Genomic DNA, 72089 nt, shown 5'->3' with positions numbered 1-72089 from the left:
CGCTGTGCCAGAAAGCTATTTATAGCGGGCGGTAACAGTTGACGGTTCACGAAAATTACTACAGAATTCCGCGAGACCTAAGTTTCAACTCACACGTCAGCCCCAGATGGGAATCAGCACGACGCTTCAGTTATAGTAATACATAAAACATAAGTGAACAGGAGAAGAAGGAAATTTAACAAACCGGACTGCAATAACTTATTAAAGCTTAAGGCATATATGACACCAGCGTGGTCTACCAGTAAGCAGTTAGAAGCGGTGCGTGCGATAACGCCAGGCATTTCATTAAAATTTCGAGACGATATGTGGGCGACTACCACTTAATCCCGTACCAGGATGCTGAGCTGAAGTACAAACTAAGAGGCAACACACCTCGCTTAGTTACAGCTAATGACCAAAGCTGAGGCTCCAACTGCAACTGGAGGATCTCGTTTTGATGTCTCACAGAGCAACCGTGACGTACCATTGCGCGCGAACATTAACCGAGAGGCTACTGGCTAGCTCACTGTTCACTGAACATGAACAGCCAGGCAGAGTCAATGCGCCTGCCACCCGCGCGTGCGCTTAATCCCCTTCCCTGTCATACCGCACGCTTCGTCAACAATTGAATTAAATTACGACAGTCGTTAGTCGCCCGTCCGTTGTTTCAGTTTAATTTTCTCTTTCTTTACGCTTTTATATACGCAGTGTGTAACGTCTGGTGCAGAAGAAAAATTTACATATGTTGAAAATGTTTTATGTCGTCGAGCTTGCGAGAAAAACGTTTCGTCCAAAACAAGACAAAGATTCAAATAGGCCAGCATGTTAAGACAGGTCTCCATGCCGCAGGACTGCAAAAGAAAGACCCACAGCAACTTTTGACAGAGCTTTAACCTCCACGGTAACAAAAAATTCACTTAAACATGGACCAAAGTGAAGCATCCACTGCAAGTAATATTCCTCTTAACAAACTTACAAACCCTATCATAAAAGTTTTCCCGCGCAAATATTGGCTCTAAACACTATGGGACTTATCATCTGAGGTGATGAGCCCCTAGACTTAGAACTCCTTAAACGTATCTAATCCAAGGACTGCCGCCACATCCACGCCCGAGGCAGGATTCGAACCTGCGACCGTAGCAGCAGCGCGGTTCCGGACTGAAGCGCCTAGAACCGCTCGACCACAGAGGCCGGTGGCGCAAATATTGCTTAAAGCAAAATACACCAGAAGAATCAACATTTGCCTAAAAATTACATGCCTACAGTTTACCTACATGTTCTGGATACAATAAACAATGGACCCTAGGACAATATTATCTGGATTTCAGTTGACGAAACTACCGACACCTGTGGCTGTTACACTTGCTAATTTAATTGTTGATGCGTTAAAACAAGAGCCGCCTTCCTCCTCTTTAGCCACTTGCAAGGAACTTGAAAAGACAAATCGTTTTATGACTGCCAGATTTGTGAATGAGGGTATTAGGAAAATATTTCTAGAATCTTCTGCAGTTGAAAGTCTGTTGGTGTTTTTCTCAGTTGCTGCTCCCTACATGATTAAAGAAGAAGAAGTTCTCCGAGTATTTTATCCCAATTTTATTCATGTGACGTGCTTTCCACATGGAGTACATCATCGTGCTGAAGATGTGCGATCCACGTTTGGGAATGTAAATTTACTGGTTTAATCCACAAAGAAAGCGTTTTTTAACACTAGAACCGCTGATATTTGGACATACCTAGAACCGCGGCTGGGTCACTAATGAACCGTGATCTTTTCCTTTATTTCCCCTATGTCAATGGGTTATTGTTACTGCCAATGAATCTATTGTTAGAAGCACTAAGAATTTTAGAATGAAATTAACAAAAATAAACAAGGTTTACACAAATTATAATTTTATGTTTTCAAACTTTCATGTATTTGCTGAGTGTTTTTACTGGCTACCGTTACATAATGAACACACATAATAGCCTTTTGATGTACATTTGTTGCACACAGTTTTTTTGCAGATGTGACACTTTACAAATGATTTGTTTCGTTCACAGTTACACTTTACAAGGCAACGTGTTCGCTTTTTTTGTCTGTCAGGAGTATCTTCAGGTTTGACAGAGACGCAAGTCTTTCTAGTCGCTGCGTACTTGTAGCAAGCTCCTCCCCCAGCTGCAGGATGAAATCCCTGGGTTTAATTTTTTTATCATTTAGAGAATTGAACATTACCCACGCATTTATCCCAGCCAAATCCAGCAAGCTCTAAAATGTGTAAAGCGGCCAACGTCTCGATGGTGCTTTGACAGAGTATTTGCGAGCCATTTGGTCGACCACGTCCACTCCAAATTTAGAGCAGTTATAAAATGTAAGTGTATCTGGCTTCTTTTTTATACCATCCTCAATCGTCACATAAGGATGCATAATGCTCAGAATCAGGACATTCTTGTTGCTCTTACCCTCATAAACAGTCAGTGTGGTATCATCTTTTCTCAACAATACTGTGCTGTATATTGTTCTCTTGCCTTCTTGATACATACTGGTATTTCCCTGCGAGATCGATTTATTGTGCCCTCAAGACTCGTAGAATTAGCTTTCAGTGTATCAGAGAGCGCTAAGGAGGTGAAAAAATTGTCACATGTGACATTTATTCCTTTCTTGAGGTAAGGTTGCATCAATTTTTTACAACAAAGTCACCAAAACGCTCATCACTCTGCCAAGTGTCATCCTTTCCTAGATAAGTGACAGCATTCACAATATATTTTGACTCTTTATCTACCGCCATCCAATACTTTTGCCTGTATTTGTCCGGTTTTGAGGCCATAAACTGCGTGAATCTGCAACGGCACTTTGAAGGAAAAAGTTGTTTGTCGATTGTTATATATGGACCCGGTATGTAGCTGGACTGTGCATTCACAATGAACTCATTCCAGATTTCTGATACCAAAGCAAACTTGTCTTTTCTTAGTCGTTCTGATCCCGTGGGTCTAATGTCAAATCTGAGATAACGCATTATCTCTCTGAATCTGTCACGAGCCATTGTTGATCTCACAAAATTATTTCCCCACTACACTGACTAGTTCTACGCTCTTAGCTCCAATAGTACCACGGAATTACAATATAGTTACAAAAGCTTCCAGTTCTTCAATTTTTATAGTCCACTCATCTGAGCTCAGTACACGACGTGCTTCAGTTTCTGTACTTTTTACAATATGTTTCAAAATTTTGTCAGTTATCAATAGATGCCATGCACTGTAACAAGCCTCATTCAGGTTTCGTTTTGCATGCGGAGATGGTCCTGTCCTATCTTTGAAAACATTCTGTTGTCCATATCTTCCAGCTGAACAGTCACCTATTACTCCAACTTTCCAGGTTGTTCCATCGGGTGCTGCAATATCGCTACCTGACGGAAACTGAAGTAGTCCAGAACCCTCGGCATTTTGTTACCCACGCCGACCTTGAGGACGTCCACTTCCTCGAGTTGACTTAGTCTTTGTGGCAGCTGATCCTGTAATAGTAGTTATACATATTAGAACCTGATTTAATATTGAATATATTGTGTAATATTAGAACAATAAAACACCTTCATAAATGTAATATATAACTTGTAAAAATTCAACATGAAACAAAGTATAAACATAAGTGTTGCAATTTAAATAAGTGTCTACGCAGCATATACATAAACAAAAATCTTTATAAAACTGTAAGTAGGCTGTTTAGGTTTTTTTATTGGTAACGCCACCTCTGTATGAAAATCACTGGCTGTGCTGTGTGCAGTCTGTGGCTGCTTTGCGTTGTTGTAATACTCGCCATTGTAGTGTTAGGCAGCTGGCTGTGAACAGCGCGTAGCGTTGCGCAGTTGGAGGTGAGCCGCCAGCAGTGGTGGATGTGGGGAGAGAGATGGCGGAGTTTTGTAATTTGTGATGAACTGCTATATATATTATGACTTTTGATGATATTAAGGTAAATACACTGTTTGTTCTCTATTAATATCTTTCATTTGCTAACTATCCCTATCAGTAGTTAGAGCCTTCAGTAGTTTGAATCTTTTATTTAGCTGGCAGTAGTGGCGCTCGCTGTATTGCAGTAGCTTGAGTAGCGAAGATTTTTGTGAGGTAAGTGATTTGTGAAAGGTATAGTTTAATGTTACTCAGGACCATTCTTTTGCAGGGATTTTTGAAAGTCAGATTGCGTTGCGCTAAAAATATTGTATGTCAGTTTAAGGACAGTCATTTGTAATTGTTCAAAAGGGGACGTTTCATATGTCGACCCTTAGCCGAGGATACCTCACTGGAATCTTCTGATTTTTTTCTTGTAGTTTGTGTAATTAGTGTAGCTATTGTTTATTGATAGCGCGTAATCATAGAGAGAATTTCCTTTGTAGTTGTAGTTTTTCATTGTTGTACAGTAAAACAGTTGTGGCATGCATGTAAATTTGCACCAAGTATTTCGCAGCTGCGCTGGCAATTAAGTAGAGATTATTTCCATTGCTATGTTATTTTATTTTGCTCTTCAAATTGCGCTTTTCTGTGTTATCGTGTGAAATATTGTGACAATTATGGCGTGTGAAAAACGTAATACTAGGCTCCAAAGTAAACTGAGAAATGACAGTGAAGACGAAAGCAGTGTGTTAGCGCCGCAGAGTAATGAATTAACTAATGTTCAAAGTAGTAATTTGGTAATTGCGCATAGGGAAATGGAGCGGACGGCAAACAATGGTGTAGACAGTGAAACAGGCAGTGAACAGGGAAGCGTTATCGATCGATTGGTCGGCAACAGCTCGCCTCAGGAACCGGGAATGACAGAACACAATATTGCAAATACTGCAGACTCAGGTTTTGGGTTCTCACCGTTTTCTCAAATGAGTCAAGACACATTTTCCGCTTGTCAAAATGTGAATGTTGCCGGTGCAACTTCACTGCCGAAAAGCACTGGGGAACATGTTTCAGGCACCAGTGCATTGTTATTACAATTAATGCAACAAATGGGACAAAAGCTTGAAAAGTTAGACACAATGGAACAAAATCAGAGACAAACACAGCAACAGTTAGACACACTGGAACAAAATCAGAGACAAACACAACAACAGCTTCAAAAGTTAGACTCATTGGAACAAACTCTTGAACAAACGCGTGAAGATTTAACTACTGAGTTACATAACATTGAATCGAAATGTCAAAAAGTCTGTAATGACGTAAAAACTCAAATTTGTGAGCATTTTCAACCTATTTTTTCGCGGCATGAAAATGCATTACAGAATCACGAAGAAGCCATAAAAGAACTGCAAATTATTGTTCATGAAAATCATGAGACCTTGCAAGCTAAATTTGACTCAGTTGCATCTACCGATTCGGTTACGCAACTTGCAAAAACTCAGGAAAACTTTAAGGACACAGTAGATACTCTGCAACGTGGTTCAGAAAAACACACTGAGAAAATAAGTACACTATCGGAGAAAGTAGCCGAACTTTTGGATCAGTTCACTAATTAATCTACGAAGGTAGATGATAATCTGATTGACGCAAGACCGGTAGTCTTTAATGACACAGAAGAGTACGAACAAATTAGAAAATTCAAACAAAATCAGAATCAAATTAATACACAACACCAAAGAGAAATCCGGGAAGTACAAGATCAGCTGACACAGGTAATACAAGAATTACGTATTTCAGAGGACACTCACGCTCCAACACGGGAAGAGGGACTTAGAAATACGGAAAAGCCGCAAAATAATAACACAGGGCATTTCGGAAGTTATGAAAGAAATTGGCAATGTGCACCGAATTTTGAGATGGAACGACCGAGACGACCTAACAATGACCGATATGCGACTCGCCGACATGATGATTTTGACTATAAGCTGTTCATTACTACACGTAAATTCAAAACATTTAAGAATTCTGGCAACGACATTCATCCACAAGCATGGCTCCATCAATTCTCTCATTGTTTTCCTCCCAACTGGTCGTTGGAACACAGATTAGAGTTTATGTGTGGCTACTTAGAGAATGAACCAGCTGTAAGAATGCGATCGGTCATTCACGATTGCCACAGTGAAGGAGAATTTTACCATGCCTTCCTCTCAGCATATTGGTCTCAAGCCACATAAGACCGAGTAAAACATGGTATCATAATGATGAAACATTTCGAACAATCTGAATTCTCCAGTCTTGTGAAATATTTTGAAGACATGTTGCACAAGAATCAGTACCTGTCAAACCCATACAGCCCCTCAGAACTCATCCGCATTTGCTTAATCAAATTACCTGAACATTTACGACATATTATTTTGGCAGGACGTTGCAAAGACGACATTGAAGCTTTTCAGGGACTGTCACAAGAACTGGAAAGTGACACTGACAATCGCGGAACGCAGGAGCACAACAATTACAGATCACATCAGTCGCAATTCCGCGATGAAAGAAATAATAACTGGACGCGACAAGGCTATTCTCACAACACAAATTGTGACCGAAACAGACACCACCCGTATTACAACCATTGGCAGAGTAGTAATAATTACAGGGAAAGATCACCTCTCCGCGGTAGTGACTATCACAGAGACAATCAGAGAAACAGACAATTTGGGAACCAAAATAATTATTATCAAGGGAGACAGAATAACTTTAGACGCAACGGTCCAGTGCGCAGTTACGATTCAGGGAGAAATTCTCCACCACTTAACCGACAAGGAAGAAACTACAGGAACTACCGACATGACGACAGACGATGTGATCGTAACGACAGACCTGAATTGCATCAGAACTGGCGGGATTTAAACAGGGCAGGGCCCTCTCGTCACGGTGAATTTGTAGAAGTTAGGTCTCCAAATCCCAATAACGACGCTCGCCAACAAAGAGACAATAGGCAATGACTCACACCGCTGGCAGCCACAAAACGTTCTTATGACACTAACGACGCAGCTGCCGTAGCTAGTAATTACGTAAAAATGGAAGACATTAGGGACATCTTACTCCAAGAACACGACGTAAAACATAACAACATTGCATATCCTGTGGTTCACATTACAGTAAATGACATAAAATTTACGGCAGTACTTGACTCTGGCAGTTCCATTTCAGTAATCAGTGAAACAGCCTTTAGCAAATGCAACAAATTGAACGATTGCCCCACACTTCCGTTACGTAAGATTAAATTACAAGGTGCAATCTTTGGAAAAAGTGTAGATGTACACCAACAAACCAATTTAGAATTCTTTTGTCAAAGCCACAGCTTCTCTATGAACTTTCTCATTGTTCCATTATTTTCGACGGAAATTATATTGGGAGTAGACTTTTTGAATAAATACAAAGCAATCTTAAAGTTTCACAATGCTGAAATAAGTTTAGAGAAAGAAGGTAAGTCAATAGCTTTGAAATTTGAAGATTGGCTCTCAAACCATGACGAGGAAATTAATCGGCTTTACCTTCTGTTAGACAACAGTTCGGACTTTTCTACGGAACTAGACACTAACAATCACTCTGCAAGTACTGACAGGGATGATATCGACGGCGCATTTGACACTAATAAGTTAATTCAGAATAAAATTCAAACAATTGAGAATTGTAATGACACTGATAGGCAGGACCTTTTTGAGATTTTACAAGCACATTCCACAGTTTTTACTCATAAAACAGGAACAATCAAGGGATTTCAATACCAATTTCGTGTTCGTGAGCATACTAAATTTTGTGTTAGACCATATGTAGTTCCAGCACATTATAGGGACCGTGTTAGAACAGAAATACAATCTATGCTCGACGAGGGCATTATTGAGCCTGCAGTAAGCTCATACAACAATCCATTACATGTTGTTGAGAAGAAAAATGGATCGATCAGGCTTGTCTTAGATTCGAGACAAATCAATACGATCATTATTCCTGAAACAGACAGGCCGCAAACGTTAGAAGAACTTCTTCAAAATTTTAATGGTGTAAAAGTGTTGTCTTCCATTGATCTCAGATCCAGCTTTTATCAGATCGAACTTCATCCAGAATGTAGAAAATACACAGCTTTCCTTTGTTTCGGCGTTTGTTATCAGTTTCGGAAACTTCCATTTGGTTTGAACATTTCTTCAGCAGCATTCATTCGCGGGCTAAATTCCATATTACCTGAGTTCTTAAAACGTCACATCACCTTATATGTGGACGATATTCTAATAGCAGAAGCTTCATGGGAACTCATAATCGCATCCTCAACAGTTTGTTACGTATTTTTGCAGAATCTGGAATTACAGTTAACTTGGAAAAGTCTGAATTCGGTAGGTCAAAGGTGAGGTTTTTGGGACATATTATTTCTTCTGAAGGCATTCAGCCGGATCCTGAAAAGTTAGAAGCAATCAGAGCCATTCCAGTTCCATCCACAAAAAGACAAGTCCGCAGTTTTCTAGGTCTCGTAAATTTTTACCGTCGTTTTCTGAATATGCAAATTCTTGTTACACCAAAACTTTGTTCTCTCACTGGAAAAAATACTATTTGGAACTGGGGCGAACAAGCACAGTTGGAATTCAATTCTTTGAAAGAAGCGTTACTTTCACGCGCCAATCTTAGCTCATCCAGATCTGTCACAAGATTTCTGCCTTAGCACGGATTCTTCTAAAGTCGGTCTTGGTGCCCATTTATTTCAAGAAGCCACAGAAAATGACACTACTGTTCAGAAAACCATTGCTTTTGCTAGCCAAGTGCTAACAAAATCTGAAAAAAATTATTCCGTTACTGAATTAGAAGCTTTAGCTATCGTTTGGGCATTTAACAAATTCCGTTTCTTTCTTTCTGGTAAGCACGTAAAAGTATACAGTGATCATCGTGCATTACAATTTCTTATGTCCTCAAAATTAAATCATGACAGGTTAAAACGTTGGGCATTGTTTCTGCAAGAATTCCGCTTCACAATAGTCTACATTCCCGGTAAGGAGAACATTGTTGCGGACGCACTGTCACGCGCACCGGCTGGGCTTGAGAAAAGTACCACAGAAGGCATCCTCGAGAAAAATTTCAGTATTCTATACATTCAGAAAGTCACCTTTGAAAACTTCATCACCACATCTTTAAAGGACATTGCTCATGAACAAGATAAAGATCCAATTTGGAAAGACATCAAGAGCAAATGGCATGAAAAGACACACACTCAGATTCGGCATTATTATCTGGTTAGAAACAACATACAGTTCAAACGCTGCACTGTTGATGACAAGCTATGGGTACTTTGCATTCCAGACGATTTTATTAATAAGCTCATTTGGTACATTCAATTCAGCTACGCACATTTTGGCCCACGAAAATGTTATCATATTCTTCGAACGACTTGTTATTTTAACAATATGGAAAAGCGAATTCGAAGAGTCTTGTCTATCTGTAAACTTTGTCAAAAGGCGAAACCATCTACTGTCTCACATCGTGCTCCGTTGTTTCCTATCATTCCTTCTAAATTAAAAGAATTTGCTGCTGTTGATCTCTTGGGACCGCTTGTCAGAACATCTAATGGATTTTCGTACGTTCTAGTCGCTGTTGAACTTACTTCAAAATTTGTTTCTTTCACACCGTTACGTAAAGCCACTGGACGGTCTGTATCCAACGCCTTTGTTAAAAATTTCTTACGTGAAGTTGGACACGTTAGTAAAGTCATTTCAGATAACGGACCGCAATTCAGATCTGCTGTTTGGTCACGCATGCTTCGCAACCATAAAATCAAACCTGTTTTTATTTCATTGTACTCACCACATTGTAACCCCTCCGAACGGATTATGAAAGAAATCAATAAGCTTTGCAGACTTTATTGTCACAGAAAGCATCAGCATTAGGACAGATATTTACACTTATTTCAAAACGTGCTGAATGAAATGCCTCATGATTCCACTGCTTTACCACCTACTCTTGTACTGAAGAATGAAGAACCACCGAACAGAATCAGAGAGCTTGTACCTTTCCCGAATACACGTAAACTTCGACACAAAGACATAATTGATTTGGCTCTTAAAAATATAAAATCTGCAGCAGACAAAAGGAGAAAACTACATGGTAAAGCAAATGCAAAGAAATTGTATATTGGTCAGAAAGTTCTCATTAAAGCTCATTCATTGTCACATAAGAAGAAACACTTGAGTCACAAATTCTTTCTAGTTTACAATGGACCTTACAGAATCCGACGTATACCACATGATAATTGCGTTGAAGTTGAAACTCTGCGTACTAGGAAGAGTAAAGGTTTACACCACATTTCACATGTAAAACCATTTATTGAGAGATAATCTGCTTTTTAACTTAGTCTTTGGTATAAAACTTTTCACTTCACATTTCTAGTATGCTTTGTCAGACTTAGAATCTGTTAACATACAACAATGTTTGAAGTTAAATATCCAATCAAGAACCAAGAGAACTTATTTAAACAGAAATGACGAATGCATTGTTATAGTGAACAGACGTCACACTGTTATTGTGTGTGTACATTCTTGCTTGTTAGTTGCACGATTATGGAACGACTATAAGGCTTACATACTTAGAACATTTACCAGTACTGCTAATGAGATTTTAATGCAACATTTTGGTTGACTTGAAAATATATTCTGGATTTAAAGTACATTCAGTGAGATACAAGATGACACAGTGTTAGTTTATGTGACAGTTACACGATTTTATCACGACGCTACTAATGAGTGACAATTTACAGTGTTGCTTTTGCGGTGTATCTGTTTTATATCTGCACAGTTTTCTGTTTTATTCTGGAAAGTAAAACATGTTTTAGTAGTAACTTTTGTGGTATAGCTACAATGAGATTGCCTTTTCCGTAGCAGAACAATACGTTACAGCACAGTATTTTCTTCATCATGGCAATAAGCGTAATAACTAAGATATCTATACTTAAAGCATTTCACTTTTGTTTATCATGAGGTAAGTACATTGACTTCTGCAGAACTTAGCTTTCGGAGGACGATAAGTACGACACTTCCACAGAATTATCTTACAGCAAGACGCACATTTAGCGCTACAGGACACGCATTTGAGTGATTAATTTTGTACTTAAAACATTTATTTTTAAAGATATTTGAAGTACAATGATACAAAGGTTTTCAGTGATACATTTCATTTCATTGCTGTAATCTGTAACACCTGAGGGTATAATTACATTAATCCTCAGGGGGGTACACACTTACTTTGTGTACCATGTGTTTGGCAAGCACAAGAAGCCCTAGCTAATATGGTATTTGCTTATACAACTTGACACATCGGTACCATATTTCTCTAACACAGAATTATACAGCTATCTGATTATTTGACAGAGAAACAAACATTCTTTTTACTATGTCAGTGACACATGTTTACGTAATTACACAGTTGGATAACTTCACACTTATGAAATTGTATTTTGTCTGCACTGTGTGAACTGTTCATATTTTTTCGGAACTATTGTGATACTATGAGCGCGTTGAATGTCGTATTTCGTAAGGGAGCATGATTTTTAAAGTACGTTTGAGGTAGATGACACTGTTATATTGATAAGATTTTGTTTCTACACATTTGCAACGCAAATTCTCGACCCGTGAAATTTTGTGTATGAGACTGTCACTGTAGCGGAAACTGCTGTCGTAAATATTTCCGTAAGAAAGTTAAGTGACCACCTGCACGTGCGTCGTCGGCACACCGCTGTGTCAGACACCTGGAGAACAAGCCATTAGGGTGTGCCTTTCCGGAAGTACAGGTAGAAAAAAAAGGGGGAGGCCATTATCCTCGCTATTGACATTTCCTTGTTGAAAGCATACTGTGGAGCTCGTAATTTATGATATTTACTGAAATGCCTAATGAAATGACGAGAAATATTTTTACATCTGCACACCTGATTACGACAAGCGTCTTTCTACGAGAGTTGAGAGAATTTCTACTAACTTATGAAATGTCACATGACTATTGAATGATATTTTTATGCTTTGGTTTGTGTAATTGCTTATTTCATTTGATACCTGTTTTCCAGCTGTGTTACAGCATTAGTTTTATAAAATAAACTTAGATGCATTTGCTAATGTGAACACTTTCTGTCAACAGATCTATTAAATGATAATTTTGTAATCCACATTCTTTAAAAAAAGGAGCACTTGGAAAGGAAAGAACAATAAGAAGGGACTAGTAACAGTAACTGGACACATAATTTTCTTTTCAAGTACATGGTCATATTTTTTTTTACAATTAGTTGTTGTGGTGCACCACTTTAATTACATAGACATTAAGATGTGAATATACATTTCCCTTATCTGCATTGTTGTTTTTACTGTAATATTTTTTCTGCTTGAGCTATGTCATGTTTAGGTATAAGTTGCTGCTGTTTGCCAGGCATAGTGTTATTGAATTTGACTTTACATTATTCTGTTAAGCCAGTTTTACTAATGATTTATTTTTATTGTTTGCTGCACATTGCCTTAGATTAGTTGTAATATTACAATTGCTTTGCTAATTTCTTAATGCTGCTTGCTTCGCAAATCAGCGTTTTTTTTCATTGCTGTTTATATTAATTGTTTTGTGCTTCTGCATTGCCTCGTCCCTTAGTTTAGCATCTGAGCTCAGTAGATTTAAGTTAGCTTAAGAGGGGGTAGACTATATAAGAAACTAACTATGATGAATTGGAAGAAATGCATTGAGAAGTTATACGAAAAAAAAGTACAGAAATCAGGTATAGATAGGACTTTTGGGAATAATGATGAACGAAGGGAGATCTCCATGCAAAATACTGCAGTAAAACAAACCCTGTCCTTTCCTTTTGTGTTATCCCTCTATATGTTTGTGTACCCTTGTGTATTTGTGTTTTTCCTGTCTTTATGTGTTTATCTGATAAGACTTATGTTGTAGAATTTTTTTAGTACTAAGCTACATTCACTATGATGAGGAATATTGTTATCCTCAAATATAATTGGCATTAATAATATGTTATTTACTTTGTAAAGATGTTAGACATTATTAATTCTGTTCTGTTTAATGCTCATGTGTAAAGTTGATGTTCCAAAAGTTATTCTGATCTTTTATGTATCTACTTATCTCATAATTCCTGTAAGATTGATGTATATGTTCATTTCTATTCTTTTGTAAAGCCTGTTTTACTACAAATGTTATCTGTATTGTTATGTTCTTTAATGATGTATTTTGTACCTTTGTTATTGTATTCTTATGTTATAAAATTGTAATTGTCACCAGTTCATGATATTATTAACTTGTTAGTTACATTTCACTGCACACGTTTCTGTTGGTCATAGTATATGGACAATATGTGAGAAGTAGGGACTGTTAGTGTTTGCACGTGTGTTAACAACTGAGCAAGGGCCTGGTTAACAGCATTGCTTATTCTAAGGACAATTCCAAAAACTTTGTGAGTGCACAAGTGGTGGTTTATGGGCTATTCAATGGTGATTGTGCACCTGCACAGTCGCAACAGATGGCTGCTGGCCGTCTCTACAAGGACTAGACTGGGTCTGCATCTCTGGTGGCCCACCAATACCATTATCTCTACAAAAACTACAGTGGGTCTACGTCTTTGCTGACTCACCAATACCATTATTTCTACAAGGACTGCAGTGGGTCTGCACCTCTGGTGGCCCACCAATACCATACTCTCTACCGGGACTACAGTGGGTCTGCTCTGTGATGACCTACCTACCAATCTTCTTCAAACTGTCGAATGACTCTGCTGTGGGTTTGCTCTGTTGTGGCCCATTACCTGTATGCATGTCAAGAGTCAGCACTGTCTTTCCGTTGGAAGGACAACACTACTTCTTCAAGACTGCATGGAAATCCACTACTTCCGTGTGCATTTTCTTCTACTGCTCAGACTTTGAGAAAAACACTACTATTTTACCGTAATGAACGATCAGGACTGTCTTTATGGACTGTGAGAAAATTTGAGCTTTTGACCAACATTGTATCAATAAGTGTGTGCATTTGATTTCTTTGTTATTGTAATTATGAAAAATTTTTCAAATCTGTATTGGCCACTGCCCAAACCAATTTGTAAAATTTTTTGTGGGGAGCATGGGGGCTATGTAAGTAGGCTGTTTAGGTTTTTTTTATTGGTAACGCCACCTCTGTATGAAAATCACTGGCTGTACTGTGTGCAGTCTGTGGCTGCTTTGCATTGTTGTAATACTCGCCATTGTAGTGTTAGGCAGCTGGCTGTGAACAGCGCATAGCGTTGCGCAGTTGGAGGTGAGCCGCCAGCAGTGGTGGATGTGGGGAGAGAGATGGCGGAGTTTTGTAATTTGTGATGAACTGCTATATATATTATGACTTTTGATGATATTAAGGTAAATACATTGTTTGTTCTCTATTAATATCTTTCATTTGCTAACTATCCCTATCAGTAGCTAGTGCCTTCAGTAGTTTGAATCTTTTATTTAGCTGGCAGTAGTGGCGCTCGCTGTATTGCAGTAGCTTGAGTAGCGAAGATTTTTGTGAGGTAAGTGATTTGTGAAAGGTATAGTCTAATGCTACTCAGGGCCATTCTTTTGCAGGGATTTTTGAAAGTCAGATTGCGTTGCGCTAAAAATATTGTATGTCAGTTTAAGGACAGTCATTTGTAATTGTTCAAAAGGGGACGTTTCATAAAACAAACACTTAAACAAGCATACCTTTCTCATGAGCATTCAGTAGAACCTTCTCAGGAGTAACATCGTCTTCCGATAAGGAATCTGGAGCTATTGGCGATGGAAATTCTTCCTCCGTTAAAGACTCCAGCGATTCGCCCTCATATTCATTATCCAAAATCTCATATAGAGCATTTATAATGTCCTCTTCTGTGCGTAGAAATTTGGCTGTAATATATTCGTAAGTTACAAGTACTATCTACACAAACAGAATGCACTACTAAACCCGTTTTCGTGGTACAAAACTCTGGGTGCGCAGTATCTGCATACAAGGTCAGACTTGTTTGAACCTCTCTCCCTCTCGTCCCCTGCTGAAAACTGAAACGTCAGCCGGAAGTGAAGTAAAAACGAGTTTTGCGGTTGTTGACCAAACACACACTAAAAATAGGCATGAAGCTACATGAAAAATGCGATTGTTATAGCGACTGCGCCGGGCGGGTCAGAACTGACCCTTCCGCAGTTCTAGGTGAATCTTCATATTTCTCTTTTATGTTTTCGCCAAAATGTGTAAAATGAAGTATAATCACTAATTACCTTATTTCATAAAAAGTCACATAAATGTAACAATCTAGGCAATAATACAAGAGAGTGCCAAACAAAAGAATTATCAAGTGGGTCACGAGTGACCCAGCCGCGGTTCTAGTGTTAAGGCAGATGCTCTCATCAAGGCCTACAGAGAAAAACTATCAGATATACCTCTACCTCCGGAACCAGTGGTAACCCGTTGGGGTACACGAGTCAAAGGTGTCATGTTTTACAATGAACATTTGAGGCCATCAGATGCGTACCTAACACTTGGGTAGTTTGTCAGTGTAAGGAAGCATTTAATGACTACAGTATTTAAGAAATGCTGTGATTAACACCCATTTTTCCCATATACCTGCCGAGTGTTACAGAGCTTGAAACTCAAGGTTCTGCGTTGAATAGATCTATTCATTTTCTGAATAAAATTACTCTTGTGACCTTCTCATTGCCGGAGGGACTCCACAGAAAACTTAAGACATGTTTGAAAACGTTTTGAACAATAATCCATGCTTTGAAGTCTTGTCCCAAACTAATAGTCTTATCAAAGGAACGGGTGGACTTTTCCGAAAATAGCACCGAAATTCACATACTATCCAGTTACCTCAATGTATGCAGAACGTCCTCGTCTCCATATAAAAATGTTATGAGTGATCGGAAACACATCTTACTACTGAACGTTTGGAACTGTACCTGATAGTTTATGTTTACAACAGCAGCAAAATGTAAAATAATTTGTAAACGATACTTCAGTCCGATAATATTAAGTGTTAATGTTGCTCAAAAAATTCCTGATTGTATCTTGTTACTGAGATAATATATTACGGAGTTCTTGTGGATGTCCCTCTGCGTTCGCTGTATCTCAAAGTTGGACCTATGCATGCCGATTCTTTGGCGGCATCTAACTCGCATCGCATTGGCTTGTTGCCTACAACAACAGCAAAGAAGAACCAATATTTGAAACATGGTGTGAGTCTTGTATTCGCAATTTCTTAAAAACACATCTCGAAAGTGACTCTGCCTAACCTATACCACAGAATATACGTCATGAGATCAGCATCTTTGACGTGGTCTGCGCTCTTTCTCGCAATCAAACCAACATCGAGATACATCGCACACCGTAACTACAGTGTTTTTTGTTATTTGATCCTACATATTTCGACACATTTCGTGAATAATTTAAGCATTACCCATGCATATTTTCATGCATTATTTGAGCTTTCTAAGTTGCACGTAATCCGCTCTCAAACTATGGGTTAGCTAATTCCCGGCTGCTAGCGATTCCAGCCCGGCAGACCGCGAGTCTTCGTCTACCATTAGCACCACTTGACCCGGGTTTAGCAACATAAAGAGCTGCCACGAGAGACTTGCCGCGGGGACTGAATGCTGCACTGAACGAAAACACTACCCCATTTATACTAACAGACGATTTGCTATTGTCTACCTGTCACCACCGAGAGTTGCCCACAATTCACTCACTAGAGTGGCAGAGAGAATAGCCTGCCGGTACACTATTTCTAATCAATGAACTACTGGAGCTGACTTCCATCCAGCCACCAGAACCGTAAAGCCTTCTCCTCCCCCTCCGCCCCCAACCCACCTAGAGCAAACTCTCCTCGAATTGTCCAATGACATCCCCGACATATGACATCGGTAGCTACCAGATAACTGAAACAGACAGTATGAAGGAGAAGACACTCCTCAGTATCCACCAGGTAACCTTCCTGAAGACCATAGCAGCAAATCGTCTAAACGTTGGCAATTTAGTTGTTTTGGTATTGTACAATGACGCGGCCTAAAACAAAAAAGTATTTTATTCAAATTAAGATAAATTTCTAATTTATTATTTGCACATATCTTGAATGTTATGCAAGATTTTCTCCGCGATAATATTTATGATTTCAAGAATGTGTAAGCGTTACAAAGATACCTGCACGGCTTACTTTCTTTCTCTCATAAATGCTCCCGTTTTGCAGTGACCGCCAGGAGTGACAAATTTAAACACCTAGCAGCCTTAGAGGAACTGGTTACCTATACCTTTCATTTCCCACTCCCATTTGCGTGAAAAAAGAGTCCCTCGCAACGTTTTCAGCGAAAGAAGTCAGGGGGATGCGACGCAGGCGCCCGCTAACACAATGGGCAGGAAGGGAAATTCATTTTCTGCGTACATCGCCTGAAGGCATGGCCAGCCTCAACAGTTCCGTCCAATTAAAACGCTGCAGCTTCTTTCTCTGCTCTCTGCGGCAGGAAAATTTGTGGCACGCATCATTGTCGCCTGTGGGGGCGGCTCCCTTCTCCCTGGCGCTACCCGCCGATCTCGACGGCCCGAGTTCTTGCAGCGGAGAGCAGCGAGTGGGGACGGAGCCGGCGGCGAGAGCGGGGCATCCGTTAATGACCTCTCATTGTCGTATTGCTGTTGTGGGCTACATGTGAAACGTTCGCCTAACGAGCCGTTAGGGGTGGGCGCGACGGCTTCGAGGACTCGCTTCGCGGCTCGGGGGCGTAGGCGTAGCTTCCTCCTCCCTTCTCCTCTGCGGCTCCAGCTTCTGCCGTGACTCCCCACGGGTTCTCCATTCGACAGCTATTCAACAAGTTTTCAGATTATTTAAAAAAAAAGAGGGAAGAAAATAAAAGGAGTAAGGCAGTAGGAGGGTGCAAAAGTCGATGCGGGGGAGGCAAAGCTAGAAATAATGTGTTGTCGGAGGGGTGGTATAGCGGTGCGAAGCGGGCTGCACTGCAGTATATACACCCAAGTTTTCTGCTCCACGCTCCTCTTACAGCATCCGTTACGGCGGCGGATCCGAGGGCGGAAAGAAATGAGCTTCCTACGTCCGCTGCTATGAAAAAGAAAGACAGCACGACACATAGGATAATTCTAGCTGTATACCTGCTCTTGTTTCGTTCTTCCAGCGTCACTGTCTTTAGGCTAATACGCTCCAATTTTTTACCTTCTTTTTTTGCTAAAAGTTATACAAATTCTGTTGCTCAAATTTTCACTACTCATCAAGTTATCCCTCAGATTTGGGCAGCAATAATTCCAGTTCTTGAACTGATAGTTCGGCCATTTACCTGATCACCATCTTCATAGACTGAAGCTACAGCACACGCATCCGTTATTTTAAGCAGGAGAGACTGTAAAGATTATGTACAGTTGTAAGCAGCGCTCCACAGATTGTACTTAACGGCCGACGGCGGTGAGAGACCATCAAAGTATAATAAGGAGAAGTGGCGCTACAGACTAGCGATGTGCGGTGTTTCGACGCTCTAAAAACATTGGCGGACTTCTGTTTACCACTGCTTCTTGTTATTGTTTCAAATGGCTCTGAGCACTATGGGACTTAACTTCTGAGGTCATCAGTCCCCTAGAACTGAGAACTACTTAAACCTAACTAACTTAAGAACATCACACACATCCATGCCCGAGGCAGGATTCGAACCTGCGACCGTAGCAGTCGCGCGGTTCCGGACTGAAGCTCCCAGAACCGCTAGGCCACTCCGACCGGCTCTTGTTCTTAATTTGTGTTGTGTGCAAATGGCAGTTGTTTCAAATAGTAAATGTTACATTGCTGTCGTGAATAGCGCAGTGTCAAGAAGGCATTTTCAGACGTTTCTAACGTTTCAAAAATGGTTCAAATGGCTCTGAGCACTATGGGACTCAACTGCTGTGGTCATAAGTCCCCTAGAACTTAGAACTACTTAAACCTAACTAACCTGAGGACATCACACACATCCATGCCCGAGGCTGGATTCGAACCTGAGACCGTAGCGGTCGTGCGGTTCCGGCCTGAAGCGCCTAGAGCCACTCAGCCACCTCGTCCAGCCATTAATGTTGCAGTCAGCAGAATGTAAGAGTGGTTTCCTTCTATAACTTACATATATTGAATCATAATTTCGACGTATCATTCTTCAATATTCATGATTCTATGTTCAGTCGTTCATCGGCAGTTTGTGGATCAATGGAAAGTGGAGTTGTGGAACGAACTTGTACTTCGGAACTCGGCCTGTTTCTAGCAGTTTTCGTTTAACTTAACAATGGAATCTACGGTCCATGAGCCACTGAGAGCGTCGCTGTTGCACAAGGTATGGAATTCCTTCAGTCCATAAACTTTAAAGACCTTACAAGAGTAACTTGTAATTAGCTAAAGCAGTGACCCTTACTGAGATATATTGCTACAGCTTGGGAGTAATCAGTCTTTCGCCAATTGCTGTCAGAGTACGTAAGATAATACAGGGCTATTCAAAAAGAAGGGGCAGATTTTAGACTTTTATTGCTTCCAAACTACAAAACATAGATACACAATTCCAGCATTCCTGGAAAGAGAAAAGTTCCATTTTTTATGCATTCCACAGGAGATAAAGTTCATCTTCGCTCCTTCCAGTCCAACGTCCTAGAATAGTGTCATTCAGGTAATGTCGGACGTGCTTAGAGAATATCTCCAAGTACGTCCGACGTTTCCTGATTGACAGCATTCCGGGATGTTGGATTGGAAGAGGAGCCGTAGCAGAAAATGAACTTCATGGCCAGTTACCTCGCAGGTCTGCAGACCTCACAGCTTGTGACCTTTATCTGTGAGGTTACCTAAAAGACCGCCTTTTTATTGCCGCCCCCCCCCCCCCCCCCCCGTCTCTCTGACACTCCTGAAAGTCTGATACTCTGTTACATCGCGTTGTTGGAGCTGTGAATTCGGTAACGAGAGACCAGCTGCTTCGTGTGTGGCAGGAAATCAGCCACCGTTTTGATATTTGTCCTTTACCACCTGGTGCTCACATCAAATATATAAAATTTTGAACTTTTCTCTTTCCATGAACGTTGGAATTGTGTATCTATCTTTTGTAGTTAGGAGGCAATAAATGTCTCAAATATGTTCCTTCTTTTTGATTAGCGCTGTAGTTATTACAGTACAAATAGTCACAATGTTGTTATCAAGGAGCGATAACCTCTACTACAAACTAATCATAACTCAGTCATCCTGTGCTTTGTTATTTAATCAAATTCCAATATTTTCAACATTGCTCCATTCACTAAGAGTTTTCTATCCAGTGTCTCTAAATTGCGTTCTGTTTTTGGAGGTACACGATACCCAAGAGCCAGAGATTTTGTTCCGTGGCGAAGAAATTTGTACTAAGTGGATCTATGATTACACGCTCAATCCATTCTGGAATATCGATGCATCAACAGAAACTGTACTGTAACGATGTCTCCGAGAGTTGAAAGCGCAGTATTCCATCCTTTGTTGAGCCAATGTCTAGGCCTATATTAATTAAATCCTTCACAGAACTACCTTTTCCCAGAATTATGAAGTGAGCGTCAGAATTTCGACATTGTTATAAAGCACAGAGTGTCCAATGCCGAGGCAGTGATCAGCCACAGCCGATTTATTGGGCAGAAGACCATACCGCATCCTTGCAGAACATCAAGTCATCCTTCACGAAAGACGGCCGAATAGTTGTAAGCACGCTATGTTTTGAAGAGAAATTACACGTAGAAGTACAGGGTGAGTCACTATCTATTTCCACCAAGAATAACTCCGAAAGTATGATAGGAGCTGGAAATTTTGTGGGACAAATGTTGCATGGGACAACGGGGGCCATAATATGACGTTGGGGTTTTGTTGCTAGGTGGGGTCGCGTCAGAGATATGAGGGACAGCTTTGTTTTTCTTAAATGGGATTATATAGTTTGGTACTTATTTTCTCATAGCGGCTATCGAGACGAATCCAATGATGTGTAACAGTAAGGTCCTTGAAGGTCAACAAAGATCAAAAATGTGGCGTGAACGACCATTTACAGCAGGTGTTCGAAGTGACCATTGGTATCAATGCAGTGCTGCAAATCTTCTTATCATGGATTGAGTGGTGTTCCATTTCACATCGGCACTTATCGAAACACATGTTCTGACAATTCTTTCTTGTATATCGTGCAAATAGTAAATATTCGCCGAATATGGCGTATCCATCTGACGTGCCATTGACATGTAAACATCATTCGACGGTTTCACAGTACAAAACTAATAGGAACGGTAAGACCAGTATCGTCGAATCAAGCGAATGTGAATGATGTATTCCTTCGAAAAACAAGTGGATATGCTTTTCATTTACGGAGAATGCCAACGAAATTCGGTGAGAGCCAGAGACTTTTACGCTGATTGATATCCTCAATCTACTCGCCCTACACGTCGTACATTTAAGTATGTGTATGATAAACTGAGAACAACTGGATCTTTAACGCATCGAAAACATATCCGCCAAAGGAAAGTTACTAACAAGGAAATGGAAATCGGTACTCTCGCCACTGTTGTTAGAGAGCCTTGTGTTAGTTCGCTTCAAATCGCAAGGGAATCTGGTATGAGCCAGAGTAGTGTTGTTCGTGTTGCGCATCGCCCATGCGACTGATACCGTAAGTATTGATGTGAGGAATAGTTCATGTTGCCCATTGTGTTGAATGTCTGCTGGTTGTCGCCATGAAAATTGTGATTCTGCTGGTAATTGTTATGATATGATCCATTAAAGTTCTCGTTGTTATAATTTTGGTTTCGATATAGTCTGTCGTTGCCAAAATAATTTATTATGTTGTCATTAAATGACCCTGAAAGACTTCTATTGTTTCTGACCTGACAGTTGCGGTTTCTGTGTGATAAATTGTTATTCCTGAACTGAAAGTATGACTCCTCAATCCTTAGTAATTGTAAAATGTCTCGGAATGCATGAATGTTGGCTTTCTGATGTCCTGTCAGTAGCAAAAACCGTAAAGATGTAGGAAGTTTCCAAATGCAAAGTTAGATTAACGATACTAACAAATGTTCGTTTCCTTGAACCATGTGTTCAAAGAATTATGTGAGAATTTCAAATTGCGAGTTTCCAAAATTTGGTAAGTTTAGAAATTTGCTCTTGACACCATGCTGAGTTGATTCAGACCAGTGTGCTGCAACACATGCACTGAAATTCTTCATCTAAAAAGCATTTTCGTGCTTTCTTTCTCTTTCTCACTGCTGATTCTCATTCCAAAAAACTGCAAATAAATTCTAATTTGTGTTTGACTGGCCAACTAGGTGGTAATGAAGAACTAATCATCTGGACCCAGGGTAACAAATGTAAGTCCTTTGCTTCATTTCGAAGAACTTTAAATTTCCTTTGTTGTAAAAACTGTTTTTCGTCAAAACTGCTCTGTATCTGTGTATGGTAAGAATTTTGTCTATTGGAGTAAGAGAGAGAATGGCTCTGAGCACTATGGGACTCAACTGCTGAGGTCATTAGTCCCCTAGAACTTAGAACTAGTTAAACCTAACTAACCTAAGGACATCACAAACATCCATGCCCGAGGCAGGATTCGAACCTGCGACCGCAGCGGACTTGCGGTTCCAGACTGCAGCGCCTTTAACCGCACGGCCACTTCGGCCGGCTAAGAGAGAGAATTTTCATGTGTTTGCACAAAGTCTCTTTCTCTCGAAATTTTACTCAAATGTTACTGTTAAATATTTTCCATTTCGCGTTCGTTATAGTTTATAGCGATGGTTTCCGAATATGGGAAACAGTGGACACATCCTCTCTCATCTTAGCGTCTAAATGGTTGGGAAACATCACATAGATATTTGAAACTTCTTTCACACGTAGATAATACCTTTACAGAGTACTTCATTATACCCAGTCCGATATGCAGAGGTGGCAAGAGTATTCAGTCTCTTTTCACTAACGGATCACACTTGAATTTTTCTCCCTCGGAAGCAATTCTTACATTTGGAGCCAAGTATGAAGTTGGATACAACAGTTAAAGATCGCCCGGTATTGAAATGTGAAAGTAATGTAACTAAAGTGTTTAAACCAATTCATTTAAAAAGCAAAATTTCAATGCTTATTGAAATATGAAACTGGAATGCCAAGGTAACGACATTTAAAAATATCAAGGCCTGTGATTCAGTACATTCAATGGGGAATCCAAAAGAACACTTACTAACATTAAGACCTGGGAGATAGTCACGTTAATAATAAAGTTGTCAATCAGTGAACCAAAAGTCTGCAGAGTGCAACTTATCTAAACACTGGCCAACTGAATTTTACGCAATCCTGTTTAAAACACAATACAAAGACAATCGATACACACTGTGTGCCGCCACTGGCCCGAACCCAGGGGGCTTAACGAATCGAACGGCTCAGAACTCCGATACACACTGTGTGCCGCCACTGGCCCGAACCCAGGGGGGTTAACGAATCGAACGGCTCAGAACTCCTGGCTGTCGCCCTCCGGATCACATGTAGGAGGCGTGTGTGTGACTATAAACATACGTAATACAACTAACAATTAAACAAGTTGAAATCAGAGAGAGAGATCTGGAAGGCTGCGTTAGGGAACACCGTAATGCCCAAAGCAATTATTTATATATCGGGAAGCTGACACGTAAATTGCAAAATTTGCGTACCGATTGTGGAATCATTGTGAGACACTAAACAAGTTGACACCAATGTACTCAGAGCAATTTCTGATAACAAATTTAACAGACTCGAAAGGTCGGCGCCCACTTTCTCGCTGCAGACTGGCGTAAGTACAAACGCCAACTGTTAATCAAATTCAAATGTTACGCCCTTGGTGCGGAACAGAGTAATAGCCAAAACCGAGGGTCCTACTTCAACATGAGAGACTCTAAGACCACTAAAACTTAGACATCACCACCAGTCACAAACGAGCTTTTCACGGTTAAAGTGAGCCCCGAGAAATAAGAGACTTTCCAGTCGCCCTCACCGGGAAGTTTTTGTGAGGTGTCAGTTCAAGAGAAAAATTTCCACTATTGGCGTAAGCTGGGGTGGTGCTGCAAGCGGCTTCGTGCCGCTTGGTCCCATCAGAGTGTGCCCACATCAATCCACTGAGTTAACTTCCACACGTCCTTCTCGGGAACACGCCCAGCGTGCTCAAGAAACGTATTGGCAATGGACTATAGGATTCTAAACACAGGGTCTCGCAGGCAGCGCGGACACCCACTCATAACTCATACTTCCCACGTGACTCACCGTGACCTCTATCCACCACCACTCATGTTTCCCACCTGATATCGAGGCCTCGCCCTGTCACTTCTCAAGGCGCGTGGTCCGCACTCCAAAGATAAGCTGGTACAGGGTGTGGTACGACCTGTGAGCACACCCAGCGTCATGGCCTCCTCCCTATAAACTGAAGTCACAACAATGGTGAAGCTGGTCAGTGCTGTGCACTTTGATTTGGCTCAGCTGCATCCGTTGCTTGCTACCTACGTCCTCATTACCACTGTGAGAGTGATCAACACGTTGTATGGTCCATAAAAGCGGGTGACAACTATTCCAATGTCTTTGCTGTACAGTCCCGACCACCATAGTCCACCACAAAGACCACATCATCGATCTCAACGTTGCACAGACGTCGACCATTGTTGTGCTGTGTCGGATCCTTTCTCTGCATGCTATCAATTACTGCCAGACTAATCTCGTCAGGCAGCATGTCCTGCATCGACCAGATGTTGGACAAGGGCGAATTGAGTGAATAGCGAATCCAGGGGTCGGCACGTGGGCCTCGTATTTCACATTGTGAAAGGCTAAGTTTACTGAGGGCAATGGATGGTTCCACTTAGTTTGGGCACCAGCATGAAATATAGTGAGGATGGACTTTAAATAGCGATTCACCCATTTGGCGAAGGGATCTCCGGCCATACTAACGCTGGGGAATTGTGTCTGTCCCTCTTGGGGGCCCAAAGAAGAAAATAATTCTGGTCAGGCATTCAATTCTTTGTCTGGCTGTTACTCTCTCAATGGGTACCAACCAGCTAAACCTATGTAACTCATCCACGGCAACAAATATGTACTGCTGCCCCACTTAAGTGTACAGCACAGGGCCTATATAGACAATGAATAGACGCTCCATCGGTGTCTCCTTCTGGGTTGATTGGAGTAACCCCCTTCCGACTTCAGAGTTCGACTTGTCCGTCTTAGCTCCTGACATTGGTTATCCATTTTCTTCAGTTAACAGGCAGAACAATCAATAAATAAACATAAATCACGCTCATCTAGCAGAAGTTGAAAAGAGATTAACTTCTCGGGATTGTACTCACAACTTTTTGGAAAACTATAACGAACGCGAAATGGAAAATATTCAACAGTAACATTTGAGTAAACCTTTGAGAGAAGGAGAGAAGGAGAAAATTCTCGAGCTTACTCCAATAGATGAAATTCTTACCATATACAGGAACACAGCAGTTTTGACGACAAAAACTTTTTATAAAAAAGGAAATTTAAAGTTTTTGAAATGAAACAAAGGACTTACATTCGTTACCCTGGGCCCAGCATTCATGTTCAGAGATATGAAGGTTAACTTTGTTTCAGTAAATAAGATGCTACAGTTTCGTACTTATTTTTTTGTAGCAGCTATCGAGACAAATCCAATGATGTACAACAGTAAGGTCAACGACGGTCACAAAGGAGGCATGAACATCCATTTAGAGAAGGTGTTCGAAGTGATGACCCTGCAACTCATTTCTAGCCATCAACGAAATATTACTGCAACAAACATTACGTCTGTTGGGAAGAAATACTTATAGGAATAAGGAACAGAATGTGTTATCAAGACGATGAGTGTCCGGCACATATTTCGTTGTTGTTGTTGTTGTGGTCTTCAGTCCTGAGACTGGCTTGATGCAGCTCTCCATGCTACTCTAGCTTGCACAGGATAGAGGCCGGCCGAAGTGGCCGTGCGGTTAAAGGCGCTGCAGTCTGGAACCGCAAGACCGCTACAGTCGCAGGTTCGAATCCTGCCTCGGCCATGGATGTTTGTGATGTCCTTAGGTTAGTTAGGTTTAACTAGTTCGAAGTTCTAGGGGACTAATGACCTCAGCAGTTGAGTCCCATAGTGCTCAGAGCCATTTGAACCATTTTTGAACAGGATAGAGTAACATGGAGAGCTGCTTCAAACCAGTCTCAGGACTGAAGACCACAACAACAACAACAACGAAATATGTGCCGGACACCCATCGTCTTGGTACCACATTATGTTCCTTGTTCCTAAAGGTATTTCTTCCCAGCAAAGCTAATGTTTCTTGCAGGAATATGGTGTACTACCTACGATTAAGATTTCTTTCGATGAAATAGGGGCCTATAATTCTGTCCTCCAGAATCCCACACCATATATTCATGGACCACGGTTTTTGGTGTGCAACTTGCCGCAGCCAACATGGATTTTCAGTTCCCCAGTAATGCATGTTAAGCAAATTTACATTTCTATGATTCGTCAGTAAATAAAATCAAATTAATAGCTGTGACATTCCTCTGAACCTGAAGTTGAGCCCATCGGCAGAATTCAATGCGACGCATACAGTCCGTACCAGTTAATTCTTGGTGGAGACTGATATGGTAAGAACGATGTTTACGGGTGCCTGTTAAGTGCCATCTGTCCTTGTTTAAAATTTTCTAACGATTGGTATTCCTCTGTTTCTGTTAAATGTACCATTTGACTTCCATCTGCATTTAGCTGTAACTGCGTTACTTTGCTTGAACGGTCATCAGCCTTGGCTTTCAGTGTCTCACACTGTTCTTTCGTTCTCGCATAGATCATTTTTATGTCTTTTCCCATTTGTTAAATCTGTTCTGAACGTGCTCCTGCTTTCTTTTGTAATTTCTTTACGACTGCGCTAGGAAATACCTCTTGATCTTAGGCAAACAACGTTGCAGGTGGGGCAGCCACAGCTGTGAGTATTCATCTTGTGTATTAATAATCACTTCATCTGTATTTGGTTCTTTATTATTGTATCACTACTGATTTCGTGGCGCTGAAAGCCACATATTCAGGTGATCATATGTTAAAACACGTATTAGAATCTGGCAGTTTTTAATCCATGACGTAGGGTCTTTTAGCGGTGTTTTGTTTGACAGACAACGAATGTTGGGAAAAAAGATTCAGAGATTTTCCGCTCTAATGTTTTAATCTTATATTCACCAGAAGATGGGTCTTTTGGCCCACGAAACCGGAAATGACACGGTAATAACGGACCAGATATTGCTGAAGCAGTTATTTATACCCAACATGATTTTTGATCTCTTTGTTGTTTGCTGGTTTATTTGGGCCGGATTTAAATAAAGTGTCGAGTTATTTTGCAATGTTTTTCTTATTTTCTTGTCATAACTGCTGAAGCAGAAGCCCAAGCTCATTGTTCTGCAACGAGTTCGTAATGTTTGTTGAGTCATGAACAAGATGTATGACTGCATTGTCTGAATAAATTTGCATTGCTTGAGTGACTGTGGTTTTCAATTGAGGTGATTTTGCAACATTTAATCTCGAATTTTGAATATCCTCAGAGAAAGAAACGTTCAGATTTTTAAAAAAATTGTTATCATCTTGTCTGATCGATGAATGTTGGTGTTAATTGTACTCTGAATGTTCGGATGGGATGTAACAGTTTCCTGCACTATTGCATGTAAATTAAGCTAACAGTTATTAGCAACTATGAGTGTATGATCCGAAATTCCACCATTGTTGTCCGCTGAATTTTGCAAACCAGTTTTTGCGAGTTGGTTGTGGTCCATAAGTCAACAGCCACGTGTCCACCACGTGTACTCGTACATCCATTATGTATATTCCTGTACAGGAAAGATATTTTAATATCTGATCGTCGAATGAGATTGTCCACACGTTCCAACAATGTAGGAGTTGTCTCTGTGTGCGGCCGGCCTGGACGCGGCAGATCAGACAGGTTTGCGCGACTTCGTTGCGATGACGACAAACGCCTTTCCCAACGAATCATCGCACATTTTTTCACTGCAGTAGATATTCTGCAAGCGCTTACGAATACCGGCAAAATAAACTCAGTGACCCGTCTCTGCTTGGAAGTTCCATTACAGACGCCATTTGAAAGGATACATATAGCGCCGCCACCCATCGGAATGACGTGAAACTATAGGGGCTGGAATGGAACTATTTCAAGATGTTCCACGTCAAATTCTGCATTTTTAAAATTGAAATTGACCGCAAAAAGTGTTGCATTACTTATTGAACGACCCTCGTAGTTACGCTGAGCTATGGAATCTTCCACAGGATGGACTTACATAGCGAGCTGCATAAAACAACTCTTCGTACTGCAGATCACAACACTATCTGGCACTTTTTAACACTTTGAGAAAAATATTTCAGAATAAATGACGCTTTCTCATTGTAATGAAGTATTTACACAAATTTATTGTAAGATGTATATTATACTGTGTGTGTGCTATTAAGTCTTTCCAGTGTGTTCTATAAAAGTGAACTGATAAAGCCAGACTGAAACCCACCCTTCACTGTCGAGTAACAGCTCATAGCTGATTAGTCATAATCTGTAGCATTTTATGTTCTACACACAACTCATCAATGAATCCCGAGAGACAGTGCTCACATCATGTTGTGAACTCTGCTCATGATGAATGTAAAATGTCTACCAACACTTTTTAGTGGTTTAACATCATGAGCAACGTTCGACAACCTTGATGATGAGAGCACTGTCTCTAGGAACGCGTTGTTGAGTTGTGTGTAGGAAATAAAACGTCTGAATGCTATCAATTATAAGCGTTTAAATTCGACAACCGCTACGTCTTGTCCCTGATATGGATCATATCTTTTGCAATTCCCCCTTTGTATCCTATAAACAAAGGTAGCTGTGTCTACTGTGCGTAAACAATGGACGACTGACAGCGACATTATCACATAAGCGGAATTATAACTACTAGTCCGCCTACACTGGTGTTGGAATTTGTTGACGCTTAAGAGCAATATTATCAACTTAAGGACTAAATATACGGTTAATTATACAACTTATTACATAGGCCTATCTCTAGAGTCGAACATACAGATAGCTTATTTTTTAGAGTCATCAGTCTTGTGATTGGTTTGATACGGCCCGCCAAGAATTCCTCTCCTGTGTAAACCTATTCATCTCAGTGTAGCACTTGCAACCTACTTCCTCAATTATTTGCTGGATGTATTCCACTCTACGTCTACGTCTTACCCTCTATAGCTCCCTCTCGTACCACTGAAGCTATTGCTTGGTGTCTTGACAGACCTGCTAACGTCCATATCCTTCTCCTTGTCAGTGTTTTCCGTACATTCCTTTCCTCTACGATTCTGCGAAGAATTTCCTCATTCCTTACTTTATCAGTCCACCTAATTATCAACATTCGTTTCTAGCATCTCATCGCACGTTCTTCGATACTCCTCTGTTCCGGTTTTCCCACAGTTCATGTTTCACTACCACACTGTGCTCCAAACGTACATTCTCATAAACTCCTTCCTCAAATTAAAACCTACCTTTCATACAGACCGACCTTACTTAGCCGGGAATTCTCTTTTTGCTAATGCTAGACTGTTTTTCATGTTCTCCTTGTTCCGTTCGTCAGTGTTATTTGCTGCCTAGGTAGCAGAATTCCTTAATATCTTCTACTTCGTCACCATCAGTCTTGAAGTTCTAGTTTCTTCTGCTTCTCATTACTTTCGTCTTTCTTAAATCTACTTTCAGTCCATATTCTGTACTCATAAGACTGTTCATTCCATTTAGGATGTTGTAATTCTTCTCCATTTTCACAAGATCTTCCGCGAGTCTTATCGCTGATATCCTCTCACGTACCTTGAATTTTAATTCTACTCTCGAACTTTTATTCTATTTCCATCATTGATTCTTCGATGTATAGACCGAAAAGCAGAAGTGAAAGATCAAATCCCTGTCTTACACCATTCTGGATCCTAGTACTTTGTTCTTGGTCTTCCACTTTTATGAATCCCTCTGGACTCCTGGGCATGTTTTGTATTATCCGTTCCCCCATATAGCTCACCTCTATTTTCTCAGAATTTCGAACTTCTTACGCCATTCTACATTGTCGAGCGCTTGTCCCAGGTCAACACATCCTACAAACGCGTTTTAATTTTTCATTAGTCTCATTTCCATTAGCAACCGCAATGTCAGATTTACCTCTCCGGTGCCTTTACCTGTCCTAAAGCCAGACTGATCGTCATTTAACACATCCTAAATTCTCTTTTCCATTCTTCTGTATATTGTTCTTTATAGCAACTTGAATACATGAGCTGTTAAGCTGACTGTGTGATAATTTTTCCACTTGTCGGCTCTTGCGGTCTTCAGAATTGCGTGGATGGTATTTTGTGAGTTAGGTAGTATATCGACAAACTCATAAATTCTACACACTAACGTGAATAGTTGTTTTCTTGTCATTTTCGCCAACGGTTTTAGGAATTCTGATGGAATTTTATCTATTCCTTCCGCCTTATTTGATCTTAAGTGTTCCAAAGCTTTTTTAAATTTGAATCGCATTTTATGCTCCACCGAATAAATGGTGAAAACAAAGAAGGAGGGACCGTTGTAGTCTGAAGAATGTTTTCGTGGCGTTCTGGGTGATCTCGTCATTCTGGATGGCGCAGTGGATGTAAGTATGATTCTGTCCTTGGGCACTATACAACTCCCTACAAGCAACACGTCACACAGCCCAAAGTGAAAGTGCGTGGTTCGAAGAGAACCTGTATGAGTTTATCGTACTCCCCTGGCCGCCAAACTCCCTGGATTTAAACCCAGTCGATAATCTGTGGGACCATCGATCGGGCTCCTCGCGCCATGGATCCTCAGCTGAGAAATCTAGGGCATCTGGCCACGGAACTGGAGTCAGCTTGGCTCAAATTCCATATCAGTACCATCCAAAACCTCAATTACCCCTTCCCTGCGCGACTCGCATCAGTCCGCGCTCCAAAACGTGGTTATTCAAAATCGTGGTAGTAGGCCATATTACAGCGACTGTTCAGTGTATCTAATGAAAGAGAGATTGGGATTTGCGGGATAAGTGAGTAACTGTAACAGTGAAATTCAGTTCAAATTTTAACTGAACGTTTATATTATGCAGACAATTGGAAAAACACAGTACTTTTACATAAAAACAAAATGACTGCTGTTGGCTGTTCCAGGTAGTAAGTTGACTGCTAAGATTAATCAAATACTGTGCCTGATGGCTTATAAATCATTGGATACTCGTGAATAATAATAATTTAACGGAATAATTTTATGCTACGGGCAACACGCACGCCCTTTACATCGACACTAACAAAACACACAAAAAAAGAAAATGCACTAGAAGGATTACAACATCCACCACGAACACGTATAGACAGCCTAAAGCATAACACAGAAAATTAACGCCATGGAATTGAGGGAGAATTAGGATCCGAAATGTAATTCAGATCAGTGATTCACTGATGCACAGAAATAGCCATTTACCTTAAGTGGACCGCAAGAACTTCGTCACCGTACAAGTTTTACGAATACTCAGAAATGCATGCAAGGAACAACAGGGACGTGAAGGCAATGCAATTAATGCCTTACCGGCAAGGAAAAGAGCTGAAAAACGATGAGCTGAAGGTTCGTTCGTTTTCCAAACACGTGACTGAAGCCACACAAAGCCAGGCCAAGAAAAAAATATGAAAATTCCGAAAAGTCGGTTAATCTGTGGAGAGAAGACCGCGAAATAATTACAAAAAGAAACAGATACTGAGGCCCGAGGGCTCTCTAAACTATCGTCGAACACGTGGATTACAAACAGACAAAGGCACACGTACTAAACGGATAGAACATACGGAATAAAGACGAAATTAACGAAACACTAGAAAAAAAACAAGAAACGCAAACAAATGCACATTCGCATTCAGAAACACAATTTCTATCTGAGACCAGACACAAAGACCAGACACAACTCGCACACCCCGTTCCATTCCTAAGTTCCTGCTAAACAACGTATCTACCGGCAAAATCAAAGTTACACGAACTCTACGACTTCCTATATCATATAAGATATTCTACGTGATTTTTATGATTTGAAGCTGTAAAATATGACTTAAGCTATCTGAAGCTAACACAGACTTAGTAACCATACTGAACTATTGCAAACCAGCAGCCACGAGCAACCTCACCACCAAAATCCCAGCAACGGGTCAAGTACTCCCTAGTCACACAGGTAGCTGAAGTGGTCAGGGAACACCCTTCCTGCATCCTGTCAACTTAATCACAATAGAGCTTCGACCAGAAGTAAAGAAACCACTTTTCGTAACTCAAATCCAATTCAAAAGTTGGTTAAGCTGCCACATTAGCAGACAAGAAGGTTACCCGCCGCCAAGCACTATTGAAACCAAACACACAGACACATTCACTCTCTCATTCAAACAGGGGAGCGATGATATACATGGATAGAAGTACAACATTGAGACATCGTAATTAAGTGAGGAGGGTGTGTCTACATTACCTACACAAGTACTTAATACATCGACATACAGTAAAGGAAAAAAAAATAACAGAATCGAGAAGCAGTTATGCGACATAAATGAAAGGGATGATGTTTATTTCTCGCCAGTTGCGTAAGAATGGCGCTAGTAGCTCCACTGTGAGGATGCAAATCACGTTTGCTTTAAATAAATGTTATAACGGTCGTGGACGTTATTGAAATTAGTGAAAAACAAATTTAAGGCGATGAGGATGCCATTTTTCCTCGCTGAGTTTTAACGAGATCGTATGATAAGGCTACGTGAAACTGCATGTGCTTTCGCAATATTGCACAAAGAGTTGGCAGGAATACATAATAGCTGGCAGTGGTGGTCACGAGAATGTACGGCAGTAAAAAGACCGCGCTGCGGACAGCTACTTAGCAGTACCGAGAGGCATATCTCCGTGTTCGGCGTATGGCTGTGGCGCATCTTGCTGTATCTACAGCAGCAATTTGAGCAGCAGGTGGCCAAACAGTGTTACAACGAACTGCTACAAATCAGTAACTTCAAGGCAAGCTCTTTACCAGACGCACTATAGCGTGCGTTCCACTGACCCCCATCATTTGCGACCTCACAAGTGTCAAGCGAGAGTTCATAGGAGGGAAGCCTGGAGATTCGTGTGTTTTCTGATGAAATCTGGTTCTGTCACGGTGCCAGCGATGATCGTGTGCTGATAGGGAACAGGCCATTTAGGTCCCCGCAACCAACTTCTCTGGATCTACACCTGAAGTTATGATCTGTAGTACGACTTCATATGAGAGCAGGAGCACTCTGACCAAATTTCCAGGTCAATCTGGTGATTCGACCTGTGCTGCAATTCATGAACAGTATTCAATGGGGTGTTTTCCAACAGGGTGACACGCGCTGTTGTAACTCAATATGCTCTACAGAGTGTCAATATGTTGCTTTGGCCTGCTCAATCACGTGACCTACCCCTGCCTCCAATTGAGCACATATGGGAAATCATCGGATGACAACACCAGCGGCATCCACGAACAGCATTAACCGTCCCTGCATTCACCGATCAAGTGGAAAGAGGATGGAACTCCGTACCAAAAATTGACATCCGGCACCTGTACAACACAATGCAAGCGTGCTAGCATTGCTTTGTTTCAGTGTTCTGGAGGTTACACCCGTTATTGATGTACCAGCATTGCACATTTTCAATGACTTATCTCACGCTTACATTGACTTGTGGTCTTGCAGTGTTAATCACTTATGTATGTTACCTAGGCGTATTCCCGAAATTTCATTACTTTACATTAATTATTTTTTCGTGTTGCGATTTTTTACCGTCAGCATACATGCTTGTAAAACATACAAATTCAGAAAGAGTATGACGCTATGACTGATAAGTACACACTCAGATGCTGACTCTGTCTGTCACCATGATCTGTTAAATGCAGCGAACGTGTGAATTTCTAAGGACATGGAAAATGAAGTTATAGTGAAGCACTACGAAATACATGATATAAATCTCGTACACATCATTCTCATAGGGATCGTGAGGAAAAGATTATCTCAGTTACAACACGCATAGAGGCATTTCAACAATCATTCATTCCGTGATCCGTACTTAACTGGAACGAGAAAAGTTATTAATAACTAGTGCAGTGGTACGTAACTCTCTGCCATGCACCTCACAGTGGTTGGCAAAGTATAACTGCCGATGTAGATATAGAGATCATTCATCTGCACTGACAAACAGCTCTCATTCGACTGTCATGTTTTCACTGTCGAGCGTACCACTGCCTCAGTCCATGTGTGATTGTCGTAGAAGGAGAATAATGTTTTGCCACTGCTAGCAGATACAAGTCAAACAGAAAAGCTAATTAACAGAATTTGAATACAGGCAGTCTCGTGAATAAAAAATTTATTAATCCAAAAGCTAATTAAAGTATTGAACATAAATAATTTAAAAGTGTTCACATTCTAGCACTTGTTGCATGAGTACTATATTTATCCGCTTTGTTTACGTAAACTGATTTAAATTAATTATGCAATTAATTTATTGTTTTCCATCACCTATATTGAGGGACCAACAACTGTGAGTAGCAGTTTGATGCATCTCGGTGCGCTTCAATTTGTTCATTACTCTTCCCCTTTTAAAGGAGTATACTCCTTAGTTCAATTCGTTCGTATGGTTTTCATATCAATGAAAAAAAAAAAAGGATTTTGCTGTTTACACGTAGGGGCAAGTGGGGTGAGGCCAGGTAGTGGGGTGACACCGGGTACCGTGTTTCTGTCAGTATTTATATCCTGTGGCGGAGATACACACAACTATACTCAACTTGTCAAGAAGAAAGGGCGACCATAATGTCGTGTTGTTGCTGTTAACTTCGCCCCGGCTGTAAAGGTAAATTAGATTTACGTAGTCAGGTGACAAATATTTTTTGTTTTTAAACTGCGATTATTTCACAGTAATTAAACTTATAAGACTCTGTTCACTCAGGTTGTAACGTCCCCTTTTGAACACTTACAAATGACTGTGCTTAACCTGACACACAATATTTTTAGCGCAACGCAATCTGACTTTCAAAATCCCTACAAAAGAATGGCCCTGACTAACATTAAACTATACCTTTCAGAAATCACTTACCTCACAAAAATCTTCATTACTCGAACTACTGCAATACAGCGAGCGCCACTACTGCCAGCTAAATAAAAGATTCAAACTAGGGAAGGCACTAACTACTGATAGGCATAGTTAGCAAATGAAAGATTTTGATAGAGAACAAATGATGTATTTACCTTAGTATCATCAAAAGTCATAATATATATAGCAGTTCATGACAAATTACAAATCTCCGCCATCTCTCTCCCCACATCCACCACTGCTGGCGGCTCACCTCCAACTGCGCAACGCTATGCGCTGTTCACATCCAGCTGCCGCTGCCCAACACTACAATGGCAGACAACAATGCAAACTAGACACAAACTGCACACAGCACAGCCAGTGATTTTCACACAGAGGTGGAGTTACCAATAGAAAAACCTAAACAGCCTACTTACATAGCCCCCATGCTCCCCACAAAAAATTTTACAAATTGTTTGGGCAGTTGCCAATACAGATTTGAAAAAATTTTTCATAATTACAATAACAAAGAAATCAAATGCACACACTTATTGATACAATGTTGGTCAAAACTCAAATTTTCTCACAGTCCATAAAGACAGTCCTGATCGTTTATCACAGTAAAATAGTAGTGTTTTTCTCAAAGTCTGAGCAGTAAAAGAAAATGCACACGGAAGTAGTGGATTTCCACACAGTCTTGAAGAAGTAGTGTTGTCCTTCAAACGGAAAGACAGTACTGACTCTTGACATGCAGACAGGTAATGGGCCACAACAGAGCAAACCCACAGCAGAGTCATTCGACATTTTGAAGAATATTGGTAGGTAGGTCATCACAGAGCAGACCCACTGTAGTCCTGGTAGAGAGTATGGTATTGGTGGGCCACCAGAGGCGCAGACCCACTGTCCTTGTAGAAATAATGGTACTGGTGAGTCAGCAAATGTGTAGACCCACTGTAGTCCTTGTAGAAATAATGGTATTGCTGGGTCATCAAAGATGCAGACCCACTGTATTCCTTGTGGAGATGGCCAGCAGCCATCTGTTGTGACTGTGCAGGTCCATAACCACCACTTGTGCACTCACAAAGTGTTTGGAATTGTCCTGAGAACCAGCAATGCTGTTATCCAGTCCCTTGCTGAATTATTAACACACGTGCAAACACTAACAGTCCCTGCTTCTCACATATGGTCCATATACTATGACCAACAGAAATGTGTGCAGTGAAATGTTACTTACAAGTTAATTAATTTGATGAATTGGTGTCAAGTACAATTTTATAACATAAGAACACAATAAGAAAGGTACAAAATACATCATTAAAGAACATAATAGTACAGATAACATTTGTAGTAACACAGACTTTACAACAGAATAGAAATAGACATACACATCAATGTTACAGGAATTATGACATAAGTAAATACATAAAAGATCAGAATAACTGTTGAAACATCAACTTTACACATGAGCATTAAAACAAAACAGAATAAATAATGTCAAAACATCTTTACAAAGAAAATAACATATTATAAATGCAAATTATATTTGAGGATAACAGTATTCCTCATCATAGTGAATGTAGCTTAGTATTAGAAAAATTCTACAACATAAATCGTATCAGATAAACACAAAAAGACATGATGAACACAAATACACAAGGGTACCCAAACATATAGCGGAATAATACAAAAGGAAAGGACAGGGTTTGTTTTACTGCAGTATTTTGCAAACAAAACTTTCTTTACTTCTTGGAGATCTCCCTTCATTCATCATTATTCCCAAAAAGTCCTATCTATACCTGCTTTCTGTATTCTATTCATATTTCTTTCAAAATAATTATTTCTCAGTGTACAATACTCATTTTGGCCCAAATATTTTTCATATAACTTCCCAATGCATTTTTTTTCTATTGTCCATAGTCAGTTTCTTATGTAGTCTACCCCCTCTTAAGCTAACTGAAATCTACTGAGCTCAGATGCTAAACTAAGGGACGAGGCAATGCAGCAGCACAAAACAATTAACACAAACAGCAATGACAAAAAATACAAAAGGCAAAGCAAGCAGCATAAATTACAACTAATATAAGGCAATGGGCAGCAAACAAGAAAAATAAATGCGTAGTAAACTGGCTTAACAGCGTAATACAAAGTCAAATTCAGTAACATTATGCCTGGCAAACAGCAGCAGCAAGTAAAAAAAACATATATCTAAACATGACGTAGCTCAAGCAGAAAAAAATATTACACTAAAAATGGCCATGTCTAATACCTATGTCACATCTTAACACTGGAGTGATGCATCACGAGAACTTACACTAGCAGATAAGTTACCAAATCGTAAAGAAATTATTTATGCAATTCCTGTGAAGGGAAATGACTATTTATGTGCCCTCGTTTTCTTGGAAGTAGATCATAAATTTCTTATTGACTGGATCTGTTGGCATAAAATAACTATATTAGTACATATATTAAATTTTATTTTAACCAACGCTGCAGTGCAGCTAGAAACTAGATATTAAAGAAAATGAGCAAATATGTACAAAGCACGGCATGAAACATCATTCATTAACCATATGGCATTTCATAAGGCAGTAAAAATTCTCTCAATTCTCGAGAAAAACGCTTGTCATAATCAGGTGTGCAGATGTAAGTATCTTTCCAAGTAATGAGCGTGTCGTATTTGCGGTGCTTTCTACAAAGGAATGTCGATAGCGAGGATAATGGCCTCCCTTTTTTCTTCTTCCTGTGCTCTCAAAAGGCACGCGCTAATAGCTATTTCTCCAGGCGTCTGACACAGCTGGGTGCCCACGACGCATTACGTGCAGGTGGTCACTTAATTTTCATACGGAAATATTTACGACAGCAGTTTCCGCTACAGTGACAGTCTCATATAAAAATTTCATAGGTCGAAAATTTGCGTTACAAATGTGTAGAAACAAAATCCTGTAAATACAACAGCGTCCAAAAAATTTTCGCCAGCATTGTGATACATTCACGCATATACACACATTTCATAACTCTTAAAGTATGATTCTTGGTTTCCAACAACCTTTCTCACAAATCAGTGTCCCTAACCACTACTCATTATTCCTTACCTTATTCGTCGATACTTCTTCAATATTTCATCATTACAGATATGTAGCATAATCAAATAACTCATATAGCATCAGCTTACTGATCATAAACATACCGCAACAGCATAATACACACAGTCATCGTAATAATAACATCATAACACCTCAGTCAACTCTCAAAATCGTCGTAGCTTCCTCCAATAATTTCAAAACCTAAAAAAAATTCTCTGCTCATGTCAAAAGTGTCATCTACTTCAAATGTACTTTAAAAGTCATTACCCCATACCAAATATATCATTCAAAGCTCTCATAATATCACAATGGGTCCAAAAAAATATGAACAGTTTACAAAGTACAGACAAAATACAGTTTCATAAGTGTGAAGTTATCCAACTGTGTAATTACATAAACAACTGTGACTGGTGTAGTAAAAAAAAAAAGTTTCTTTCTCTGTTAAATGATCAGATAGCTGTGTAATTTGAGTGTTAGAGAAATATGGTACCGATGTGTAAAGTTGTATAAGCAAATACCATATTAGCTAGGGCTCCTTGTGCTTGCCAAAAACATGGTACACAAAGTAAGCATGTACCCCCCTGAGGATTAATGTAATTATATCCTCAGGTGTTACAGATTACAGCAGTGGAATGAAATGTATCACGGAAAACTTTTGTATCATGGCAGGGTCGCCATATGTAACATCCCCTTTTGAACAATTACAAATGACCGTGCTTAACCTGACACAATATTTTTAGCGCAACGCAATCTGACTTTCAAAATCCCTACAAAAGAATGGCCCTGACTAACATTAAACTATACCTTTCAGAAATCACTTATCTCACAAAAATCTTCATTACTCGAACTACTGCAATACAGCGAGCGCCACTACTGCCAGCTAAATAAAAGATTCGAACTAGGGAAGGCACTAACTACTGATAGGCATAGTTAGCAAATGAAAGATTTTGATAGAGAACAAATGATGTATTTACCTTAGTATCATCAAAAGTCATAATATATATAGCAGTTCATGACAAATTACAAAACTCCGCCATCTCTCTCTCCACATCCACCACTGCTGGCGGCTCACCTCCAACTGCGCAACGCTACGCGCTGTTCACATCCAGCTGCCGCTGCCCAACACTACAATGGCAGGCAACAATGCAAACTAGACACAGACTGCACACAGCACAGCCAGTGATTTTCACACAGAGGTGGCGTTACCAATAAAAAAACCTAAACAGCCTACTTACAAGGTATATTAGATGATCAGTAACTATTTGTACACCACCAAACATTCGGAATTCGGTTCAACAGTAGCGTGTTATTATTTCGATTTTATATCGATTTTTATGTGTTTGAGGTGAAACCGAGTACGTTGAACGCAGATCAACCAAAAACAGACACTTTCTCAGATCTTCACAATGATTCTATGGATAAAGACAATAAAAAGAATTCAAACGTCAGTTTATGGCATTGTGACAACTTATTTTCAAACTCAGAAGAAGGAAAACGTTGGATTCAATGCAGAAAATGTATTTGCTGAGCCCACGAAAGCTGCAGTGGAGCTGATGATGAGACTGGAGGATTGTTACTTTACATGTGAATTTTATGAGAAGTATTCTTAGTTAAATCATATTTCTCTAAACATTTCTGCTGATTTTCCACTGAACATGGTTTTCTATATTCCCCAATAGCTGAGGAAACTGTTATTAAAAAGCACTTAAGCTATGATTTCTCAGGAATAATATATTCTACTCAGTTGAACAGTGATTATTTTTATAAATTCGACATTCTCTAGGTTAAGGAGTTTAGTCCCAAAGGGCCTAACTCCCCCCACATGTCTGCAGCCATGTCACTAACTGAAATCCTCGAGCCACATTACTGTAGCACGCCGCTTGTGAACCAAAACCCATTGATAATGCGTAATATCGACCAGTAATTAATCTTCTCCATCTGAAGAGCAGCTACCTCATTGCAGCAGTGCCGTATGCGTTCGTGGAAGTGTATGGGGATAATGCACCGTCATATAGCACTGTGGTGGCATAGGGGCTTTCAGATTGCTCAAAGCATTTGCATGACGAAGGCAATACTGGAAGACAATCTATTATTATCATCATGGGCTCATAAGAGAACTGGAGAATCGTGGTATCACAATGGAGGCGATAATTCCTGCCTAACCAAGGCGGCTGCAGAAAAGTGGCAGCAGCGTTTTGACGTTTAGTCCACTAAACGAAGGAAAATTAGCGAAAAATTTCGTATAGTTGCAGATTTTTGTACAGTGGTAGGGGGAACAGCAGTGAACAACGTATTAAAAATGCAGACTAATGTGCTGTGAGCGTGGAAAAGGAGGCGTTTATCCGCCGGTGTCTTACCTTTTCCTTGAATATTTCGAAACCCGTGGCTTCTAGAGAAAAATTATACTGCATTAAATTTTCTAAAATAAGTTCCTATATATTATTTCTGTAGTATTAACAGTTTTCGCATTGTAGGGAACGGAAGAATTACTAAAACTAAGCTTTTAATTGTATAAAACAGACGCTTATTGTTAAATTAAGTGGTTTAGAAAGATATTAAAAATGTAAATATAGGCGAACCATGTTAAGGAATAAATTGTGCTCTGGAGAGTGTAACAGAATGTAAAAAGTAGTGGACGTTAGAATCATACCCAAGAGATCAACGCAAAAGCAAAAAGAACCATCGAATCAAAATAATCCAGCACAAGTATGGTAGAAATGAAGACATTTGATAATCAGACGGACAAGTTGCAGAATGAATAATGAAAAGCACTCAAGCTCAGTCAGTAGAATGCCAGTGGTTGGTAAACGACGGCCAGTCCAAAGGAACAAACCAATACCAAGGGGCCAAATGGCATCAGAGGATGTTTCACAAGAAAAAGCATTTACAAAGTGATCCAACAAACGGAAGAACTGGTACGTGACTACCATAACACATATTGTCACATTGAACAAGGATTAACTGAGCCTAAAACTTCAAGTATAGAGACAGATAGCTCGCAGAGGAATACAAAGACAGACTACTTCCATTTCTACAAATTAACATACGTTGCATTACAAACAAGCATTTAAAATTAGAACGTTTGCATAACATTCCACTGCTTAAACGAAGTTAAAATAAATGTATTTGTGCTACAGGGGAATATTGTTGCAGACATGATGAGTAAGAAAACAGAGAAAGAATTTTGGAGCTAAAACGTTTTTTCAAAGAAGGAGTAAAATTTTCCGGAACTGATTCATCTACACACTGCTAGGAGTTTTATAGAGAAGTAAGTTGTGTAAAACTGAAGAGTGAAAATATATTTAGTCTGTACATGTCTCTGGATGGAGAAGTCCATTTGTATACGGTATTTGAAAAATACTGAACATTAAGTCAAGGACTGCCATCTGTGATGATTTTAACATAGAAAAGGCGAACACACAGGGGCAATTCATAAAGACATTTCTGAATATGCTAAGTTCAGCGGATCTGTATTGTATAAATAACTGTCCCTGTACACGTAAAAATGCCTGCATAATAAACAATATTATAGTGAGTTTCCATAAGGAAGACTTTACAGTCAGCCTTGCAGTAAGGGTCTAGACAGATCAGGAACCTTCACTCCTCATACTCTATAAGAGGCACCCAACAGAAATCAAAGAATCCAAAGTGGCACTGGTGAAAGGGCAAACCGAAGAGTACATAGGATTGTTATTGATAGACTAGGTAGAGCAAATTGCAGCTTTCTGTATAATTGTCAATAGAGGAAAAGGTGAGCTGACATGACATTTGAAAACTTATTAAGGAAATATACAGATTTATCGTATTTTTGTTCACCAGTAACAAATAGTAGATTTCCGAGTGCCCCAAAAAATAAAAGGCTGAACTGGCATTCTAAACAAAATTGCGTAAATAAAAGAAAACAAGCCATATTGTACCAGATGCATAAGCATGTCGGCACCCAAAGGACAGAGCAGGGAGGGATCATTTATAGGTCATATTTTAAATGTATACGTAAAACATTCTACAAATGAAAGCTCTTTCTGGCAAAAAAAAAGCAGTGCAAAACTACGAGTATATAGAAATGGCTCCCAATAAATGCAAGACAGCATAGCAATTAATACAAGGCGATACACCAAAAAGCACACAAGCGGCTGTGCTCCATCCTGAGGAATTAAACCACTAGTTTTTAAACACGGTTAAAGAAATAGGACACATCAACAAAGCAAGAAGTTAATCGGAATGGACCTGATTGGTGTCCCACTGTTGGAGTACTATCACATCCGCTGATATCAAAAAAGTTGTGTCGAAATTTTCAAGTTCTAAAATTATGGTTTTCGAATTAAGTCATGAGAAGAATAATACACTTTGTCTCTAGACCATTACCTTTTAGTTTAAATAAACGTGTTGACTTTGGAACATTTCCGTAGTCACTCAACATATCAAATGTAGTCCCAGTAAAAAAAAAAAAAAGTGCACAAATAACTTCCCGAAGCTACAGAGCTGTCTAAACTGTTTCAATATTTAAAGATATTTGAGGCGCTTCTACACACACAAACAAGCAGTTACTTCTAAAAACACAGTCTCCCATGTAACAGTGAGTTTGGTTTTGGCAACACAATTTTAGCTGTTTTGGAAATAATGATTCAAACATTATCAGTTATTGAAGACAAAACATGGTATCACTGCTATTATGTGATGTAAGCAAAGCATTCAATTGCATTTCTGTTGACATTCTATTAAAATAGTTGGAGGTATATGGGGTCGTGGGAGCACATTAATTGCGATACGTTCTTATTCAAACGACATAAAAATATTTCTTTCATTCAGAAATGCAAATTCCTCCTTAATGGAAATCAGTACAGGTGTTCCACAAGTATATATCCTCGGACCATTTTTCTCCATTACAGTAATCAATTATTTGCCCAGTGACATAGCTCACTCATTCATATGCTGGTGATACAACACTACGTTTCACACATCAGACAATTCCAGACCTGAATTGGATAACAAAAGAGACTTTTCATATCACATTGAACTAGCAATCCCGATAAAACCTAACAACCCCATAATGAGAAAGTGAAATGAAATAGGAAATAAGTCAGTAAATATTTTAGGTATTTACATTGACTCCAAACTCCACTAAGTCGAACATATCAATCACGTATATGAAAAAATATCTTGGATAGACTATTTCATTTTGAAACTTAGAAACATAGTCATCTTGAATTACCTTAGGGTGAGGTACTTTGGACTATTCCAGTCACATAAGTCAGATAGTTCGATTGTATTGGGACACTCCCATCACATCAATAATATTTTAGAAATACAAAAAAAAAACCTTGCACCTAATGTGCAGAACAGGTCACATGAAGCACTGCTGTCTTTTTCTTTCCTGACAAATAGTACTCAAAATTATAAACATATACGTAAAAAGGAAATGCTTGAGATGCGAGAGGAGGATATTAGTAGATAACAAATTTTCCTGTTGTTTACTTTATTATTATGTGTTGTGGTTACGTTATGTACAAGTATGTCCTGAATATTACTTGCAGGGTTTATAACATACTACAGTACAGTATAACTTATTGTCACTAGCTCTAAAAAATTTTCCTGTATTGTTTTTTATAAAATCTTATCTTAGTATATATAAAATAGTTTAATGAAATGAGTCTATTTTATTACTATGTACACCTCACAGCAAAAAAAGTGGGTCACTGCCAAATACAACCAACATAACGTAGCTGTGTTGCAGGTCCTCTAAACACCAAAACCCCATTGGGTACAGTCGCTTGACTACACACAATGGGTACCGCAAGAGACTACAAAGAGACGAAAGGTCTTTAAGGCAGTCAGTCTAAGCGTCAACTAATATCGTCATACAAAACATATTAGAAAACACGTTCTTAGCGATGAGACACCCCATAACACTCATAAACTAACTTTAACTACAACAAGTGACATTCCAAAAGTTCTGAGGAAAGGGATTATTTTACATATATCGTACAGTAATCCTTACTCAAAATTAAATACTTGAGACAATATATGGAGTTACAAAGCTGTACAGTAATAGGAAAAAAGTTTTTCGCTATCTAAAAGGCTTTCCATCCACGTGCTGAAGGTCGCTCAACGGCGAGTGGCTCTGGAAACTGGATATTGGACGAACCAGTAGAAAAACGCGATTAACGGCAACAAGCACTCTAAGGAAATCTCAACATTAACAGCGAATCACCAGTAATATCAATGTTCTCGTAACACATCAACAGCTACCTGTACACAAATTGGAACCTTAAATGACATGACCAACGTCGTCGTTCTGGACCTGGATTCAAATCCAGCACTTATAGCCATTGCTAACTAAGCTAAGCTTTGTTTGTGCCTTATTGAGACCGGATCACTAGGCATAAAGAGACGTTAGGTATAGACGTTTGCACCAGTATCAGTTATCAATTCAGTTCCTGAAAATAAATGACGAAAATGTTTGTACTGAACTGGGAATCCTGTCATAACAGTTACCGTCCTGGGAGATATCCACAACGACGTTTAATATGGTGTCATTCACAAGGAACAAGGTACGCTCATGTTTAAAATTGAAATGCCTTCTTATAAAGCTTGTGACAGGGATGTGAACCCAGCCCCTAATGGGAATGTTAACGAAGTACAGTCATGCTCAAAAGTATCCGAACGACCTAGATTGCATTTCGCCTGATTCCCATACAACCAACATAACGCAGCTGTCTAGCAGGTCCTCCAATCACTCCTTGATATAGTCGTTTAACTATTGAAAATGATTCCAACAAGTCACCACTACAAAACACTGCTCTGTATCGCAATAACTCAAGATGTGAAGTAATACCACGATACTAAAAATATCAGGGAACACCTCATTAAAGATAAGACTGTCCTTAAGGCCTGTAAGCTCGCATTTATTGCAATAACTGACATACCTGAAATGTTAGCACTCTCATTATTACGTCAGATAGGTAATGCACGTGGTAAGTTCGTCGCACTCATGATTTCTTCTTCAAAGTAACATACCATACTTGTTATTTAATACAAAACGTCATTAAAAATTTAGGTTATTCACGAGCAGCTAGTTGAGAATGTGTATGAACTTCAAATGACACGACGAACCGCCTCGTTCTACATATGAATTCAAACCCAGGTCATGGAAACTAAGATTTCGTGACTGACGGAAATTGTTATTCCTGACTAGGCATAAAAAGATTTTAGACAATATCAGTTAACAAATATCAACTTTAAAGTACATAACGTAAACATTTTTAACGGTCGCGAATTCTTGTCCAGCATCTATTGTCCCTGTTAACGAACTACGAGAGATGTTAAATACTGCGTCTTCAGAAGTAATTTACTTGAAATGCAGTGAGGTAAAGCTTTATGTTGGACAGGGGCTCGAACCCAGAACCTAATCGGATTGTTATCGAAGTACAATCAACTTTGACATATCGGATTTTCTCCGCAGTAGCTACAAGTATTAACTGAAATGACGAGACGAAACATTAATATTTTCCTTCCCAGGACTCCAACCAGGTACATATCATTTTTATATTCTAGAGAAAAGGAACGTTAAGTATGGGTTTGTTACACTAGCAGCGATATGAGAGCATGTTTGAACTAGTTTGACTAATATGACAAAGAGTTCAGTGCTGACTAGGAATCGAACCCCAAACGTATCGTTGTTGACTACACACAAAGAGACGACACTTACCGAATTTTTCTCCACCAGCAGCGCGGAATATCATTCTTGAACTTACAGTGATCTCGCAAATAGTTCTGTGTCTCACTGGGAGTCAAAAACGTCAGATATCGTTAGTGTTGACAACGAATGAAAATGCATCAAAAATAAAAATTATTATCCACCAGCAGATAGGTGTTCTCATGCTAGAGCTTGATAATACATAGTGAAAAGTTTAGTGCTGGGCAAGGATTCCAACCCATTCATGCGCAATATGTGGAGATGTTGAGGAATCTGCAGTTTTGAACAAACAACAAGTTGTAGTCGAGCTGTATTGTCACGAAGGGATCAAATTCCGCGTTAAGGACGGTCTGAGTTGCATTCCCAGTTCAGAACCAATTTTATCGACATACAGAAGCTCAAATAAAAGATGGAATAAGTGTCCCGTGACCATACACACGGTGTGTTTCGTCACTAGAAATAAATAACTAGTATAAGAAAGGTTACTGGTGATAGAGTTTCTACATGTCGCCACTCCTTACTTTACTGTAGTTACCCTTAATGTCTACTTGGTAGAGAAGGAATATCATGTTTAACGTGATTTTCAGACCACAATGCCATTATACCTTCTTCACTTGGCGTAGCCAGAAGAGAATAGAATCTTCCTCCCCCTATCAAAAAACATCGGCAGAAGTTGGAATCGAACCGAGACCATCATCATATGAAACTATCATCAGTCCAACAGACCACCAAACCCTCTCCTCAACAACTAGTTTCTCCATCGTAATACCGTTGCGGCACACAAGATGAGAATTCTGACACACAGACTCCCTGTAGTGGTTTGCAGGATGTTCAGTACATTCATTTACTTGGTTGACCGAATCGCCATGAACTAGCTGCCTTGGCTACCCAGTGCATACATTCGACTCTATTTTGTAATCACCGAAATAAAATAACGGAACTACCACCTACACAGAACTGCCAACAGTGTAGGATGCAGAAATTTAAATAGGAAGTGTTCCTTTCCATTTGAGCTACTCTATTGCGCTATCTGTTTGTTGAAACCATCGTGCAGTGCAAAAGAAATGCTGTAACTGTCTGTCTCTCAGAAGTCTAGATCCGGCCATATGCATTATGTCACAGCACTGTGGAATGCCGAAGTTCTGGAGGAACTGTTGTTCACTTCCAGAGGTGTTGTAGCTGTGTCACAGCTAGTAGCGCGACTGTAAGGTTCGCGCTCTTTTGATAAAATGTCTCGTGTTCTATTACATTCTCTAGTACATTTTTTTTAAACGCAATTCTGCTGTTTGCTGAAGTTAAAAATTTAGTGGAACTTTGAACCTAATTCTCTTTACTTCTCAACCCAAAATAGTCGCATGTGGAAAAAAGGCTAACTTCTGCGTTATTTTGTTCTTTTCATCTTTAATAGACGGCCAGGCAGCAGATGCGCTTCGAAGCTTTTGTGTTATGTATGTGGAGAGTACATCGTGCCAAAATAGTCAGAAAAGTATTTTCTATATTAGCTGTCGTCCGGTAGTGGCATTTTATTCTTCTTCAGACCTAGTTTGATAGCTTTAACTCAGAACAAGTTTTCTACATGCGTGTAATCAATAAACTGCAAGTGCATTGTCAGACTGTTATAGGTAACATCGGAGAATTCGCATATATCGTTAATGATTAATTTCTCTCTCATGTTTTGTATTGTTTTAACAACACTAAAAGAAACCTTACGAAAATTGTGCATTGTATTGTAAGAAATGAAATAAAACTACCCACGATAACCTTACGACGAAAGTAAGTCTGTTTTAACAAAACTGAGTATCTGTACACAAGCGTGCCTCTATCTGCACGATTTAGTAAAACACTACTCACTTTGATTTCGTTTGGGTCTGTGTTTAAATGGTATGCTATGTCATACTCAACACGTATGCAAATGTGGCATTTCGTAAATAAAGTTACGTATTCCTAGAAACCCAAAATTTGCTTGTCAGCAGCGGAAAGAGGCGTTACCTGCTGTGCAGCATTGTAAATTTTTCACCATTGCAATATGAGCTGAAAGTATTTTCTTACGATTTGCTTATCGATGTTTGATCTGACTGCTTGCAGCTCTTACACAGAAGGGATAAAAACGTTACATTCAGTGAGGCTGGAACCGCGAACCATAACAGTCGCGTTTCCATAGATCAGCACATCAACACAGAGCTAGCGGACAGATATGGTTTGCGCCTTCCTCTTATGAGGCCAATAGTGGCTAGAACTCGTAAACCGCTACTTCCAGGACGAGATTAGTTGCGATTGCCACGTTCAATGACTTTGCTGAGCTGAAAACCGTAAATTAACAATCTTCTGTTACACCACAAGTGATAACAACTCAGGTAATTCATTAGAAATGACACGAGAAATCAAGAGAACTTTGAGGCTTAATTCCGTGCACACCACGAAGTAACTCGTCGATCACAGAGTTGCCAAACATACCTTGCGTTGTTGCCAAATCTCAGTTACATTATCAGCAGGAGGAAGACGAACCGATTGTCACTTCCTAGCGGGCTGGGAAGTGACCATAGCTGGCGTCTCAAAGACGCGGCTGCTACGGCCTGGAATACGTAATGCGTCTGATTCGCATTTCTGTAACTACGTTTAGGGACTGGAGCTTAGTTACTAATAATACTCAGAACTGACTGCTACTAAGCATCATAAATCAGTAACTCTCATAGTTGTTTTTATATTTCTGTCGTAACTGTACTCAAAACTAAGAAACTCATTCACGGACATTTTCGTGCCTCGCCGATAGTCGAGCACAACAAACAATTAAAAATAAAAAGAGAATGTGTGTGTGTGTGTGTGTGAGAGAGAGAGAGAGAGAGAGAGAGTGTAAAAATTTTTGTAAAGAAATTGAATACTGGTATGTAAAGAAATCTTTCATTACAATGACTAGTTCCACATCATTACGGCCGGCCGAAGTGGCCGTGCGGTTAAAGGCGCTGCTGTCTGGAACCGCAAGACCGCTACGGTCGCAGGTTCGAATCCTGCCTCGGTCTTTGATGTTTGTGATGTCCTTAGGTTAGTTAGGTTTAACTAGTTCTAAGTTCTAGGGGACTAATGACCTCAGCAGTTGAGTCCCATAGTGCTCAGAGCCATTTGAACCACATCATTACGAAATGTCGTATTCATGATCTATGGAACAAACATTAATCTAATCTAATCATATCATATTGCTGTCTATCCATGAAGAGTCATGAAGTACCAAAATTTTCGCCTATATCAGTAACCAAATCTAATCTTGAAAATAAAAGACGACAGTTTTTGTAATAAACCGGGACTCCTATCAAGACCCTTTCATCCCTGTTAACTAACCATGAAAGATGTCTGATATACCTCAATTCGGAAGTAATGAAGTGTGTATGAATTTAAAGATGAAGCGCATGATGTGAATTTCTGCGACTGAGATACGAACCCAAGACCTAATCGGATTGTTAACTAATTAAAATCAAATCTTACGTATCGGTTTTTCTTGCCAGCTGCTGGGTGTTCAATCTAAAATAAGGACACAAATTTTTGTGCCTGAGCGACAATCTAACCGCACTCCTATCGTTCTTCTTTATTGTCCACGAATATTGCTTAAGTATCAGTTGCTTACTCACCAACAGTAAGATGTGTGCGTGTTTGTCCAGAAATTGTTGGCAACATGAACAGACATTAAAAATGCTCGTTAATTTTCACTAGCAGGCCGGTGTGCACGTGATAGGGCTTGAAATGAAATTATGAAAGTTTTGTACTGGATCAGGATTCGGACCCACATATTTACCTTTGGAGGAGGCCTAGAGAAGACTGCAGTCTTGGGAAAGGGAATGAAATGATTGAACTATACTGTTCCGAGAGATTCAGATCCTCGAAAGAGGAGATACGAATTCGAATCACAGTCCAACACCAAATTTTCAACGTCTCTAGTTCAATCAAGTACAAGTAAAATAAGAGCCCTGTTCCTTTAGACGGCTATCAGTTCATCAAATAAAATAAAATTTTCTAATGTAAGTAAGCTTACTGATGACAGTATTTCTGTTCACCCTGACCTCCACCTATGTCATTTTCCAACGTAATTCGGATCTGCCCAGTTTGGAATGAAGGAACGTGATGTTTAATGTGGATTCTGGATTATAATAGCTTTCTCTTGAGGTTACCAGAGGTAAAGTAAATCTGTTTGTGCCTCTTAAAAGTAAATGCCTGAACCCACGCATTGCACTTGTGATAGTTCGTTCCACCAGACCATTGTGGCAACATTTCCCAGCCCCAGGAGTGTGCTGTAATTGATGATGTGCTTAGCTTACTAAACTAGTCACGGTGGAAAAAAAACGCAAGTCTATTAAGTGGTTAAGTAGAAGCAAGCTTCTGACGTGGAGATTATGCTATTCTCATGTCAGTAGGATGTAAATACTCTTCTAGGCGTCATAGCCTCGATTTGAAGCCATTTTGAAATTTTCACTAATTCAGGAAATTTCTTAGTTCGAGAAAATCCACTGTGAGGTGTGAAGTTACCGGATAATTCGATTATCACTGTCATTATTACTATCATTTTCTTCATACTGCTGCTGGAACACATGTGCTTGGAGATCATTTAAGTCCTTTTGGTCATTATAGAAGTATTTGCCCAAGAACAAGTTCTTTCTCTGTCTACGGAATCCTTTTTATGTTAATATCAAACATCAGCAGTTACTCGTAGATCACACTAAAACTAAAGTAATTGATGAAGGCGTTACTTGATAACGAAAACGCGCTGCCTTTCTTCATTTACTTGCGCCTATAAATGGCTGTCGAATACTGCCAAACCAAAAGTCAAGGGATCTTACTGCCTTCGAATATACGTCGCTGTCGGTTCTTCCATATGATTTGGTCGACGTGACCTGTTTCAAGTTGTGTATGACACAGAATGTTTTAGAAAATCAATTGTTTTCCTATGCAATAAACAGAGTGATTTTCATTCTAAGCTATCCAAGTCCAAAATTTTCGCCATATTAGTTCAAATTTAATATTCGCTTCCATAATATAAGGAAAGTATTTCACAGTTGCAAAACCCGCATCCGACTCACTGTTCTTACACTTAGTCGCTGGCCATAAATTCTAACTCAAAGTGACGCCAGTTTAAGTAACCTAATGTAGTGAAGACTGTTTGCCAGTGCTCTTTCTCACCGGAGAATATGCAATTCACTCATTGGGCGCCATAAGTGCACTGTAACAGTAATTTCTGTGTGTATGCAATGCATACGGATTGTAGAATTTAGTGGTGCTCTCTCTTCCACTTCTGTGTACAATATGCCTGACCTAAACGGGCCCTTTATCATTACAGGCCCTGGGCGGCGCAACACCATATTGACAACAGTAATGAGCTTATACTGACAACCTCATTGTTCGTTTTACCCGATTTTATAATCATTTAAGTAAAACAACATGACCTTCGAGTGGGAGACATTTCGCCCCCCTTTTCCTTCTGTGAAATTTGTCACTAAGCTTTTTGCCTTCGAACCAGCGAAATGCGGCAGAGTACGGCTGATAAACGATTTACAAACCACGATTTAGTGCCGTTAACACGATTTCTTTAAACATTGGCGTAGCTAAAGGAATTTAGTTTATTCTTAAATCGCCTTATGCAGCAACGTTCACAGATATCTCAAATAGGAAAAGCTCTTTATCCAGGTACGAAGGTTGTAAAACAAACTTCCCACAGTTTGTGTCAGGTTGATCTTTTCGTCTGATAGCACTGCCTAGGTATTTTGTGTAAGAGGTATTAAAGTAGTGTTCCTGTAGCTGTGGGAATCATTGGTAGAAAACGAGTTTCACACCAATGGGTACAGTACTGATAAATATTCAAAATCATTATCAACCTAAGTCTACGTTCATCCACAAACAGAGGCGTATTTGTAATACTGAAACTAGACTAGGTATCCTTGTCTTCCTTGAGTGGGCATTGGAGGGCGTTTACACACACGTATACGAGGGTAATCCCAAAGGTAAGGTCTCCTAAGGGACACGTAAGTGCCAACGCATGCGCAAACGAGAGATCCTTAATTTTAATGGCAAGCGGAAACCACAGTCTTGGCTGCATGTTGACAAGATGATGAAGAGCAAAACTATGGATACGAAGGTCTCAGGTTCGATCCCTCACCAGTCCCACGATGATTATGTGCCGTTTTACACATATTTCCCCTGGGGCAGTGTTTGTTGATGTGAAAAATGCCGAGTTGCACTGTGATCCGAAAGCCACGTAAAACTGTAGGTTCCCCTATTAACTGGCTAGGTAAGTCAACACAAAGGTCGGATGAAAGCAACAGCATACCACCTCCAACAAGACCGTGCCTATTAAAGCACTTTGGTGTTCAAACCATTCTTGCGACTGATGACTGCTTTACTTTCTATGGGTTCCAAAACTAATGATCTTCGGGTTATTAACATTTTTGTGTTTTCATGCTGTAGCTTTGATACCAGTAAATGTAAGTAACCGACCGAGCACTGTCACCGTTCGAGATGTCAAGGTGGTAGAGGACGATGCTGTCGACCCCAGTTACAATATGGCTATGTTTCAGTCGAATATCTCTATGGACCTTTCTGTGTATTTCAAGATATACTTTTATACACTTGGTACGCTTCCAAATTGATATCTGATAGAGCTGTATTTAGCAACATGAATCAGATAAGTTTTCCGTGCAATATATCGGACAACACGTCAGTGCAGCGAGATTTCGTTTATGTGCTGCGCATGGTGCAAGAAATATTTGTGTTTTGCTTGCTTCTGTGATAGGTTTCACTCCACTGAATGCGAACAAGCTCACGAATAGACTGTCAATAACTGGAATTACGCAATAACACACTTAAAAGTTGTATTTTTGCATTATGTATCCTGATGAAAATAACTGTAAACAGGTTATATGCCTACTTGCTTATTATCGCGCTTCTCGATGCTTTCCTCAAAGGAGGGTAAAACAAAAATAAAGAGAGAGAGAGAGACAGAGTGAGAAAACAGAAATGTATTTCAAATGTCAGCTCAGCGGCGCCATGTTCGTATAGTGATGTAAAGCAAGGATAGTTGATAGGTAATATCTCGTTGTACTAGCGATATGTATGGCTACGGGGTTCTTTGTTTCCTCTCTGCAAACAACTAGAACAGTATTCAGTAATAAAGTGGTAAGAACACCTACTCAGTGCGCCAATTAAACACTCAGCCATTCTTGGTTATTTTGTTAATCGTCTGTAATGCAGTAAACATACTTGATTATTGATTTGTAATTACTACCATTGTTATTGCTATTCGTCACCCCACAACTGCTTTCCTGTCACTCATTGCCGCCGATGCACGTAACGAATGGATCAGGATGAATGGAATGTGGGATGTTTCGTCACGGAGAATATACACATTTATCTCGGCGTCTTGTGTCAGGGTAATATGAAAATCTCAATAAGAAAAGACAACAATAACACCCAACTATTTCTGCCCACTTAACACCATGGCGTTTCACTGTATTTTGATTATAATTCGTTAGCCTTTTTGCGACCTCATTTTAATACCTAGTGGGAGCAGGTATAATATTTTTCTTTTTGAACACCGAACAATAACACACAAAGATGGAGGGATATAAAGAAAAAATCAGATTCATGGGTGTGGATCCAGTTCATCATAAGAAGGCTAAAAAAGAAGGAGACATTACGAAAGCAATGAATACGCTGGTTAGTATACATTATTTGTACAGATCTGAAGATGGAAAAGCGCAGATCTGCACAGTGCCCGCATCTGCACTTTAGTTTCTGTTTAATGTGCATAATTTTTAGTTTCTTCTCTTCTGAATTATCAAATGAATTGACTATTACGTGGCACAGAATAATTACGTAACTGTGTTTCTTACAGCTTCCATTCGCACCATCATTTTTCTACATTCTCGTGCAATTCATGAAATTCCACTTGTATGATCACAAGACTGCACATAGATACAATCGATTTCGAGATGCAAAGTGTTTGTTATCTTACTTTTCGTGACAGGCTGGCAAAGCTGATTTCCAAAGACTTTTTATTGTACTGAAATAATCTTTTGTAACAAAGTAACAAGGTAAGTGTTTTATTTGTATATATTTTGTGGGAAACTGTAATCGTGATGGAAGATTATACACCTGAATGTTTGACACAGCTGGTAGGAGAAAACGCTGCATATTAACCAAACCCCGCACCTTCTCTCCGTATCCTCCTATGACACGAGCACAGGATTCTCCTCCTATAACGCTAAAGAACTGTTCCTAGCACAGCTGAGAATTGGCAACATCGTCACAAACATTTGGCAACACTGTGACAGTGCAATCACTTCCGCGTATGGTACTGAACTGACTCGCTAAATTCACTCGATATTCCCTTTCCATTTGAGTGACTCGTGGTATATAATCCTCACGTAAACTAAGACACTAAGACAGAAATTTCAATTTGTTGGCTAAAGATATGCTATTCTTCACGTAAGTGACAACTTTTAATATCTTTCACGATGCGTTATGAGGCTGAGCGACCAATTCCATGACGAGATTGGCGTCCTGGCAGCAGTGTGTCCGTAGCCCCGTGGTATCGCCCGTGTTTCATGTTCCAACCGTTAAGAAAATCGTCAGTTCTAACAGTGGTAGGGGCAGTGCGTGCGAACTTTTTTTGTGTATTATTTCATGGAGCTGCGAATTCCCAGTGAAAATTAAGTAACAAAATCAGAAGCAAACCTTTACACATCAAATCCTCTTGGCAGCTCGACTCAGTAGGTGGTGTTAATGGTCGTAGATCTCGGCTTTCTGACTGCCCAGCTGCTATACAATACAAGCGTCTCTGAGGAAATTCGAATCAACCGTCAACGATACGAAATTCAATAATGTTCTTCACTTAAGACTCCCATGCCAGGGAAATAAATTGATTAGCAAATCGCAAGAAAATACTTTCAGCTCAAAGTGCAATGGTGAAAAACTTACAATGCTGCGCAACAGGTAACGCCTCTTTCCGCTGCTGACAAGCAAATTTTGGGTTTCTAGGAATACGTAACTTTATTTACGAAATGCCACATTTGCATACCTGTTGAGTATGACACAGCATACCATTTAAACACAGACCCAATCGAAATCAAAGTGAGTAGTGTTTTACTAACTCGTGCAGATAGAGGCACGCTTGTGTCAGATACTCAGTTTTGTTAAAACAGACTTACTTTCGTCGTAAGGTTATCGTGGGTAGTTTTATTTCATTTCTTACAATACAATGCACAGTTTTCGAAAGGTTTCTTTTAGTGTTGTTAAAACAATACAAAACATGAGAGTGAAATTTATCGTCAACGATATATGCGAATTCTCTGATGTTATCTATAAAATCTAACAATGCACATGCAGTTTATTGATGACATGCATGTAGAAAACTTGTTCTGTGTTAAAGCTGTGAAAAAAGGGTTTGAAGAAGAATAAAATGCCACTACCAGACGACATGAAAAGGTAGAAAATACCTTTCTGACTATTTTGGCACGATGCACTCTCCCCATACATAATGCAAAAGCTTCGAGACGCATCTGCTGCTTGGCCATCTATTAAACCTGAAAAGAACAAAATGACGCAGAAGTTTGCCTTTTTTCCATATGCGACTATTTTGGATTGAGAAGTAAAGAGAATTATGTTCAAAGTTCCATTAAATTGTTAACTTCAGCAAACAGCCGAATTGCGTTTTAAAAAAATGTAGTAGCGAATGTAATAGAAGACGAGACGTCTTATAAACAGTGCGCGACGCTTATCGTTACGCTACTAACTGTGACGTAGCTACAGCACCTCTGGAAGTGAAAAACAGTTCCTCCAGAACTTCGGCATTCCACAGTGCTGTGAGATAATGCATATGGCCGTATTTAGACCTTCTGAGAGACTGACAGTTACAGTATTTCTTTTGCACTGCACGATGGTTTCAACAAAAAGATAGCGCAATAGAGTAAGGAACACTTCCTATTTAAATTTCTGCATCCTACACTGTTGGCAGTTCTGTGTAGGTGGTAGTTCCGTTATTTTATTTCGGTGATTACAAAATAGAGTCGAATGTATGCACTGGGTAGCCAAGGCAGCTAGTTCATGGCGATTCGGTCAACCAAGTAAATGAATGTACTGAACATCCTGCAAACCACTACAGGGAGCCTGTGTGTCAGAATTCTCATCTTGTGTGCCGCAACGGTATTATGATGGAGAAACTAGTTGTCGAGGAGAGGGTTTGGTGGTCTGTTGGACTGATGATAGTTGCATATGATGATGGTCTCGGTTCGATTCCAACTTCTGCCGAAGTTTTTTGATAGGGGGAGGCAGATTCTATTCTCTTCTGGCTACGCCAAGTGAAGAAGGTATAATGGCATTGTGGTCTGAAAATCACAGTAAACATGATATTCCTTCTCTACCAAGTAGACATTAAGTGTAACTACAGTAAAGTAAGGAGTGGCGACATGTAGAAACTCTATCACCAGTAACCTTTCTTATACTAGTTATTTATATCTAGTGACGAAACACACCGTGTGTATGGTCACAGGACACTTATTCCATCTTTTATTTGAGCTTCTGTATGTCGATAAAATTGGTTCTGAACTGGGAATGCAACTCAGACCGTCCTTAACGCGGAATTTGATCCCTTCGTGACAATACAGCTCGACTACAACTTGTTGTTTGTTCAAAACTGCAGATTCCTCAACATCTCCACATATTGCGCATGAATGGGTTGGAATCCTTGCCCAGCACTAAACTTTTCACTATGTATTATCAAGCTCTAGCATGAGAACACCTATCTGCTGGTGGATAATAATTTTTATTTTAGATGCATTTTCATTCGTTGTCAACACTAACGATATCTGACGTTTTTGACTCCCAGTGAGACACAGAACTATTTGCGAGATCACTGTAAGTTCAAGGATGATATTCCGAGCTGCTGGTGGAGAAAAATTCGGTAAGTGTCGTCTCTTTGTGTGTAGTCAACAACGATATGTTTGGGTTTCGATTCTCAGTCAGCACTGAACTCTTCGTCATATTATTTCTAGTTCAAACATGCTCTCATGTCGCTGCTAGTGTAACAAACACATACTTAACGTTCCTTTTCTCTAGACTATAAAAGTGATATGTGCCCGGTTGGAGTCCTGGGAAGGAAAAATTAATGTTTCATCTCGTCATTTCAGTTAATACATGTAGCTACTGCGAAGAAAATCCAATATGGCAATGTTGATTGTGCTTCGATAACAATCCGATTAGGTTCTGGGTTCGAATCCCTGTCCAACACAAAGCTTTACCTCACTGTATTTCACGTAAGTTACTTGTGAAGAAGTTGTATTTAACATCTCTCATAGTTCGTTAACAATGCTGAAGTGCCTAGAACCGCACGGCCACCGCGGCCTAGCCCGCATGACCTGGGTTTGAATCTATATGCAGAACGATGCGGTTCGTCGTGTCATTTGAAATTCATACATATTCTCAACTTTCTGCTCCTGAATAACGTAAATTTTTAATGACATTTTGTGTTAAATAACAAGTATGGTATGTTACTTTGAAGAGGAAATCATGAATACGACGAAATTACTGCGTGAATTACCTATCAGACGTAATAATGAGAGTGCTAACATTTCAGGTATGTCATTTTTTGCAATAAATGTGAGCTTACAAGCCTTAAGGACAGTCTTATCTGTGATGAGGTGTTCACTGATATTTGTAGTATCCTGGTATTACTTTACATCTTTAGTTATTGCGATAAACAGCAGTGTTTTGTAGTGGTGACTTGTTGTAACCATTTTCAATAGTCAAACGACTGTACCAAGGAGCGATTAGAGGAACTGCTAGACCGCTGCGTTATGTAGGTTGCATGGGAATCAGGTGAAATGCAATTCAGGTCGTTCGGATACTTTTGAGCACGACTGTACATAAAATCAGAAGTTAAATATCAAATGTTTTCACCAATAGCGAAATCCTGGAACCTTAATTGACGATATAATTGTTTTTTCCTGACTGGGATTCGAACCCAGCATCTAGCACCGTCGTTTTCTATCCAGGAACAGACGATAAATAGCTATTGTTGGTTCACCAGTAGCGAGATGGGCACATGTTTAGCAAGATATCAGGCAACAAAAAGTTCTGTGCTGAATGGAATTCAAACCCCGCACACGTGGTCATGAAGAAACTTTAACTATCAAATGCTTTTCCAATAATAGCTAGGAATGGCATGTTTGTACTTTCAATGATGTGATGGAAAATACTCTGCTGGCTAGAAGTTGAATCCACAATATGTCGTCGTTGGTGATCACAACGAACACAACGTCAAACCAAAATCCGTTTTCACCAGTAGGATGGAGAGGAATGTTTGAACTTGAAAAGATGTAAGGAAACGTTTGATCTTGTAAGGTTGTGATAAAAAGCTCATCATGTGGCTGTGAGTTGAAACGAACACGTTACAGCTGACAAGCACGAAGAGACGTTGAAAATGCAACTATTTTTCACCAGTAGTTCGGAGTGCACATGCTAGGGCTTGAAATGATATAATGAATATTTTGTGCTGATCAGGATTCGAAACCAGATAGATGCCTTTCGAGGACGCCTAGAAGATTTTGCAATCCTCGGGAACACAGTGAAATCGAATTCTAATCCCAGTCCAGCACCACAATTTTCAACGTCTCAGTTTCAAATCAAGTAAGACCCTTGTGAACTTACATGGCCATTGGTTCACTAAAATGAAATACGTTTTCTAGTTTACGACGGCTTGCTGGTGACAGAGTCTCCGCCTTACGGGGTTTCTCCATCTGTCACAGCTCAAACGAATGCCCAGTCGGCAGCAAAGGGATGTTATCTTTACTGTGGATATTGAACTACGGAGCTTACTGGCGTTCTGCCCTTGGCGTTACTAGGGGAGAAGGAGAGCTACTTGTGTGTGTAAAATATCTACGCCTGACGTGAGATGTGAACCTACACGTTTTACACATCAATACAAGATTAATCCACCAGACCACAGAACCCCCAGCCAAGCACATAATTATGAATTGCAGAGTATTCATTTCTATGTAGATGCAGATGTCAAGGGACGCGTAACAGGAAGGAGGGCGGGATCTGGGAATGGATAGAAGTGCACAAGTGCAAAATATAAGCGTGAAATGCTTGCAAAGTATCGCTTACTTAGATGTGTGCCACAGTTCGTTTAACCTTAGGACTGAGAGATAAGGAAGGACTGTTCTCAGAACGAAGAATGGGTTATAGGAAAGGGGAGATCAAAGAATACGGTTTCATAGGTTGTGAGAGGAATGATAGAGTGTAAAGACAGCAGCAATTAAAAGAGAAAATGTAGCGTCATTGCAAACCAATAGATTTGTTTACAAAGTTTTGAGGGAGTGTAATAGAAGGGTACTTAGGGCGATAGTGCCAGAGAGAGAGAGTGTGAGAGAGAATAGATGAGATATTAACAACGAGTAAACATAAATGTTCAAATGTGTGTGAAATGTTATGGAACTTAATTGCTAAGGGCATCAGTCCCTAATCTTACACAATACTTAACCTAAATTATCCTAAGGATAAACATACACACCCATGCCCGAGGGATGTCTCGAACCTCCGCCGGGACCAGCCTCACAGTCCATGACTGCAACGCCCTTGACCGCTCGGCTAATCCCACGCGGCGAGTAAACATAATATGAAATCGTTGGCGTATTGTGTGGAGAACGGAGGATGTATTCATGTATGGAGGGGAAGAGAGAGACGTATTTGAAATAACAAAAACTACTGTGACAGAGTCCATCTACGATGATTAGTTTGTAAGTATGTAGACAGGGTATAAATGAAATCAAAATAGAATAATTACCAAACTGTATATTCAAAAGAAACCCACTTGAATTAAAAGGGCAACTCAAAGGAAAGCTAACCCATATTGTATCTTTTCCGTTGCCACGCGATCTTCCACTAGCTCCCAATGAGGAAAAATGACGAAAAAGAAGACATAACAAAACAATTTAAGAACTCTAATATTTTATCCAGAATCCTTCATTATTTTGTATTTCTATCACGCGTCTTGGCATAGAATGTATAAGGCGTCGGACGTAACAGCCTGAAGAAGCAACTTCCTCCCAGGCATCCAGGACGCAGTCCCAAAGAGCGTCCGCAGTAGTTGGCTGGTTTCGTGACCAGTTCTCTGTTAATGTTCTGGCGACCTCAGCCCACATGTTTTCCATGGAGTTCATATCAGCCGCCCGTGGCGGCCAGTCCATGGCGTTGACGCCAATCGTGGAGAGCCGCTGCTGAACAAATGCAGACTTGTGAATGGGAGAATGGTCCTCTTCCAATGTGACGTCCCCTTCTACGTACAGCATTCGCACTGACGGAAGCATCACATTTTCCTATATGTGGGCATACTGCGTGCTGTCCAGAGTTCCTTCTATCCTGTGAAGAATTCACGCCCCTCTCGCAGAATTCCAACCCCAGTAGGTAACAGATAGCCGGCCACTTCTTCTCGTTGTGGTTACATATTCGCGTCGATGGCGAGTCCCTTGCGGCCTGTAAACGATTCTTGGACCGTCGTTATTGGGGGAAAACACCTTCTCATCAGTGATAATGACGTTGTCCCATGACGCCCTCAGATGGAGCTCCGCAAATGCTAGCCGGTATAAAACATTGTCTTCGCTGAGCTCTTGTTTCACGGCGGATCGTCGTGCATGCAGTCCAGCGTCCCTCAGCCTTCGGCGAATCGTGTCACTAGAGCCGGGGAAGTTGGTCTCCCGCCGCAGCTGCTTCGCGTTCAGAAAGGGATTTTCTATGCTCCTAGACACTAGGTCCCTGTCTTCCTGCTGTGAGATCACTCTCTTCCTGCCTGAGCCAGGAGCCCTGTTGGTGGTGCCTCTTTCAATGCAGAACCTCCACCGTCTCGTTGCAGTGGTATGTGGTACGCCATATCGTCTGCCAGCTTCTCTGATGGAACATTCTCCTTCCTCCATGAGAGCGACGACTCTACCTCGGCCAGCCGGAGTGGCCGAGCGGTTCTAGGCGCTTCAGTCTGGAATCACGCGACCGCTACGGTCGCAGGTTCGAATCCGGCCTCGGGCATGGATGTGTGTGATGTCCTTAGGTTAGTTACGTTTAAGTAGTTCTAAGTTCTAGGGGACTGATGACCTCAGATGTTAAGTCCCATAGTGCTCAGAGCCATTTGAACCATTTTTTGATTCTACCTCGAATGGACCCCTCCCAGTGAGCCATTACGGCAGACAACATGATGTGTATTTCTGATTGCTGCTCTTATACTGATTCCAGGAGAGGAGGTAAACATATTTACGTCAAACGGAGTGGCAGAGGCAGAGGCATGCGGCGCAGCCGTGCTGGCTCGTCCCGGGCTGTTGGCCCACCAACGCCACCGCCAGCTCGCTCACTTACGTCTCGCATCGGCCAGCCTGGCTGGCCCGTAGCTCGCGAGCCGCGGCTAGTACGGACCCTGGCCGCATGGCCACGATCGCCCCTTGAAGGTTCAAAAGTTACACCTAACCTACCCAAGTCTGTAGTACAAACTAACGCAGCCACAGCTATTGTGCTATAACGTGTGCAGGCACACCTACAGTTGACGATTTATTCAAATATTTGACGAACAATACTTTCAAAAATACATTCATTTTAAACATAGCTACCACAAAATATTTCACCTAGCTAGCAATAGCATGACGCAGGAAACTATACTTTCTTGTAAGTGCTGTGCTTTAGATGTAGCCTTAAGAAAACCTGTATTCAACCACGACAAGCAAGCGAAATGTAAAAGGAAACAGGTTTGGCGGCAGCTTCTCCAAATAATAGTATATACTTAGTATATAATACACGTTTTGTGCACTTATAACATGTACTCAGAGTCTCTGAAACAATACGTGCTGCACGACGGAAATTACTTTCTGCTGAGGCACTTCATTTACATCTCAATGATACACGACTACTAGAGAACATTGCCGGCCGCGGTGGTCTCGCGGTTAAGGCGCTCAGTCCGGAACCGCGCGACTGCTACGGTCGCAGGTTCGAATGCTGCCTCGGGCATGGATGTGTGTGATGTCCTTAGGTTAGTTAGGTTTAAGTAGTTCTAAGTTATAGGGGACTGATGACCACAGAAGTTAAGTCCCATAGTGCTCAGAGCCATTTGAACCATTTTTTTTAGAGAACATTGCTCTTTACGGCACTCAATCCACTTGTAAATTAACATCGTGATATCGCAGATATTAGGCAAAACGTTACTAGGGATGAGTAAGGCCTTAAGGTTTGCAACTAAACATGCTACTCCTAGCTACTACTGAATATGAGTTGATTATTAACGTGTCCTCATAACCATGTGTGCGGCGTTCGACTCTCAGTCAGCATAGACGTTTTCGTCACCTTATTTCTAGTTAAATGTGTGCACATCTCGCTGATGGTGGACCATCATTGGACATTTCTCTTCTGTTCCTGGTTAGACAACGACGGCGGTAGGCGCCGGGTTCGAATCCCGGTCGGGTAATACAACTTCAGTCGTCATTTAAGGTTCCAAGCCCACTACTGCTGACAAACTGCGATATCTACATTCTGATTTTACGTACTTATTCAACAATCCTATTAGATGTTGGGTTCGCATCCTTGTCCCCAGCATTACATGATGGCATTTCAATTTTAAACATGTGCATCCTTTATTCCTTGACAATGCAACACTGTACAACGTCTTTCGAGATAAATTACCAAGAAGGTAATTGTCATGTTAGGGTTCCTGCATTCGTACGAAGATTATCGTCATTTACGTTCAAGTTGAGAATTGATAACTGATAGTGGTGCAAACGTCAATATTTGACGTCTCTTTCTGCCTAGTGATCGAGTCTCGAAAAGGCACAAAGCTTTGCTTGGTTAACAATGGCTTTACGTTCTGGGTTTGCATCCGGATCCAAAACGAAGACGTTGGTCATGTCATTTAAAGTACAACTTCGTGTACAAGTAACTGTTGATGAGTAATGTGAACAATGATATTACTTGTGATTCGCTGTTAATGTTGGGATTTCCGTAGAGTGGTTGCCGCCGTTAATCTCGTTTTCTTTCAACTGCTTAGAATTATATAAAGTTGATGCGAAACAACTCCCCGTTGAATGTTGTAAACCTTTTAGACAGCAAAGAATTTGTTTCCAATTGCCATACAACTTTATAAATCCATACACTGTCTCAAATATTTGATTGTGCCTAAGGATTACTGAACGATTTATGTGACAAAACTAGTTGTCCCATTACATTTGAAATGTCACTTATTGTAATTAAGTTTAGTTTACAAACGTTAAGGACTGTCTGATCTCTTCTGTACTATCGTGGTGTTGCTTTACATCTGGACGGACTGTCATAAAGACCGGTGTTCTCTAGTAGTCTCTAGCGGTACCCATTGTGTATCTTACAACGACTGTACTATGGAGGGTTGCGACTATGTGCAACACAGATATGCTATGTTGGTTGCATACATTCAGGTTCAGCCTACACGTTGCATTCAGGGGTGACCCACTTTTTTTGCTGTCTAGTGTACCAGTATGTATTACCACATCCTGTGTGATACTCAAGTGACGAAGCCTACTGCATTATAAAATGATCAGTGATGAATAAAAATTCTTGTTCTTGATATGTGAGGGAAAGTAGAGCGCCATGGTCATGTACTTCCCTCCTTCATACGTCTACAAAATGACGAGCAGGAGATTCATCATTCTCTCTGCCCCACTACAAGAACGAACTACATCGTGTTTCTCAAAGTTATACTGACCGTTCTGCAGCTCGCCTTACGAATCACTACTGATACACTGGGCAGACACGACACACACGGGGGTGTTTATTTGCCACAAAGTGCATTAACATTACGTGAAATACAGATGTGAATGATTACTAATAACATTAAAGCAAGAAACACATTAGGGAAGACCAAAGTAAATCTCTGCACATTGTTCTACACTGGTAGAGAGGAAACTGAATCTTAGTCATCCCGTTCGGCAGCTGTTGCGTTCTTCCGGGAAAAGCAACTCCCCTCACCACAAGCACTGATCGCTTTTCATCTTACAAACATACCATGCCTCCCTAGGTTTCCTGCCTAGTTCTCTCATGTGTGTGGACAAAATAGCTTCACTGAGCTCGCGTTTGTTTAGGGGAATTATTTTCCGTTTATTAACTGAGTATTTCTTTGCAGGTATTATATGAGCTATTATTTTATAAAGCGCCACAGCTGGAGTTGTCGACTGCCTACCAGCTGAAAAGCTGGTTCCACGTGTAACATGCCTGCAAACTATATTCGACAATGTTAATTTCATTGACTCCATTATAAACGGCGGCTGGATTACTCCTTACAACATGAGGGGTATCAAATGCTGAAACGTGCTTAGCTAGCTCTCCCAATATCTGAAGAGCCCCAGAAGCTCAAATTGACACCCTCTGTAAGTAAATTAGATCACCTCGGTGGTAGGTAACTTGAGATATTTCCAAAGTCAGTCAATGCATCACAGCAGACTACTATTGTACACAGTAGATAATCAGTCCTATTCCCTCAGACACTCTGATATTCACCTTGAAAGATACACTGTAGAGGTGTAGTAAGTAGTTTACAAGTGCCAGAAATTCCAAAATTGAAGTTATGTATGCATTTTACCAGTAAGACACTTAACAGTGACAGTAGTGCTGTAACTTCCTCGCCATTCATGAATTAAAGACCAAGTGACTACAACTAGCTTACATAGCTTTACAATACACTGTCAACGACGAACATCAAGGGGACACATTTATCAGTTCTACTCCTTTCCCACTAACACTACATAGGTCACTGAGAAAATGACGGCCTCATATTAAGTGCTTCTAAGCAACTCACTACTGAACCATAAATTAAATTAAATCTCATTAACAGCTGGAACTAAGTACTTACTCATGGAGTGAGCGGCTGGTCCCGGTGGAGGTTCGAGTCCTCCCTCGGGCACGGGTGTGTGTGTTTGTCCTTAGGATAATTTAGGTTAAGTACTGTGTAAGCTTAGGGACTGATGACCTTAGCAGTTAAGCCCCATAAGATTTCACACACATTTTGAACATTTCTTTAAGTACTTACACAATAAATTGAAAATAACGCCACTATACAAACACAAGCTTAGTTAAGTTATTTTTCCTCTTTAAATTGGAAAGGTAACTCTGAAGAGGAATAGTCTGTAAACTGGAAAACGAGCAGCACTAATGACAGAGGAAGTAGCATTTCCGGGAAGAATTCTGTAGCCTGAGAATCAATTTACCGTCTAGCAGTTCAAATGGTTCAAATGGCTCTGAGCAGTATGGGACTCAACTGCTGAGGTCATTAGTCCCCTAGAACTTAGAACTAGTTAAACCTAACTAACCTAAGGACATCACAAACATCCATGCCCGAGGCCGGATTCGAACCTGCGACCGTAGCGGCCTCGCGGTTCCAGACTGCAGCGCCTTTAACCGCACGGCCACTTCGGCCGGCCCGTCTAGCAGTGCAGAGGTTCTGTACAACATACTCTTCCTGCTTTAGAACTATAGTTACTCTTTGTAGCTCATGTCGGTATTCAGTGCGGTGTGAACACACTTTGCCGAAAACAAACACAACACACAATCCCCCCCCCCCCCCCCTCTGGGAGTGTCAGCGCATTGCTCCGCGACTGATTTAGAAGGCAAGGAACGGAACTGTTTCTATAACTTTTTGTGAAAGAAATTGTGGGATGGAGAGACTGAGGAATCGTCTGCTAGCTCGTCATTTCACAGAGTTACAAAGGTGGTTGTCCGTTCAGCCCATCATACACCCGCAACATTGTCCATCCCTTTACCCTGTTCTACCGCTCTTGGCTGTAGAACATACGTATGGTCTCTGTTCTTAACCCATTTCTTTTAACAGCAAACATCTTTTTTATACCATTAAAATAATGTTTTTATTAATTTGAGGTTCTTCCATCCCCTGGAAAGTGGGAGTTATTAGGTCTAGTGAAAAAATGAATAGCACATGATTAGCAGGAAATTTAGTGCAGTTTAAGTTTGTTCTGTGAAATATTTTCTCTAAAGGCTGAGGTTTCCTAGTTACTGAAGGAAACACTAAAAAATTGGTTTTAAAACCGCCCCCGACCCTCACACACAACGAGTCAGGATCTTTAGTATGTCGTTCATGATACACACCCCTATCACTGTAAAAAATTACGACTACACGAATTTTCTCCCCAGTCAACCATTTCTAGTCTTCGATGGTTGCTCTGGATGCAAAGACCACATTAACCACGTCATCACAATAGACGAGTGGTGAATGTACCTCTGTGATCGAACTGTCTTCGGGAAAGGTGATACAGATTGTTGTCTGGGACCGCCATGCTGTGATACTAACATATTTTATTCGTAAAGGAAAAACATCACGGGAGCGAGCTACAGAAATCTTATGACGAAATTAGAGGAGACTATCTAGATGAAGTATCATAGGAAGCAAACGCCTCGACTCATTCTGAGGAATTCTCAGGAGGACTCCGTCATACATGGTGTTTCTTTGGACTGTCAGATACAGTGTTGTCTCACTCCTGTATTCTCCTGGCACTGCACCCAGCAACCTCTTCGTCTTTCCTTGGCTGAAGAAATCGCTATATGGCAGACATTTCCATAATGACATTGAGATGATTTACGAAGTGAACGTTTCCTGACCAACCAAAACTTTGACTTCTGCAACCAACATCATCCCCTTTCTTTATTTTCTGAGTTATCAGTCTTCTGACTGGTTTGATGCAACCCGCCAAGATATTCTTCTCCCGTGCCAACATTTTCATCTCAAGATAGCAAATGCAACCTATCTTGTCAATTATTTGGTCGATGTTATCCGATCTCTGTCTTCCTTTACCGTTTTCACCCTCTACTGTTTCCTGTAGTTCCACAGAAGTTAACCCCTGACATCTTAATAGATGCACTGTCATCCGATGCATTCTTCTTGTCAATATTTTCCGCATATTCCTTTCTTAGCCGATTATGCGAGAAACTTCCTCACCAAGCTTATCAATCCACCTAATTTTCCACATTTTTCGTAACACCATATCTCAAATACATCGATTCCCTTCGATTTTCTCACAGTCCAAGCTTCACTACCGTACAATACTGTTCTCCAAACGTACATTCTCAGAAATTTCTTCCTCAAAATAAGGCCTATGTTTCATGTTAACAGACTTCTCCCTGCCATGTATGAGCTTTTTCCATTGTTGGTCTACTTTGTATGTCCTCCTTGCTCCGTCCATCAGGACTTATTTTCCTGCCTAGGTAGCAGAATTTCTTAACTTCATCTACCTCGTGACTCGCTGTTGTTCTCCTACTTTTCATTACTTTCGTCTTTCTTCGATTTGCTCTCAGTCCATATTTAATATCATTAGACTGCTCATTCCAGTCATCACCTACCGTAATTCTTTTTCTTTTTCTTTTAGTTACATATTATTCATACATACATTCAGTTCTTAGCTATGGCATTCTTATTTTGTGGAACAAACGAACAAAATATGAACACAATTTTCCAATTCCCGAAAAGAACCACAATAGTAACAACCAAAAATACTGGTAGAACTCATTGTAAAGATCTGTTCAAAACACTGGGGATTTTAACTTCTCCATGTGAATACATTTACCAGTTAGTTGTACACACCAAAAATAACATTGCTAATTACTGCAAAAACAGCTCTGCCCATGACAATGCAACAAGAGATAGACTCAACTTACAAGAAGAAGTAAACATAAAACTCAAAACAGCATTTTCTACCAAGGAATAAAACTGAACAATAAATCACCAAAAGAGATTAAAGAAATTGCAAAAATACACTTACTTAAAAAGGCAGCTAAAAAGTACCTGTTATGGAATGTATTTTATACATTGATGGATTACTTAGATAAAATAGAGTAGGGATTTGATAAAAAATGTTAAATAAATAATAATAATAATAATGATTCTAAAACATCCAACATTCCACATAACACCTTCATTTTCCTTCTTTTTTCTTTCTAGAAATACTTACCCCCAAGCTATGCATAGCACAATACCAACACCTCTTCCATTTTCTGAGCTCAACATCTCACTCATTATGGAGGGAGGCTGACTCAGTTTTTCAGGATAGCAAATGGGAGTAGCGAATGAAGTGTTATGAAACAATATGCGTATAGTGTGTGCAGTGACTGATAGTGAGATATGAGTCAACAGTGTGGCATTACATTATTTAATAAGTTATCTGTAAAAAAAGTATTGTATACCAGAAGTAAATCTAATGATTGTCTCTAACTAGCAGTCTTTAAATACATTTGTATACGAATTACCTTATTTTAAATTTGTGTAAACTTGTAAATACTTTGACATGTCCTATATCCTTGTAAAAAGATATCTGCGGATGAATAAAGCTACTACTAATACTACTACTATTACTACTACTTTCACCGAGGTTAGCAATAACATTGGTAAATCTTATCACTGATATCCTTTCATCTTGAATTTTAATTTCAGTCTTGAATATTTTTTTTATTTGCGCCATTGTTTCTTCGATGTAGCCGGCCGCTGTAGCCGAGTGGTTCTAGGCGCTTCAGTCTGGAACGGCGTGACCGCTAGGTCGCTGGTTCGAATCGTGCCTCAGGCATGGATGTGTGTGATATCCTTAGGTTAGTTACGTTTAAGTAGTTCGAAGTTCTAGGGGCCTGATGACCTCAGATATTAAGTCCCATAGTCCTCAGAACCATTTGAACCATTTGAATCTTCGATGTGTAGATTGAACAGTGCGAGCGGAAGACTACATCCCTGTTTTACAACATTTTTAATCCGAAGACTTCATTCTTGGTGATCTACTCTTATTGTTCCCTCTCGTTTCTTGTACATATTGTATACTACCCATCTTTTCCTATAGCTTACGCTATTTTTCTCAGAATTTCGAACATCTTGCACCATTTTGCATTTTCGAGCGCAATTTTCCAGGTCGACAAATCCTGTGAGCAGTGGTTACATGCCTTATACTGTGGCTCCTGCTCCTCGCCAGTTCCAGCATTCTCTTATGGAGTAAGTAGTCTGATTATGACCAGAACAGTGGTCGAAACTGGGCACCAGTAATTAAATAAACTTCTTTATGGGGTCGAGACAGATTTATTTTAAAAAAATTATCTTTTGTTGTAACTACTGAATTCCTAATGGAGACTAAATGAAATGTTTCGAACAATTTTAAATCCTATGACCGTGTCTTGATTTTTCTTGATCTTCCATGATCAACCGCAACATGACAAATGCCTCTCTGGCGCCTTTTTCTTTTCTAAACCCAAAATTATGATCATCTAACAGATCATCAATTTTACTGTCCATTCTGCTGTATGTTGTTCTTGTTAACAACTAGGATGCATCAACTTAAATTGAGTTTGCGTTAATTCTCGGGCTTGTTGGTTCTTGCAGTCTTTGCAAAAGAGTTGATGATGTTTCTCCAAAAGTCTGATGTTACATCAGCCGTCTCATAGATTCTGCACACCAACGTGAATAGCGATTTTATTGCCACGTTCACCAATGATTTAAGAACTTCCGGTGGAGTATTATCTATCCCTTCTGCCTTACTTGATCTTAAGTCTTCCACAGCTCTTTTAAATTCTGATTGCCCTAGCTCTTTCCTGTCGACTCATGTTTCTTCTTCCATCACGTTATCAGCCATGTCCACCCTCACATATTGGCCTTCATTGTACTCTTCCCACGTACAAGCTCCCTTCTCTGTATTTAACAATTGAATTCCCATTGCAATCTTAATGTTATCACCTTTGCTTTAAATTTCACCGAAGTCTGTTTTGACTTTTCTATTTGCTGAGTCAGCTCTTCCGACAATCATTCCTTTTTCGATTTCTGAGTATTTTTTATGCAGCCATTTTGCCTTAATATCCCGGAATTTCCTGTTTATTTCTTTCTTTACTGACTTGTATCTCTCTTTTCCTAAATTTTTATGCACATTTTTGTACTACCTTCTTTCGTCGATCTACTGAAGTATGTCTTCTTTTCCATGGTTTCTTCGCAGTTACTTTCTTTGTGCATAAGTTTTTCTTTCCGACTTCTGTGAGTGCCCTTTTTAGAGATGTCCATTTCTCTTCAAATGAAATGTCTATTGAACTATTCCTATCGCACTATCTGTAGCTGTAGAGAGTTTTAAGCCGATCCCAGCTGTCTGCGTATTGACACTTCAGCCTACTCTTCGTCACTATTAAATTGTGATCTGAGTCTGTGTCTGCTCGTGCGTATTCCTTACAATACAATATCTGAGTTCGGAATCTCTACCTTACGATGGTGTAATTTAACTGGAATCTTTTCGTATCTCCCAGCCCTGCTTTTGTGACTGTTGAACGAGTATTCGCTATTACTATCTGCTATTCATGTCGGAACTCAATTAGTCTTTCTCCTCTCTCGTTCGTACTAAAGAGACGGGGAAAGGGGAGGAGGGGGGGGGGGGGAAGTGGTGAATATGTAGATTAGGTTTGACACGATCACTAATTTCGTATCCCGCCTGGATAGGCGGCGGGTGGGTCTGCTCCTGTGAACTGCTTCTGCAAAATAGGCCGAGAGTGAAGGACGCGAGTAGGAGCAGGAAAAGGTGAAGTACTTCGTTACTGCGTATAGGTTAAAGCTCTTTTACTGTTGTATGAACATATACAAATTGTAATATTAATTAACTTTGAGTACAGACGAGCACGTAGGTGCGAAGCCGCTCATGTATCAAAGCTAACAGCTACTGGAAGTTACAAAGGCAAATCTGTAGTGGCTCGCCCACTACGAAAATGAAACAATGTTGGTCGCTTGTCTGCTCGGAATCAAATGGGCTGAATCTAGAGCGGCGCACGTTGAGCTGCACGGCTTCGGCTGGAGGGCGCTGTGGTCGGCGAAGCTCTTCCGCTCTCATATTGCCAGCCTTAGATCGGGCACCTACGCTGTGGCATCGTAGCTATCGATACCACAACTAAATTTCGTTGTTTCCGTTTGATTTTTTATGAGGCGATAGTTAAAACTTTATGAATACTCCCTTGTATAGTTACTTCAGAACGGATGTGTAAGTATATGTTACAGGCTGGCAAACGCAAGCCCTCCGACCGCCAGTCCCTCCATTGACAAACATGACATCCATGCCATGGCGCCGTCTGACAGGAGCAAGTGGCGGGCACAGCCCACGATGTGGCGGTTGCCTTGCCTCAGGCAGCTAGCAACGTCTGAAACTCGCCACACCACGAACCTTGTCGGGCGTGCATTCCAGCTGTAAACGCAACAAACAAAAGATGATTAGAGAAGTGCAAATAATATTTTAACAGCGATAACACACTACGAGGCAGCTTGAATGTATAAACGGTAACAGCTAAATGAGTGTACTGTCAATAGCCAACTGATCTGCAAAACGAGATACATAAAGTGACATAACATATTAGAAACTCGGTGCAAATGAATGAAGGTGAGGGAGCATATTGCCAGCGATATCCCAGAGGTGTACAGAAAGAGAGACGACACATGGAGGTCAGCGTGAATGCAGCGCCATTGAGACTGTTGAAGGAACGGGAAAAGACAGTGTGTGTCAATCAGTGAACAATTAGGGTGCACCCACGGTGCACTGTGGTGGGTTCTTCATTACACCATGGCCCGAATGATTCGCACAGGGGGGACTAATCGTGAAACTAGAAGATGGATGAAGTGTGACGCGTGAAGCCCAGGAGTTTGGTACTGCCCATAGCAGTGTCTTACGTGACAGGGGAGCGTTAAGAACCACATGCACTGCTGCCCGAAGGAGAGGAAGTGGTTGGCTAAGTCAACCACAGCAGCAGATGACCGCTACATTGTGCAACAGGCGACAGGGGACCCCATCAGATTGTGTCTGCCAAATTGAGCCACTTTTAACAAAGCTGCAAGGAACGCAGTCTATCGCTCCACAGTGGCACGGTGACTCCATGGGGGTAACATTTTAGCCCGACGGGCATTATGTTATGTGCCGTTGACACCCGCACATCGTTAGCATTGTTTGCTATAATACTAAGAGCATAGTGACTGGATTTACTGTAATGCCAACAGCACCCACTGCCTGGATCAACGAGCAGTGGGTTAGCGTCGTCTTATCAGATGAGAGCACATTCAGTCTCTGTAGCGATTCTGGATGTATCCTGAAGTGGCGAGAAGCGCAAACATGTAATGCACCCTGGAACATTGTCGAACGTGATCGTTTTGATGGTGTTATAGTGTGGAGAGGCGTATTGTTCCTTGGGCCTACTGACCTTCAGATCTTTGGACACCGTATACACAGCGGCACTTCCTCCCATATGCGTCTTTTCAGGTGTTTATTCCGCCCGGATGTCATATTTTGTGAATGACACTTTGCGACCGCATCGAACATTGCAGATGG

The sequence above is a fragment of the Schistocerca serialis genome, chromosome 1 (genome assembly GCF_023864345.2).
Source record: "Schistocerca serialis cubense isolate TAMUIC-IGC-003099 chromosome 1, iqSchSeri2.2, whole genome shotgun sequence".
NCBI classification, from domain to species: Eukaryota; Metazoa; Arthropoda; class Insecta; order Orthoptera; family Acrididae; genus Schistocerca; species Schistocerca serialis.
Note: the sequence above shows the minus strand (reverse complement) of the source record.